This window comes from Acromyrmex echinatior, chromosome 12, assembly GCF_024713525.1.
Source record: "Acromyrmex echinatior isolate Ae372 chromosome 12, ASM2471352v2, whole genome shotgun sequence".
Classification (NCBI taxonomy): domain Eukaryota; kingdom Metazoa; phylum Arthropoda; class Insecta; order Hymenoptera; family Formicidae; genus Acromyrmex; species Acromyrmex echinatior.
Window position 1 is genome coordinate 11,855,132 of NC_141863.1, and position 72,089 is coordinate 11,927,220.

General features: G+C 34.1%; 1 protein-coding gene, 1 long non-coding RNA gene and 1 pseudogene across 2 annotated transcripts; 2 read left to right on the plus strand and 1 right to left on the minus strand.

Moving 5' to 3' along the window:
• Positions 1-18,310: 18,310 nt before the first annotated feature.
• Positions 18,311-20,444, minus strand: LOC147907908 (uncharacterized). The gene is made up of 3 exons (XM_087411671.1): positions 20,391-20,444; positions 19,188-19,683; positions 18,311-18,832 (listed from the first exon to the last, which is right to left on the minus strand). Exons 1-2 carry the CDS (start codon positions 20,442-20,444, stop codon positions 19,189-19,191), a joined length of 549 nt encoding a protein of 182 aa, XP_087267797.1. The 3' UTR covers positions 18,311-18,832; position 19,188.
• Positions 20,445-26,988: 6,544 nt separating this feature from the next.
• On the plus strand, positions 26,989-27,793 carry LOC147907909 (uncharacterized; annotated as a pseudogene).
• Positions 27,794-35,350: 7,557 nt separating this feature from the next.
• On the plus strand, positions 35,351-43,029 carry LOC147907910 (uncharacterized). The gene is made up of 2 exons (XR_015546957.1): positions 35,351-38,197; positions 42,108-43,029. It is a non-coding gene; the product is annotated as an uncharacterized LOC147907910 (long non-coding RNA).
• The last annotated feature ends 29,060 nt before the right edge of the window (positions 43,030-72,089 follow it).

Genomic DNA, 72,089 nt, shown 5'->3' on the forward strand with positions numbered 1-72,089 from the left:
TTACGCAACAACTATCATTATGAATAATATGTTTCAATTTTTTTCTTCTTTCTAATTTTACAGATTCATCATATTTGTAAAACAAATTTGGTATGGCACCTTCCCTCATAACTTTTTTACTAGCAACGCGAAATAATTCTGATGAATGGAAATGAACCTAAAAAACAAGAGGTACACGTTAGAGAAAAATATCTGTCCCACCATCTATCATTAACGTAACATCAATATGTTAGAATTTTTCATGCAACTACATAATCGTTACATACACTCACATTATAGTTTAATATATTTAATATATTGATTAATATATTGATTATAAAACATTTGTACGCACGCTTCGGTACTAACCTCTCACAGTAAAGCTGATTCTGAAGGTTTCCAAACAGGAATTTTAGCATCAATCCATTTTTGTCTCGAGTTTGGATTTTGGGCAAATGTTGTGTAGCAATATCCTTCTTTATTAGAGTTTGTGCATCTTGGACTGCACCTGACAAGACATTTTATAATATGCACAAATCCTGTTCAAATATCTGAAATGTAAAAATTCGTAGATTTATTTCATGTATATATGTACAATAGAGCAAAATATATATTTCCAAGATTGATAAGTATCAGTGATACGTATCACTTACAAAGACCTTATCAATTGTAAAATTAAAGAGAAAATTGCAGCACAAAGTGACAGGCGTACTGCTTTTGCAGTTATTTAACCTAAACAGCATATCCCCACCATGGCTCTATGGAGTTTGATTACCAGGAAGAGTCCAATCAGAGGAGATCGAGTAATATTGGGTCATCTAAAAAGTATCCGCGGTTTTTTGTCACTAGATGGTGTTGATCATCAATACTATCTAGTGACAAAAAAACCACGGATACTTTTTAGATGACCCAATATAATGCAATTTGCCACTCTCTCCCTGTAAAGTTCTCTAGTCTCGCCAAGCTGATAAAAATCATCCGTTGGTAGCTCTCTTAGTTAGTATCCGCCGAGAAAATCGCAAAGATAAAACCACCGAATAAGAGATCAAACCGTAAAGTTTCATGTATTTTCTTTTGTAAGTGCGTTCTATCTAAAAATTAAATTACATGTAGTGCTGAACAGAGTTTCAAATAAATTATAATTGTACATAAACCTATAAACTGTGTGTTCTTTCGTGGCGTTACAACAGTGTTTTTTGTTCGCACTCTTTACTTCCGTTTGTTACGCGCGCTCTCGAATACGCACAAAAGAAACAAAAAGAAATCAGCGAAAGGAATGATTAGCGCACACTCGCATGTGCACTCGTACGCTCGCCCTCTGAACCGGGAAGACACAAAATTATCCTGGCGACGATCCGCGGCAGTGACGAACAAAATTTGTCACATCACAGAACATACATAAATATATAAAACATATGTATATAAACATTTATAATTATATATTAAATATGTGCACATCATATTACCTTTACAAAACAAAAGTTGCAGTAACAATGCAATAATATTTACAGCAATATTGCTGCAAATTCTGTGCTGTATGAGTATCGATACTTTCTTCTTTGTTTTGTAAAATTACTATTTAATATAAGAAAAAAGTTTTTAAAGAGAGAGCAGTCAATTTGTTTAAAGTAGAAAAACCCATTTTACTTTAGGATTGAATAAAGAGTCAAAACTTGCATTCGTGATCACGCTCACATTGCAGTCTTGCGTGATTATGACTTCCGAACCTCAATAGTCAACTTTAACGCTTAATTTCTCGGTTCACAGGGTAGAGCGACGCTTATTTCTGGTGAGATTTTTTCGTTTTATGCAAAAACGCCTTGAATAAACCGAATTTCATTGATTTTTGAGGTGATAAGGTTAAACCATATAATTATCAAAAAATAAAGTTTGGAGAAATAAAAAATAACTCATATACAGGGTTGGCCATATTCGACGGAAAGACCTTGAACCCTATTAAATGATTTTTAAAATGAACAGCAAAAAATGTGTTTTTTTCCCATGATTGAAAAAAAACATCTTTCCGTCGAATATGGCCAATCCTGTATATGAGTTATTTTTTATTTCTCCAAACTTTATTTTTTGATAATTTTTATATCATAATTATACAAATTCATATAATTATGCATAACATATGCATGTAGTTCCACACGAGAGAACACTATATTTGTAGCCTATCAGTAAATTCAACTATAAACGTTTATATGAGAAAGATTACTGAAATACATATTGGCCAATCGAAGAATCTTCCGTGAAGTTGGCATCCGTCTTTACCAATTCAAATTTCAAAGGGTATTTCTTGTAGAATTTTGTCTATAGATGCAGTTATCATTATTTTATTTGTAATTCAACAATAAGAATGTTACCGATTTTTAAAAAACAGGTTGGAAACTTTTTTCAGCTACAGCTCAAATGGTACAGATTTAAATATGAAATCATTTGCAATTGTTTGTAGTAGCAACATTTTTGTTTGTAGTTAAACAATAAGAGTGCTATCGATTTAAGAAAGACATCAATTAAAAAATATTTTTCTTTGCTACTTAAATGGCACCAGTTATATATAGGGTAAATTATTTTAATCAATACACGCGAATATTTCGAAAAGGAGAAATTTTATCAAAAAATGTTTCAGACAAAAGTTTTATATTTAATAATAAATATAAGGCTACAAGCCAAACAAGATTTTGATGCTGAGTTATTATGTTTATAATAAACAAAAATTTATTACAACAAACGTTTAGACCTCAATTGGATCATTCTCAATGTTGAAAAATTTTATGATTTCGAAGGTGAAAAAAGATGGTGACCTTGAGAAGAAGTCCTTAAGATCAGATCCACGTTACATAAAATTTTTTTAACAGAATCCTCCATTATTTATTGTCAATCCTTGTAGCTTATTTCAAGAACTTTCAAAAACGCTATAATAAAATATTTTTTCATTAAGTACATAGTTATAAAGTAGTTCGAAAGTTACAGTATTAGTACTGCTGGCATTTGGATTATCCATTCGCATTACTCATTTGCATTATCCAGTACGTAGAGAGACAGAGACAGAGACAGAGAGAGAGAGAGAGAGAAAGAGAGAGAGAGAGAGATTGATGATATGTCAAGATCATGATTTTAAGTAATATTTAGGTTTTAGTCACCAATTGAACACCTTGAATAATGCAAATGTCCATAGTACTGTAATTTTCAAACCTTATAACACGAAATGTATCTAACGAAAAAATACTTTAACTTTTTTTTTATAGTGTTTTGGGAAGCTCTTGAAATAAGCTGCAAGAATTCGTAAGAAAAAAATGGAAGGTTCCATTAAAAAAATTTCATTTCATTAAAAAAATTGTATGTAACATAGACCTTCAGGACTTCTTATCAAGATAAACCAAAGTCACCGTCTTTTTCCCCCTTAAAACTTTTGTCTGAAACATTTTTTTTTAAATTTCTCCTTTTCGAGATATTCGCGTGTACTGATTAAAATGACCTACCCTGTATATGAAATCGTTTGTAATTGTTTGTAGTGATTTTTCCGGTCGTTTGCACCGTTAAAAGTTACAACATATTAACGATAAACAAAAAAGTAATTTTGTCAATTCTTAAAATATTTCTATCAGGGTTATTATGTTTTAAACAAAACGTTTAAAACGGCTTGTTTAATACGTGTTTAAAACACTTATTTTAAACAATTTTAAACTATTGTTTAAAACTGTTTAAAAGCACGCAATTAAATATGTGATTTGGAAAAGAAATTATAAAAAATAAACAAAAAAAATAATTGTATGTTGCAAAAAATTTTTTTATTTATTTATATGTACATATACTATTGCGACATATACTACATGGGCTGAAAAGTCCCGGGATTTTTAATAAAGATGAAAACAAGCATTTTTTGGGCAAAGTTATATTTATTCCTCAACATAGTTGCCTTCGAGGGCGATACACTTGGTATAGCGATTTTCCAACATTTCGATGCCCTTTCTGTAGTACGAAACGTCCAAGCCTTCGAAATACGCCTCGGTTTCCGCGATGACTTCCTCATTCGATGAGAATCTCTTTCCCTGGAGCCACTGCTTGAGGTTTGGGAACAGATAATAGTCGCTGAGGGCCAAGTCTGGAGAATACGGTGGATGAGCAACCAATTCGAATCGTAATTGGTTCAATTTGACCATCGCTTTCAAGGTCGTGACGGTGCGTTATCATGATGGTACAGAACTTTTTTCTTCGCCATATGGGACCGTTTTTTTTTATTTCGTCGTTCAGTTTGTCCAATAACGCTGCATAATACTCTCCCGTAATTGTTCTTCCCTTCTGCAGGTAATCGATGAAGATTATGACATGCGCATCCCAAAAAACGGAGGCCACAACCTTCCCGGCCGAGCGTTGATCTTTTGGCCGCCTTGGTCGGCTTTCGTGGCTTTTCAGCCACTCTGCAGACTGCCTATTGGACTCAGGCGTATGGTAATGGACCCACGTTTCATCAATCATCATAAAACGTCGAAAAAAGTCCGCTCAATTACGCTGCAACAACGCCAAACCGGCCGTTGAATCATCAACGCGCTGCTGTTTTTGGTTGATGGTCAGCAAACGCGGCACCCATCGTGCCGATAGCTTTTTCATCTCCAAAACATCGTGCAAAATATATCCCGCCCGTTCTTTTGAGATGCCCACGGCCTCAGTTAACTCGCGCAACTTCAATTTACGATCACTCAAAACGATTCGATGCACTTGCTTTGCGATTTCCGCATTCGTAGCCTCTTTTGGCCTTCCAGAGCTTCGGTGCTTGTACGACCCATTTTAAATTCACTAAACCACCGATAAACTGTTGTTCTCGAAGGAGCAGATGTGGGATAACATTTCTGCAACCATTTCAATGATTGTTCAGAAGTTTTTCCCATCAAAAAACAATGTTTGATCAAGATGCGATATTCCTGTTTTTCCATTTTTTTTACGAAGGCGAAAGTAACGCCACTTAAACGACTGTAAATGAATGAACGAAATGTCATGAAACTTCATATATAAATTAGTAACAGATGAACCTCTCGAAATGAATCATGTTCATTTTCTAGTGGCGCCACCTATTGAAAAATCCCGGAACTTTTCAGCCCATGTAATAGATTATAAACAAACTTATAAACATATAGTCAATAAAATAAAATTCGTTAATCTTTTAACGAAATATAAATATTATAAACTACATTCAGTAATAGTTTTTTTCTACTAATAACTATAAACAAAAACTTTTAAAAAAGAATCAGATTATGCAGTCTTAATTGTCAATATTCAATGTTCAATTACAATTAGATTAGTTTTTTGTTTGCCTTCAAAATTGTTACTGATTTTGAAGCTTTTCCTGTTCCTAACCTGTTTCTTAGTTTTGTGTGCACTAACCCAAAAGCTGAGAACAGTCTTTCTATGCCAGCAGAAGAAGCAACTGCTGTATAGAGTTGTATTACCAAATCGAATGTAATAACATTGATATTATCTTTTAGCACAAGCCATCATGTTGGCTTAATGTTTTTAATAATAGCTTCCTCAGAAAAAAGATAATTTTTGAACGGAGAAGTTTTTGCTCAGTAAGATATAAGAGCATGTAGGATATCAGTCATGGCTGCAGGACGATATAAACTGATATATTCCATGGCTTCATCTAATTGTTCTTCGCTTAACTGAAGTCCTCTAAATCGATGATCTAGCAAATTTGCTTAATAATGCAGACGTCATTGCCATTTTAAAATGCTGCAGAACACAATTAAGGTCAGATTCCAAATAGTTGTTTTGTTTAAAATGATTTATTATTTCGATCCAAATTTCTGTAGCCTCACTAATTGTACAGCAATCTCGTTGAACCTTATCTAAAGCGACTGAAATTACTTTTAGTTTTTTCAAATAATTAGTTGCACTGATTTTTAAATCCATATCGTGAATTTTGTATGAAATATCTGAGCTTATTGCTGCTCGATTATCAGTACAAACTTTACTTAAAATATGCCAGTTGTTAATATATGATTCCAGACAATCGACCAAGATATTCCATTGAACATCTTATGGCATCACTAAAGCTTTCCTACTTGCTTGTTTATATTTAGCAGCAGCAAAGTGCGTGTTTCGAAAATATTTCATAATTTTTTTAATGTTACTTTTAATTCCTGGAATTTCAATGTCGCGCGCAAGATTTAAAATATGTGCGGAGCATCCGTAAGTAATAATATCAGGCATACCAAGATTCTTCTGATTTTGTCAATTCTTCTCTCATTTTATGCATATTTGCTGCATTATCGGTCACAATGCTTCTAATTCTGCATCCATATTGTTGACTTTTGATTGAAGTTATTGCCAAATTTAACAAATATTCTGCAATATGATTATTTGTATATTTGATATCAATAGTATCATATAAATGCACAGTTTCATCAACAATACCTGTCGCTAATATACATACTATAAAATCATTATGAATATTGCTCCATCCATTTTGAGCCATACATTCTTTCCATTTAAACAGTCTTTTATTTTAACCAATTCTGAATTAAATACTTCAGCATTTAAATAATTAATTTGCAATTTGCTGTCTTAAAGGTGATTTATAGCCAGGATGCAACAAGTTTATTAATTTTATAAATTCTGGAGATATTCCACATGTCTGAAGAACGAGTTTGTGACGTAAATAAATGTAGCTATCTATAAATCAAACTTTTTTTTGTTTGCAAATGATGTTCTAACAACAAATGATTCTATATCCATTGATTTAGGTTGTGTTGGCGTGGATGCTGCAGATGTTGATAGTAAAGTACGTGCGACTGTATCGGTTGCTGTAAAAAAATAATGAAAACTCTTAGAAATTTCGTACTTTACAGAAATTTAATTGAGAATTTAATGAAACTACAATAGTTTTTTTCTATCTCAAAGAAAAGTCAAAAGTAATACAAAAATTATTGTATAGAGAATCAATATTCAATGCTTTAATGATACAAAATTGAATGTGTGTGCGTGCGCGCGTGCGTGCATGTGTATATATAATATCATATATACATATATGATAAACAATATGAGAAAAATTTGGACGAAAATAAATTTAATTAAATAAGACTTAAATAAGGCTTAAATTTAATTAAATAAGAAGAGAATTACTTAAGAGAATTACTAATGCTAATAAATTATTAGCATGAAAAATTATTAAATTGTTTATCAATTTAATAAATGATATTACTATCTCTGGTTCTACTCATAACTGTGTTTCACGATCAAAATAAAGACTTCGCAGTCTGCAGAATCAGATAGGTAAATAAATTCACACAGAAATATTTAAGCACTAAGATGTTTAATTGTAAGATCCTCTTTGATTTGACTATACAACTTTTCTTAATTAGAAAATATTAGGTTGGTGCGTATGAAATGTCGGATTTTTAAGTGAATATATAAAACTGGATATCTTTTTTCAAAAACTGTTTATTTAATCAAAATATGCTCCATTTGTTTCAATACACTTTTCCCAACGAGATTTTAATACATAGATGCCTGTCTTAAAGAAATTCTAATCTTTAGAATCAATAAACTCTGATATGGAATTTTTCAGTCTTCATTTTCTGTCTTCATTTTCATACTGTTTAGCCCGTAAAAACTGTTCTAAATGTTTAAAAAAATGAAAGTCGGTTGACGAAAGATCCGATGAATAAGCTGCAAAATTTCATATTTTAATTCATTTAATTTTGCAATTGTTTTGTACGACGTATGCGGCCGAGCGTTGTCGTGGAGAAGTATTGGGCCATGCCGATTAACAAGTGATGGGCGTATAATTTTCAATTTTTCATGCATTTCATCAATGTACTGGCAGTACTTTTCGGCTGTAATTGTCTCCCCAGTTCGAAGGAATGAGTAATGAATTATTCCAGTCACATTCCATCAAACTGTTATTAAAATTTTCCGTGGATGAAGTGATGGCCTTGAAGTATGAGCACAAGCCTCATTCCTCAAGCCACCGAGCACACCTTTTCCTATTGTCGTAAAGAACCCATTTTTCATCACAAGTAATAATCCGATCGAAAAATGGCTCTCGATGAAATCGGGTTAGTAATGATGAGCATACGTTCAATCGATCCAGCTTATTTCGCTCGGTTAGTTCGTGCGGTATCCATTTATCCATTTTTTTCACCTTGCCAATTTCAGAAAGGTGTCGCAATATCGTTGTATGGTCAACTTTCATTCTGGTAGCAAATTCTCTTGTAGATACAGTTGGATTCGTTTCCACCAATGCTTTCAGAGAATCATTTTTCATAGGCGTTTTGGGTCTTCCACGCGGTTCATTTTGTAGGAAAAAATCACCAAACCGAAATTGTTCAAACCAACGCTGCACTTTTCGATCGTTAACAGTATTCTCCCCAAATGCCTGGTTTATATTGCATGCAGCTTTTGCAGCATTATTACCAAGTTTATACTCATATAAAAAAATTACATGAATATCGGTTGAATTCATATCTTTACGAAATTCAAAACAAATATCAAAATGGAACACTTTTGAGAAAATCTTCTTTGTTGAAATGTAACTCTGGCAATGGACAATACGACTATAAACGAGATTAAACAAAAGCATAACGAAAACAGGGAGACAAACGTTCATATGTAAAGAAAATCCGACATTTCATATGCACCAACCTAATAGAACATTATGTAATTATATTATGTACTAACTTGAGTTACTTGAAAAAGATGGAGATCGAGAACGATGAGGACAGATGCTGTCAGTTATTATAGATCAGAAGCGCTATCTTCATCAATATCAATGTGATTAACTAATGTAGAGCTACACTTCCTCACGTGTGCCTTTAGTCTAGCCACCAATCCTGCGATAATTGTATTGCATTTTTTACATCTTGCTTTAACATATTTGTTGTGTTCTTCTTTAACTTCAATGAAATGACATCATATTGAATCTTTTTTTCTTCCCGTCATTTTTTATTTATTAAGGACTGAAAGAGAAATCAAAGTATATATAAGTAATATTAAAAATAATCAAATTAAATAAATAAATTATATTATATACAATTACAAGATTACAACTATTAGGTGTTGGAATTAATTCGTAGCGTTTTACAAGTGATGGGAAGTACTTTCATTAATGTATTTTTTAATGCTCATGTGAAATAAATAACATTCTTTCATTAAAAACGCTACGAATTAATTCCAACACCTAATAAGATAATATTATATATCAGATATGTGTAATATTATCTATTTAGCTAACTTAGTTTACTGATCGTTCAATACTCGTACTAACTAGTAATTTCTTATAAAATTATTTTAACATCGGCAGTGTGCGATTCACGTACTTATTATACGTAGCCAGTAGTCCACATAACCAGCTCGAACACAATGATCGAATCAATGGAACAAGTATTTAAGAACTTGAATAATCCTGCACTGATTTCGAGAGGAGGTTTAGTATTGCTTGTATTTATCACAAGTGATATTTTTTTTATTAATTTTAACCATTTATAAAGATTTTCAATATCAGGATAATTTTCTAAATATACAATCTTGTGCTTCTTATTATTAAGTAATCCTTTCCATTCATCTACTTTATTTAAGTAAGATTTTTCATTATTTGAAGAAATATCCTGTAATAAGTCTTTAATTACGATATGCTCGTCTGAAGGATTCTTAATGTCAAAAAATGCATTAATATCAAAATATGAATCATTGAATATCGATGATGATAATTCCTCTCCAGTTTCATTGATTAAAATTCGTTTTTTGTTAACTTAAACAGGGGAGATGTATCTGTTATTGATGAATCATTTACACTGTTCTTAGGAGAATCACCTTTGCAGCCGGATTGTGTATAATTCATTGATTTATCAATTGTCGAACTATCGAAACTTCTTTATTTGAGATCTCAATAATATTATTAATATTAGGTTTATCAATCAAGACTTACTGGCATATCAATATTATTTGTTAAATTTTTTACAGTATTTTTGATGTTATCAGAAAATATTTCAGATTTATCCTAATTATCTTGACTTTTGAATTTTCAATAAAATTGTCATTCATACTTGAAAATAAAGAGTTTTGAGAATTATATGTATAATATTATCCAATAAACTTTCAGTACTTTTCTTTAAATTAAAATTTAATTTGACAGTTTAGAAATTCGATGTTCTGCTAATATGTCTGAAAATTGTTCATTGGCATTGACTCATATTAGCAATTTCATCATTTTAAGTGAATTATTGGCGTGTTTGTTCGATGCTAACAAATTAACAGTACCAATTAGAATTTTCAAATGCCAGTCTACAATTTTATCAATCCTATGAATTTTTTCTCTTGCAAAATGTAATTTTTAATATTTTTAAAACATTCTTCACTGCGTGCCGAAGATGCTCTCTCAACTTCATCGATCTTATAAAATGATCATTTCTTATACAATATTTTTTTCACAATAAAGTTTTGACATAATATGAGTCCATAAAACGAATGATTTTGATAATTCAACAAGCTTCTTCCCCTTAAGCACATATATTTATTAAAAATTCCTTTTGCTATTATAATTTTCTTCTTAATATTTTTTGTGAAGTTAACAATAGAACATTGTTATTATTCTCATAATTTTCATCAGTATCACAGTTCAAATCATTAATTTTTGCAAGAATGTCATCTCCATAATTATCATTAATTAGTTCCCAGGTTAAGACCAATTGTCGTAAATTTCAAAAGCTTTTCTTGTGATTTGAAACAGAGATCTGTATCATTATTTTCATCAATTTTGGGGGAATAAGCTACAATCAGCACAGCTAGTAAAGGATTTTCAAATTCTTTAACATCTATTTGAAGAGCTAATAATACAACACATCGTACAAAAAATCTATTATGTGAGGCTGATTTTTGGAAAAGCATGGCCATCGAGTAATCATTTTTATAAGATGAGCAATGTCAATGCAATAAAAGACACATTCTTTCCAGACAGGAGTGGCGGAACACGGTAAGCGTATACGGCACGACAGGAGGGCGCCATGTTTTAGGGATGCCTAACATCGCGTACCTATATTGTGTTGAATAAAATTGAAATACATTTTTTCAATAAATTGCGAAATAAAAGTTGTGAATTATTGAACTATGCAACATTATAAAGCAAATAGTTATGATTCGTGACCTTTTTATGTCGAAATTCCTAAAAAGAATCTCTCTTTTAGTAACATGAATGTATCGATATATAGCTTTTGATTTTTGTAATCTTCTTTTTTTCTCAACACTTCTTTTTTTCCTTTATATAATATCTATCTTTTTTTTTTTAATGATTGTTCCACGAGATTCGGGATAATAGAGATATACGCGTCGATGAATAGTCGAATATAACTTTCTTATTCTTTTTTATTTAATTTTTCAAATGGAAAAATTAAACAAAAATCTAATTTTTTTTTTAATAATTAATAAATATTTTACACACGTAGTAATTACTGTAATAAATACATATACAATGTTTAGTGATTTTTGTCTCTAGAAAATAGATTTTTCTATAAGATATTGGATTATTATGCTGAATATTCGAAGGAATATAATCTTGTACAACTATTTTTGAATCGCGAATCGTACATATATAGACGCGCTTTAAAAATTCTGAATATCTGAACAAAAGAAGACGCGCCTTAATTATGAGCACGTTTAGTCATGTTAGTAGTGTAAGACTGTTTGTTGATAAGGCGTGATTAATTGTAGTGTGCATATATCAACTCTACAGTAATATTTTTAGATTTATGATTATAAATATTACGTACATATTACGTATCAAAGTATAACAACTTTGATATCTCAATTAATTTTGGCAATAAGAGGCATTTTTTTTAGCAGTTTAAAAAAAAATTTTTATTTTAGACTTTAGAGTAGACAGCCTCAGAGAGAGACAGTGGCAAATTGCATTACGTGCTCCGGTCTTCTGTGATTGGACCTATGTAATGATTACGTAGTTGCGTGAAAAATTCTAACATATTGATGTTATGTTAATTATAATTAGGGCAGATATTTTTCTCTAACGTATACCTTATTTTTTAAATTCATTTCCATTCATCAGAAATTTCTTTCCTTTCATTTCGGAAATTAGATACTAGTTAAAGAAAAATATCTGTCCCATCAGCTAGCATTAATGTAACATCAATATGTTATAATTTTTCACGCAATTATATAACCGTTACATACATTCGCACTTATATTGTGATTATATGCTCTTAAGAGCGGCCGCGTGAAGACGCATTTCTGCCACGCATTTCTGCCACGTTTCGTTTAACGCCACCCGTCATCCGATCGCCTACGAAAACCTTAGCTGTGAATGTGCGACGAAGTTGCGCCACGCTCGTGAGTGCGGTTGCAATATATATTAGATGTACAAATAAGTTTTCGCCGTTTGATAAAAGACAGCGCCACTAGCAAGCTATGATTAAAATTGTCTGATGTAAAACATTATATCGTAAGGTTGGACATCTGTCAACATAACCTTGAAATACTAACGATTTTGTATCAGCATCATATATTTTTTTTTGTGCGAAAATGCCGAGTTTTGAGCCGAATAAGCGTCATTTGCGGGAACTTTTGATTTACTTCTTTAAGGGGATGCTGGAGTGTCCTGTTTTATCATTAAATTTTAAAAACGCCTTTCTCGTAACTGTGTTTATGGATTGAAAAATCCTTCTCCACAATTTAAAAGTATGCGACACAACACAAGTCGCCAGCTACATTGACATACGAAAAACGAAAGAAAAGTAAAGACTTAGTTGTATCGGCTTAGGTAGTACACCTAACATAGGTGTGATATAAGAGCATTTCAGATCTTGCCCGTTCTGAAAAGTAGCTGGCGAATGGCGGAGGAAAAAAATAATTTAATTCAAAAAAATTTCATTTCTAATTTTAATGTAACACTGCATTGGGCAAATAATGCAATTAGAGTGAATCCCCAAAAAATTGCATTAAAATTGCATAAAAAAAATTAATTTTTAATCCAAAAAAATTGCATTTTTAATTTTAATTTATCTCTGAATAGAAGAAATAATGCATTTAGAGTGAATCCCCTAAAAATTGCATTAAAATTGCACTAAAAAAAATTAATTATTCATCCAAAAAAATTGCATTTTTATTTTAATGTAACACTGCATTGGGCAAATAATGCATTTAGAGTGAATCCCCTAAAAATTGCATTAAAATTGCATCAAAAAAAATTAATTCTTAATCCAAAAAAATGCATTTTTAATTTTAATGTATCACTGCATAGAAGAAATAATGCATTTAGAGTGAATCCCCAAAAAATTGCATTAAAATGGCATTAAAAAAAATTAATTTTTAATCCAAAAAAATTGCATTTCTAATTTTAATTTAACATTGCATTGCACAAATAATGCATTTAGAGTGAATCCCCGAAAAATTGCGTTAAAATTGCATTTAAAAAAAAATTTTTAATCCAAAAAATTGCATTTTTAATTTTAATGTATCACTGCATTGGGCAAATAATGCATATAGAGTGAATCCCCTAAAAATTGCATTAAAATTGCAATAAAAAAAATTAAATTTTAATCCAAAAAAATTGCATTTCTAATTTTAATTTAACATTGCATCGCACAAATAATGCATTTAGAGTGAAACCCCAAAAAATTGCATTAAAATGGCATTAAAAAAAATTAATTTTTAATTCGAAAAAATTGCATTTCTAATTTTAATTTAACATTGCATTGCACTAATAATGAATTTAGAGTGAATCCCCAAATAATTGCATTAAAAATGCAATAAAAAAAATTAATTTTTAATTCGAAAAAATTGCATTTTTATTTTAATGTAACACTGCATTCGGCAAATAATGCATTTAGAGTGAATCCCCAAAAAATTGCATTAAAATTGCATTAAAAAAAATTAATATTTAATCCAAAAGAATTGCATTTCTAATTTTAATTTAACATTGCATTGCACAAATAATGCATTTAGAGTGAATCCCCAAAAAATTGCATTAAAATTGCATTAAAAAAAATTAATATTTAATCCAAAAAAATTGCATTTCTAATTTAATTTAACATTGCATTGCACAAATAATGCATTTAGAGTGAATCCCCTAAAAATTGCATTAAAATTGCATTAAAACAAATTAATTTTTAATGCGAAAAAAGTTGCATTTTTAATTTTAATGTAACACTGCATTGGGCAAATAATGCATTTAGAGTGAATCCCCAAAAAATTGCATTAAAATTGCATTAAAACAAATTAATTTTTAATGCTAAAAATTTGCATTTTTAATTTTAATGTGTCACTGCATTGCGCAAATAATGCATTTAGAGTGAATCCCCAAAAAATTGCATTAAAAAAGCATTAAAAAAAATTAATTATTATTCGAAAAAATTGCATTTTTATTTTAACGTAACACTGCATTGGGCAAATAATACATTTAGAGTGAATCCCCTAAAAATTGCATTAAAATTGCATTAAAAAAAATTAATTATTATCCAAAAAAATTGCATTTCTAATCTTAATGTAACATTGCATTGCACAAATAATACATTTAAAGTGAATCCCCAAAAAATTGCATTAAAATTGCATTAAAAAAAATTAATTTTTAATTCGAAAAAGTTGCATTTTTATTTTAATGTAACACTGCATTGGGCAAATAATGCATTTAGAGTGAATCCCCTAAAAATAGCATTAAAATTGCATTAAAAAAAATTAATTTTTATCCAAAAAAATTGCATTTCTAATTTTAATTTAACATTGCATTGCACAAATTATACATTTAAAGTGAATCCCCAACAAATTGCATTAAAATTGCATTAAAAAAAATTAATTTTTAATCCAAAAAAATTGAATTTCTAATTTTAATTTAACATTTCACTGGACAAATAATGAATTTAGAGTGAATCCCCAAAAAATTGCATTAAAATTGCAACAAAAAAAATTAATTTTTAATCGAAAAAAATTGCATTTTTAATTTTAATGTATCACTGCATAGAAGAAATAATGCATTAAGAGTGAAACCCCTAAAAATTGCATTAAAATTGCATAAAAAAAAATTAATTATTAATAGAAAAAAATTGCATTTTTATTTTAATGTAACACTGCATTGGGCAAATAATGCATTTAGAGTGAATCTCCAAAAAATTGAGTTAATATTGCATTTAAAAAATTAATTTTTAATCCAATAAATTGCATTTTTAATTTTAATGTATCACTGTATTGGGCAAATAATACATTTAGAGTGAATCCCCAAAAAATTGCATTAAAATTGCATTAAAAAAAATTAATATTTAATCCAATAGAATTGCATTTCTAATTTTAGTTTGACATTGCAATGCACAAATAATGCATTTAGAGTGAATCCCCAAAAAATTGCATTGAAATTGTATAAAAAAAATTAATTTTTAATCCAAAAAAATTTCATTTTTAATTTTAATGTATCACTGCATAGATGAAATAATGCATTTAGAGCGAATCCCCAAAAAATTGCATTAAAATTGCATTAGAAAAAATTAATTTTTAATCCAAAAAAATTGAATTTCTAATTTTAATTTAACATTGCATTTCACAAATCATGCATTTAGAGTGAATCCCCAAAAAATTGCGTTAAAATTGCATTTAAAAAATGAATTTTTAATCCAAAAAATGCATTTTTAACTTTAATGTAACACTGTATTGGGCAAATGATACATTTAGAGAGAATCCCCAAAAAATTGCATTAAAATTGGATTAAAAAAAATTAATATTTAATCCAAAAGTATTGCATTTCTAATTTTAATTTAACATTGCATTGCACAAATAATGCATTTAGAGTGAATCCCCAAAAAATTACATTAAAATTGCATTAAAAAAAATTAATTTTTAATCCAAAAAAATTGCATTTCTAATTTTAATTTAACATTGCATTAAACAAATAATGCATTTAGAGTGAATCCCCCAAAAATTGCATTAAAATTGCATTAAAAAAAATTAATTTTTAATTCGAAAAAATTGCATTTTTATTTTAATGTAACACTGCATTGGGCAAATAATGCATCTAGAGTGAATCTCTAGAAAATTGCATTAAAATTGCATTAAAAAAAATTATTATTAAAAAAAAAAAATTGTATTTTTAATATTAATGTAACACTGCCTTGCACCAGTAATGCATCTAGAGTGAATCCCTAGAAAATTGCATTAAAATTACATTAAAAAAATTAATTTTAATTTCAAAAAAATTGTCTTTTTGATATTAATGCAGCACTGCATTGCACCAGTAATGCATTTAGAGTGAATCCCCAGAAAATTCCATTAAAATTGCATTAAAAAATATTAATATTAAAATAAAAAAAATTGTTTTTTAATATTAATGTAACACTGCATTACACCAGTAATGCATTTTGAGTGAATCCCCTGAAAATTGCATTAAAATTGAATTAAAAAAAATTGATATTAATTAAATAAAATCGTCTTTTTAATATTAATGTAACACTGCATTGAACCAGTAATGCATTTAGAGTGAATCTCATGAAAATTGCATTAAATTACATTAAAAAAAATAAATTTTAATTTCAAAAAATTGTCTTTTTATTTTAATATAACACTGCATTGGGTAAATAATGCATTTAGAGTGAATCCCCAAAAAATTGCATTAAAATTGCATCAAAAAAAATTAATTTTTAATTCGAAAAAATTGCATTTTTATTTTATCGTAACACTGCATTGGGCAAATAATGCATTTAGAGTGAATCCCCTAAAAATTGCATTAAAATTGCATAAAAAAAAATTAATTATTAATCCAAAAGAATTGCATTTTTATTTTAATGTAACACTGCAATGGGCAAATAATGCATTTAGAGTGAATCCCCAAAAAATTGCATTAAAATTGCATAAAAAAAAATTAATTTTTAATCCAAAAAAATTGCATTTTTAATTTTAGTGAATCACTGCATAGAAGAAATAATGCATTTAGAGTGAATCCCCTAAAAATTGCATTAAAATTGCATTAAAAAAAATTAATTTTTAATCCAAAAAATTTGCATATCTAATTTTAATTTAACATTTCATTGCACAAATAATGAATTTAGAGTGAATCCCCAAAAAATTGCATTAAAATTGTATTAAAAAAAATTAATTTTTAATTTGAAAAAATTGAATTTTTATTTTAATGTAACACTGCATTGGGCAAATAATGCAATTAGAGTGAATCCCTTGAAAATTGCATTAAAATTGCATTAAAAAGATTTTTTAAAATTCATAAAAATTGCATTTTTACGATAAATCCAACACTGCTTTGCACCGATAATGCATTTAGAGTGAATCCCTAGAAAATTGCATTAAAATTGTATTAAATAAGATTTCCTATATTTAAGAATAATTGCATTTTTACTCGAAATCTGACACAACATTCAACCAATAATGAATTTATAATGAATCCCTAGAAAATTGCGTTAAAATGATTATACTATTATTTCAAAATAATTGTATTTTACGATAAATCTAACACTGCATTGCTCCAATAATGCATTTATTGTGATTCCCTAGAAAATTGAATATATTATAATTAATTAAAAAAGTTTTTTTTTAAATTCAAAAAAATTGCCTTTTTACCATAAATCTAACGCTGCATTGCAACAATAATGCATTTATTGTGATTCCCTAGAAAATTGCATTATAATTGAATTAAAAAAAATTTATTTAAATTCAAAAAATTGCCTTTTTAATTAATGTAACTCTGCATTGCACCTATAATGCATTTAGAGTGAATCCCTACGATATTGCATTAAAATGGCAAAAAAATAATTTTTTTTCAATTCATAAAAATTTCATTTTTGCGATAAATCTGAGAATGCATTACTCCAATAATGTATTTAGAGTGAATCCCTAGAAAATTGCATTAAAATTGCATTAAAAAAAATTAATTTTAAAATAAAAAAAGTTGTCTTTTTAATATTAATGTAACACTGCTTTGCACCAATAATGCATTTAGTGTGATTCCCTAGAAAATTGCATTATAATTGAATTAAAAAAGATTTTTTTTCATTCAAAAAATTTCCTTTTTACGATAAATCTAACACTGCATTGCACTAATAATGTATTTAGAGTGAATCCCAAGAAAATTGTATTAAAATTGCAGTAAAAAGATTTTTTAAAATTAAGAAAAATTGTATTTTACTATAAATCTGGCACAGCATTCAACCAATAATGAATTTATACTGAATCCCTAGAAAATTGCGTTAAGAAACATTGTATTAAAATTTCAAAAATTTACATTTTTTGATAAATCTAACACTGCATTGCCCCAATAATGCATTTCGAGTGAATCCATAGAAAATTGCATTAAAATTGTATTTAAAGAGATTTTTTAAATTTCAGAAAAATTGCATTTTTACGTTAAATCTAACAATCTATTGCACCAATAATGTATTTACCGTGATTCCCTAGAAAAATGCATTAAAATTGCATTAAAAAAGATTTTTTAAAATTCAGAAAATTGCATTTTTCGATAAATCTAACAATATATTGCACCAATAATGCATTTAGAGTGATTCCCTAGAAAATTGAATTATAATTGAATTAAAAAATATTTTTTTTTAATTTAAAAAAATTCACTCTTTACGATAAATCTAACTCTACGTTGTACTAATAATGCATTTAAGGGGGTATAACACCTTTTACGGCCAAAATCGACCTCATTTTCAAGATTTTTTTTTTACATGCAAAGAAGTGCGTAATTCAAAATCGGGTCTTTGGGCTTTTTTATTTACATATTAAAGACACTGAACATATTTTTTGTTTTTGAAAAATCATCATGATTTATATAATAAAATAAACGGCATCAAAAGAGGCCGCTAGCTTCGCGTATGTCTTGCTGGTGTACACGATTGTGGCTGACTGGATTGACCTAAAGCAAAAATACAAATTGGTTCTTAATCTGTGATAGTTTGGCTAATGTAATACCGGTGGATTTTAAAAAATATCAATTTTTGAGAAAATGGCGCGACTTTGAAAAAAAAAATCGAATTTTCGCCTAAAAATCTGACATAAAATCGATTGCCAAAAAAAATCTAGTGATTCTTTTTAAAAAAGGCTAGGTAGTACCATAAAGGCACCCATGCTGAGTATAAAGATATTTGATTTTTGTCGATCGGATAAAAATTGTGGGAGTTGTGATGTACACCAGCTTGAAAAATAGTGTTTTTCAGAAAACGCGTTTTAAATTTATGGTACGAGAAATCTTGCAATTATTAGCTTATTACCTTAATCGGCAATGCCTGGCCCGTACAATTGTCCTTCCAAATTAAGGTCCTCATCTTTGGTCTTTTTATTGAACATGTCAAGTCTCCGAGCTGCTTTAGCTTCCGCAGTCATGGCGCGCTCGGCTGCGCGGATCCGCCGTTCATCGGTTTTTATGCAAAAGTTGTAGCAGGTGGTACCGATCGTTAAGTTAAGAACTTGCATAATTTCCAATACACTTTTTAGGCCATCGTTGAAATTGCAAACAGCAATATTTGCAGCAATATCAACGATCGCCTTGCTGCTGTGGACCCCTTTCGGTGCTATAGACCACAGCACAGAGTTGAAGCTCTCGTTGTTATTTTGAGTATACCCGCCAAGACAGCGGGATAATAAATCGTCAGAACTTAATTCTTCGTAGATAGGCTTGACTGCTTTGAAAACTTCATCCTGAAATACTTGACAAACACAAGAGAAAGGCAGCGAGCTCGATGAGCGCCCCGAGGCCCTCTCCCCGCGCTAGAGGTAACACACAAGCATAGCTGTTTTCGACATGAAATAAATTCAAGATCGCTTAGGTGTTAATGGGATCATATTCTAGACATCTTAAAGTATCATTTAAGCCAATAAAAAATTTTTTTTATTTTTTGAAGCCGCAAAGGTGTTATACCCCCTTAAAGTGAATCCCTAGAAAATTGCATTAAAATTGCAGTAAAAAAGATTTTTTACTGCAAATAAGCTTTAAAATTAAGAAAAATTGATTTTTTACGATAAATTTAACACTGCATTGTACCAATAATGCATTTTGAGTGAATTCCTAGAAAATTGCATTAAAATTGCATTGAAAAAGATTTATTTTAATTTAAAAAAATTGCATTTTTACGATAAATCTAACATTGTATTGCACCAATAATGCATTTAGAGTGAATCCCTAGAAAATTGCATTAAAATTGCATTAAAAGATTTCTTTTAAAATAAAAAAAATTGCATTTTTACGATAAATCTATCACTGCATTGCACCAATGATTCATTTAGAGTGAATCCTATAAAATTGCATTCGATTTGCATTAAAACTGTAATATAAATTCTAACTCATTTAAATGAACAAAATAATTGAAATCATTTTTTTTTTATTAAAAGAATATCGTTCTCGAAACAGAATAAGCTTTGACATATCATTATGACTCTTAATTTGCTTAGATCATCCATTCACACCACTAGCATACTCTACACTTAGTCTCATTTCTTTGTTTAGATGCACTGTCATCCTGAATCACCATCAAGCTTAAACTCCGCATATCTTACCATATAAGGAACAAACCGTAGATCTTACCATCTAAGAAGTGAATTTGCGATCACGATATTACCTTATGTGGAGTGTTACTCATAGACTCCGATACATCATGAAACCCACTTTTGGTTTTATAAGTAGCTTTCTTCTTATAGGTAGCTTTCTTTTCTTAAGCTACAGTGACTTTTGAATTTTCCTCGTGTGTGTACGTAAGATTTTTCTGATTTCTTCCCCAGCTTGTGTGTTAACCTAAAGACTTTTTCCGACGTCGCTCTTATTTACGGTTATTGGAATTCATTTCCGTGACTCGATTTGCAGCGTCTATATTTCTATAACTCCCATTTAAAATATGTAATTTTACCCGCAACTTTTTATACGAAATAAAATAATATTCTATTGTAACTTAAAACGTCAAGTTTTCGTCATTGCAATAAAAGCCTAACATTCCATTCGATCAACAAGAAAAGACCATCCTGCAACAATCAACAATTCCAGACTAGTCTTCAGATGCAGAAAGCAGCTATTTATCCTGAAGTTTTAACTATCTTAATTGAAAAAGATAGAGTACCCACAACAACGTCGCATCTATGACCTTACCACAAGTCATTTAATGTGACAAATGACTATAACAACAGCAACAATAACGACAACAACAGTAGTAGCAACAATACACGCAATAACAAAAGCAAAACAATGACAACAAAAACAACTGCAACAACAATAGCAATAACAGCGACAATGACAAAGACATCAACGATAATGAGGACAACAAAATCACTATCAAAAACAACAACAACATCAACTGCAAAACAACAGCAACTACAACAGAAACATCAACAACGACAACAGCAACAACAACGACAACATCACCCACAACACTAACAGCAGCAGCAACAACGAAAACATTGCAATAGCAATAAAAACAATATCAACAACACTAACGCTAACGTCAACAACAACAAACAATAGCAACAATGACGACGACAATGACAACCACAACAGCAATAACAACAAAACAACAGCAGCAGCAACATAATAACAGCAACAGCAACAACAACGGCAATAATAACAACAAGACCAACATCAAAGTCAACAACAAAGAACAACAGCAACAACAAATAACAACAGCACAACAACGACAACAACAAGAAGATAAATAACAGCAACGGAAACAACAACGACAACAACGATGACAACAACAGCGAAAATAACAACCACAACGACAACGGTAATTACAACAGCGACAGCAAAGGTAAAAACAACGACAACAACAAAACAGTAGCAGCAAAGCAACAACAGTAACACAAGAACAATGGCAACAAGAACAGCGACAACAACCACAACACTAATAGCAATATTAAAACAACAACAATAACAAGAACAGCAACAGCATAGCAATAACAATAGCAACAATAATAAAAACGGCAATAGAAATGACAACGACAACAACAGCGACAACAACATCGACGACAAAATAAACGACAACGACAACAAACTCAAGATCAACAACATCATAACAACAACAGCAACAACAACAATAGCAACGATAACAAATATAACAACAACTATAGCGTCAATTACTACGACGACAAAGACAATGACAACCACAACATTAATCACAACAACAAAACAACAATAGCAGCAACAACAACAGCAACAACAGGAACAGCAACAACAACAACATCAACGACAAAAGTAATAATAACAACAATAATATCAATATCTACCAAATAAAATTTAATGATAAAGGAAACGACAAATTTACAATAAAAATAAAAGTTATTTTATAACTACAGGCAAATTACTTACTATACCTTTATTTATAAACCCCTATTTATAACAATCGCCTCCTAGATCGTTCATAACATAAATTCACAATATAAAATATTCCAGAAGAACACAACCCATGAGAAATTATCATTATATACCCTCCCAATATACCTCATTAAAAAAAAGTCACCTACACAATATTAAATTTATATGAACTACCGAAGAATAAGCTACTATACTTTTTATATCAATCTGAACTAAAATTCCAACTATAATACTACTAACAATCCCCACGCTGAAAATAATATACTCATATTTAATCCTAATTTTATAATACACTTCTATCAATCGAATTAATCCATATCTCCCCATTTTTAATAATACTCCAGCCAAAATCATAGACCCATAAACAGGTACCTCAATATGAGCCTTAGGTAACCAAACATGAAATAAATAAATGGGCATCTTAATAAAAAAAGCCATATCCAGCCATCATTAAAAATCCTCAAAAAGTAAAAATATAACCTCTTATAATCATTATTATTAATCTAAACTTAACAGTTATCCCGTATATATACACAGGATGTCATGAATATACAGCCCCACTCGTCCCGAGCAGATAGAGTGGACTAAATTAAGTAGAAAAATCCTCTACCATTTTGTAATGCTCGCAATAATTAACGAAATATTAATGTTTAAAGATAGCCGAATATACACGTCCTCCCGACCTATTATTGCCAAAAGTACGACCGAGCGCGCGGGCCGCGAGAAACGGGGCTTACCGTCGCGAGCATCTAAGCTCAAACGGCGCGGCGCGCCTGCTAAGCCATTCCCGCTCTTCGCGGCCCGCGCGCTGTGCGCTCGGTGGGCCGTACCTTGAATATACGGCATGAATATATGGCCCCATTCTACCTGCTCGAGACGAATGGGGCCGTATATTCATGCCACCCTGTATATATACATATATATATATATATATATAAAATATATACTAATAAAAGAAATAAAATTAATAATATATATATTATCATATAATATCCAGCTCTAAGACGCTCAGGATTACCGCGCCAATGAATAATTTTAAAAAAAGTAGGAATCAATTTAATCTCAAATATAAAATTAAATTAAATTAATTCTATAAATATAAAAAATATCACTAATACCATCAATATATTAACAAAAATTAATAACTTTATTTTACTAAACTCCTCACCCAAACATAGAAATATTAAACTCAAAATCCACAACCTTAACATCAGTAATATTATTGAATAATAATTACACACTACAGTTATTATAATATTAAATCATTCAATATTCCTAACAAATAAATATAAAAATTAATATAAAACTAAATAAATAACATAAAAAAATAAAATAAATTAAAATAAAATATAATCATATTTAAAACGTATAAAAAGAAGAGCATAAAAAATCACCGTACAAGTTATAGTTTGGGATATTTAATTGTCATTACATTAATTAAAACATTAAACGTTTCGGCCACAATCTGGCCATCTTCAGTAAATTCATAATATTCTTACAACGCAGAGTTATAATACATATAGTTGACATTAAATTCAACCGTCGTATGTTGTAATTATATAAACGTGTTCTTTCATATGTGAAGATGCTTCGTACAATAATGTTACAACGCCAATTGTCATATCACGAAAAATGTAGAACGAGAAATTCCAAATTCTAATTTAAACAAATTTATGTATTAATTTCTTTCTAACATAAGAAGATTCACAATTTAAACAATTAATTTTGTAGACTCCACAATGGTAATCCTTAAGCAAAGGATCCTTTCCAGTCTTTATAAATGTATTCATTTTATTCATAGGTTTATAAGCTATATTAAAATCATGAATATGTGAAAGTTTTTTGAATTTTTCAGATACTTTGCTTAAGTATGGTATCGTGAAAAATTTTTTCTTTGAATTTGCATTAGAATCACATTCATTATTATTTTCTTCACGATTTTGATCTAAATTAGTTCTACTTTCCAATGTTTTTATTCTATTATTTATTGTTGAAAATATGAATTTAAGAGGATAACCATTACTTAAAAGAGTGTGAATTAAATCAGAGATGTTTTTTTCCTGAAATTTAGGATAGGATAAAAGCAAAATTCTATCGAATTGCCCAATGATTACTCCCCTTTTATGTACTAACGGATGATTCGAAAAATAATTTAAATATCTCACAGAATTAGTAGATTTTTTATAAATATCGAAGATAATACTTCCTTGTCTCATTAATTTTACGTCTAGAAAATTTATGCCGTTTCCATCCCCAAAGTCAATAGTAAATCTAAGCCTTTCATGATATGAGTTAAACAATTTCAGAACTCCCTCAACTTTTTCTTTATGCACAGCTAACACAATGTCATCCACATAACGAATATAAAAAGACAAGATAATATTATTCGCAGTAACAATTTCCTGTTCTAAGTCTTGTAGAACTATGTTCGCTAATATAGGAGACAAAGGAGAGCCCATTGGCATGCCAAAAATCTATCTAAATATTTTTTTATCAAATTTAAAAAATGTAAAGTTAATTATAATCATAATTGCTTTAATAAACTCATGTAATGGAATCGAAGTCTTATTTTCAATCAAGTTCCACCTACGTTCAATGCTTTTTAATACTAAATCAGTCGGAATGTTCGTGTACATGGAGACCACGTCAAATGATATAATACTAAAATTTTTATCGATTAATTGAGTTTATTTACCAAATCAAAACTGTTTTTTACATAACTAAAATTCTTTTTATTACTATTGTCTATGATTTCTTTTAAGAAGGTCGTCAGTGGATAGAAAGCACTGTTAATGCAGCTAACAATCAATCTTAGAGAGTGACCCTCTTTATGAATTTTTGGCAGTCCATAAGAACTCGGAAGTTCGCCGTCAGATACATACAATTTTTTGTATAAATTTAGATGAATGTACCTCTTATTTTTCCAATTTTTTACTAAGTTACCGATTTCGGATGTTATTTTATTAGTGGGATCTTTATTTATTAACTTGTATGTGGTATGATCATTGAGAATAGTAGTGTATACAGTGGCGGTTCTAACCCAGGTCCTCTGAGGGGGGCGCGGGGCGCGGGAGATACTCATAGGCGCGGGGGAGTAGGCGCGGGGAGTACTGATAGGCGCGGGGAAGGGAGCGGAGGCGCGAGAAGTCCCGGCGCTATCGGTGTTTACTGATATGATGAGTCCGAGCGCTATCAGTGTTTATTGATACGTATCGCCATGTTGTGGTGTCACGTATTATTGGGACCGCCGCCACCCAATACCCCATCGCCGCAGGCATCAGTGCCACCACCGCCGCCGCGTGGACCCCGCGTCCACCCTAAAATGCGTTTCGAACTGTCGAAAAAAAAAATGCGTTGCGCCATCATCCCAACACCCACCTCAACATTCACCCTAAAAAATGCGTCCACTATAACGTGGACTTTTGTCTAGAAGATCGGTGGCACATTATCGATGTATCGGCTGCTACAAAGCGCCTTCAATGAGGGATAGATGATGAAATCATACTGCATTCTTACAGTTCTTTCTTTCAAGAAAGTCAGAAACGTTGATAATGATATTTATCTAAGAAGAACCGTGAGATCGGGTGACACGTCGCGATGCGTTAAGAGAGAGAAACTGATAACGATATTTTTTGTAAAAAGAGATCGGTGACACGTCGCCAATGCTGCAACCCAATAGGGAGGGTAGACAAAGGAACAAAGAAGTCGCAAATAGAATATATAATGGGTCATAAGCGCGCGGCATCTCAGTTGACGTTTTTAAAAATTACCGAATCGCAATAAGTGTAATGCGAAAAGTATGGCTGATATCATACAAACGTTGAGGACATGGATGATGTAAATGCAGACAAGTTATTTGAAGCATTGGAAATAGAATTTGAGGACATAATGGATGATGTAGAGTTCGAGAATATCGGTAACATTGAGGAGAGAATCGACGTAGCAGAATATATTAGAAATGTGGATGAGGAACAGTTCGCGAATCTGTACTTGAAAACTGATGTCTTGTTATTAGCAGACATTTTCGAAAATTTCCGCAATAGCTGCATCGCGAGTTACTGTCTCGATCCCGCGCATTATTATACATTGCCAGGTTTCACGTGGGACGCCATGCTGAAATATACACGCATAAGATTCGAGTTGCTCACCGACATTGATATGGTTATGTTCATCGAGCGCGGTATACGCGGCGGCCTCAGTCAATGCTCCGGCAGATACGCGCAGGTTAATAACAAGTACATGTTCATATTCGTTCGATCCATCGAAACCGTCATCGTACTTGATGTACTACGATGTGAATAATCTGTACGGATGGGCGATGTGTCAACTTTTACCATACACCAATCAGTGGGTCGAAGACGCTGCGAACTTTGACATGAGCGCGATCGCTCCGGATACACCTACCGGTTATATTCTCGAGGTCGATCTCGAATATCCGCAGCATCTACACGACCGACACACTGACCTACCTTTCTGTCCAACGCGCGATAAACCGCCTGGCAAGCGCGAAGATAAACTTCTAGCGACGTTGTACGATAAGCAGCGTTACGTCATCCATTATCGCAACCTGCAGCAATGTATTCGTCACGGTCTTCGTAATAAAGATCCATCGAGTGCTACAATTCGCTCAATCTCCATGGCACTGCGATTACATTGAACTCAATACACAATTTAGAACGTTCGCGAAAAACGATTTCGAAAAAAATTTGTATAAGCTAATGAACAACGCAGTATTCGGTAAGACCATGGAGAATGTGCACAACCACGTTGATGTAAAATTAATAACAAAATGGGACGGACGATACGGCGCGGAGGCAATGATCGCGAAACCGAATTTTCACAGCCGCAGCGTCTTTGCGGAAAATTTGATTGCCGTCGAAATGCGCAAACTCGAGGTGAAATTCAACAAGCCGATTTACGTGGGTATGTGCATACTTGACATATCGAAAGTCTGTTTGTACGAATTTCATCACGAGTACATGTCACCGATGTATCGCGATAAATGCAAGATCATGTACACCGACACGGATAGTCTCATTTACTATATAGAATGCGACAATGTTTACGAGACTATGAAACGCGATATCGCTAGATTCGACACGAGCGATTATCCGGCAGACAACGCGTACGATATGCCTCTCGCGGACAAAAAAATACTCGGCCTGATGAAGGATGAGAACAACGGTGTATTAATGACCGAATTTGTTGGACTTAGAGCGAAGATGTACGCTGTCAGAGTGGATGGCAAGAAGGACATTAAAAAGGCGAAAGGCGTAAAGAATAACGTCGTAGCGCGAACGATAACGTTCGACGTACGCGGTGTTTGAACGAAGAGATTGAAATGACTCGCCGTCAATCGTGTATACGATCTAAATTACACGAGGTGTACACGATATCCGAATCGAAGATCGCTCTGAGTCCATACGACGACAAACGATACGTCGTACCGGATTCGACGGAGACGTTACCATGGGGACATTGGCGGATACCTTTGTAATACAATATATGTATTGTGTATATTATATGTATTATTATGCTATTATGTATTACTATTGTATTACTATTGTATTTTACACTTTTTTTTTACATTTATACAAGTATTATTTTTTTATGTATTACGATTATTGTACTTTCATATAATACATATCACATGTTTTTAACATTTATATACGTATTATATACTAGTATTCTAATTTACTTTACTTACTTTATGTATCTCATGTTTTTTTTTGTATACTCCAAAGAAGATGATGATGATGATGAATGGGAAGTAATAAAAAACGTTTATATTGATATATTTTATATATTTATATTGATATATTTTTTATATGTAGAAAAAATTTTATCAAATGACATTGTTTTTGTGTATCCATGAATTGTGCGATCCATCGAATCCCAGGTACTTGACGTACACCTTGTCTCCCTTCCTGCGCAGTACTTTCTCCACGAGATACACGTCCGGATGAGTAGCGCGATGCAACTCGTGCTCGTAGAACGCACCAGCGACGGATTTTCCGCGATAGTCTTTGAGTAGATAGGTTACGGGATTGGTACGCTGTACCTTAACGATCGTAAACACCTCGGTGGTCCAATTTGACGTGTAACCCTTCTCAAAAATCGTCATGTACTTGCTCACGCGTATCGAATCGCCCACTTTGAATTTTGTTGGACCAGCGATTTTTATCACACACCGTGTCCAAGAGTCTTTCGGCGATCGCGGGAGTTACGTCGGGTCGCATGCCGATAGTGCGATGCTTGCGCGCGTTGTAATCTGGTACGAGACGCGGCAGCTCGTCGATCCACTTGTAATTGCCGTTGAGTGTAAACATCTTCCACATGTCGCTTTTGAGCGTACGATTGAACCGCTCGACTATCGACGCTTTCAACGTCGAATACGTGGAATAGTGATTAACGTTGTGTTTTTTCAAGATTTTCTGCACATCGACGTTGTAAAACTCCTTCCCCACATCCGTTTGCAAATTTTTAGGACATCTTCCACTTGCTCGAATTATCTCAACAATAGCATCAGCCGTCTCGCTTCTACCCTTACTCTTGAGCGGTACGGCCCACGCGTACTTGCTCAACACATCGATGACGGTGAGTATGTAGTGGTGGCCTCTGTTGAAGCTCGAGTACGGACGCATCTCGACGATATCAACCTGCCATAAATCGTCGTATCCTCGAACTATGACGCGTCTTCGTGGAAAATTTCTTCTCGCCGGAGCATGCAATTCCTCGACGAGTCGGCGTCTTTCGGAGCTAATTTTTCTCTTTTCGCTGGATTTCTTTTTCATGATTCGACGTGTAATACAAAGGACAAAAGTATTTTTTTTTCTCGCTGACGCCACTCGACTAACTCGTTTCGTCGATACGCGATTTAATTTATAATAAGACCGGCTTCGCGAAGTTCTTCGATAATCGACAGTATCTCGTTGTCGTGAGCGTTGTTGCCCGCTCGGTGCGAAGCGTCGAGCAATCGTAGACGATCCACCAGCTCGTTGGGATCGTCCCAGTGCACGTAATCGATCGCGTTGTCATTGCGTGAGGTAATCCCTTTCCAGATTTCTTCTTCTGTTTCTTGGGTGTGATCGACATCAACGGCGCGATTACGTATTTGTACTTGTATCCCCTGTTGCTCAATAATCGGCCCTGCGAATGATGCTTGTGCGCATTCGTCGCCAGCAGCATGCTCTTGTACTTGTTCATATCGTCTTCCGTGTAAAGGAGATCGTCGGGAATTCTCTTGAAAATTAACTCGTAAAGACCGGGTGAACCGGCGTATCGTACGCCATTGATAATTATGTTGTCAGCATCATCGACGTCGAAACGTTTATTGCCAAACATCAATCCATCCTTGTGTAGGTAAACGCCGTATACATAATCTATACCACTCTTCTGTTTATCTCGCGCTCCCCTCAGGACAGCCTCGACGTACTTTTGACCCAGCGAATCCAAGCCGGCTTGCAACGCCTCTCGACCTTCCGACGTTTGCAATTGATTTTGAACCTTTATTGCTAGCGAGTCGTCCGTTGTTTCGAAAACGTTATCCAATGATTCTATCGTCGGTACGATCATCGTACGCGGAGTGGAGGTTATCGGCTGTACACGATCGTGCGATTGATCATCGGATTTATCCGGAATCGCGGAACGCTCGAACGTCTCACTCTTTTTCTCTCCCTCTTCTTCCTCCTTCTCCTCTTCTTCTTCCTTCCTCTCGCGCTTGGAGGCAGACGCTGCGCCATCGTCGCGCGACTGTCTTTTTATCGCGTGCACTTTATCGGAGCTGTCAACGATTTGTCGCAGCGATTTGATAATAGGCTTAAAATATCTGTCCAATGCCATGTCTTCCTCGATTCTACCGGTTTTCAGAGCGCGATGTTTCTTGCGGATCGACTCGCTCGTCTTCTCGATCTCTTTCGCGATTTTTTCACGCTTGCGCACATCAGCCATGTTCGTCTCTGGCGAAGTATCAACGACTAGTCACGTTACAGTATTGCGAACTCGTTAAATCCCTTTCTGTATCTCCCGTCTTTAAGCGCACTATCCTTGTCTATTACTAAAAATCCATATTTTTTTTGCCAACAGTCGCGGCACAACGTGCAAAATTCGTCGTAGGACATGTCGGTGTTCACGTGATAATTGTAAACGTGTTTCAAGTTGGTACAATCCTGTTTGAACAGGATCAGCAGATTCGCGTTGTCGCGTATCAGATGTTTAGGTATCCTCGCGTACGTCTGACAAAGATAGAAGCAGTCAACGTTCGCGTGGCGACCCATCGAAAAGTATTCTCTCACCGCATCCTGCTTGTCGCATGCCACGTCATCAAAGATAAAAATAGAATTTGGGCGCGCCTCGTTCGGTGGAACGATGTCGCTATTGTTGGAAAACGTAAAGTAGCCGATTTCATCGATAGATGTAAATAAATTTTCGAGATATCGATACTTTGGCTGTTGCAGTGATTTCGAGTAGACGTACACGTTCTCGAAACGTACACCATTTGGACTCTCGAGCGAACTTATGAGAACGTTGGTTTTACCACAATTCGACGGGCCACAAATGATCGCGCGTATAGTACTCGGCAGCATTTCGCCGTGCTTGCGCTCCTCCGCACTGCCTCCCATCATTTGTGATTTCACGTCACAGTTTGTGACACGTATCGTCAGCGGTTGCAGCACGAATTTCATGCTCACACTAAAGACTACGCGCTCTCGAACGATTATTTAAAGGCGTGCGAATCCGCGAATCGCGCAGTAGCAAAATGTATCTCGCGCTGTGTCATCCTTCCGATATTCGAGATTTGAGCGCCGAGCAGTTACAATATATACCGAAGGTCGTACTCTTACGCGTGTACGGTGAATACATCGAACACGTTTGGGATAAGCTTCCGGAACACGTGAAGGCAGATTCGGAGGTTCGAACTTATCGTCGCTGCGACGAACAGTACAATCCGTGGCAGCGAACGCACATCGACGGCCCCACACCGAAGATAAAGGATTGTAGCGAATGTCGGCGTCGCACGGCAGTCTGCTAAATCGAGCGCTTCCTCGAGTTACATATTCCAGTTTTGCGGTCCGGGCACTCGACTTACGAAACGATTAACCAGAGATGACGCGGGCATAAATCCGCTGGACGCGGCGTGTCGAGAACACGACATTGCGTATTCTCGAAGCAACGATCTCACCGATAGACACACGGCGGACAAGGTACTCGCCGATAAAGCGCTAAGACGCGTCGTCGCGAGAGATTGTTGAAGTGTCGAATTTAATTACGCCAGAAATGCTTCAAAACGTAAGGGAGAGTACGTACAATCGATTAGCACATCAAGAGGTCAATGGATGTCAAGAGATTAATGGATATCAATTTGAGCATTTGTTGCATTAATTATTGCACGCAAAGTGAGAGGCAAGGGGACTCATTTAAATCAAGCACCCCGAAGAGATGTAAATCTGACCGTGCAATCTCCACATGGTACATCTCGGGTAATGCTGATGCCGGCAGTAGTTCCGACCCATATTACCATTATAAGATTTTACTACACCATCAAGATAGATTTTTTGAAAAATCGTTTCACGTGTTCCGGTAATTATCGAAACACTAAACTTTTTTAATGTTTCTGACTAAAAAATTTTCAAAATTGCATTTTCCCGCCAAAACTGAACGCCCTCTATGCGGAGTGTTTTGGATTCGTCTTGAGAAGACCTTTCAAATGAGCCCCCACTCGACCTATGTTGCCATTTAAGATTTTCGACCTCCCTCGTGCCCCACGTGCCCCCTTAGGGGTGGGGGGTCTTAACCCCCTTCAAAAGATAGATTTTTTGAAAAATCGTTTCACATGTTTCAGCGTTTTTTTTAAATACCGATGGTTTTCGAAATATTTGACCGTTCCGGGACTTTTTGCCATCACTGTATATTAGTTCAATATCTTAATCAGATCGTAGTGGCACTTCGGATTTAAAGTAATCAACATTTTATCTTTTGAGATATAAACATACTATTGTTTGCTATTTCGCAAATCAAATAGGGCCACAAACATTCACCGAGCATGTCTAATGAACACGTATGGGCAAGTCAATAAGTTTTTAGAAAAATATAGTAAAACACATTTTTTTTGACGATTCATCTTTATTTCTCAACATAGTCTCTTTTCAGCTTGATTCATCGATTCTCCAACTTTTTCAAGCCGTCCGAATAATATGATTTGTCCAACCCTTCAAAATAACCCTCTGTTTTGGCGATGAATTGCTCTCTAGTGGTGAATCTCTTTCCTCCATTTTTTCAGGTTTGGAAACAGGAAATAATCACAGAGGAGGCTAAATTTGGAATATGCTGGATGGGAAAGCAATTCGTAGCGGAATTCGTTGAATTTGGCTATCGGTGCCGGGCATGTGTGAACTCCGTGCATTGTCTTGATAGAAGAGCATTTTCTTCTTCGCCAAATGAGGACGTTTTTTCTTTAAAATGTTATTGAAACGGTTCAATAAGGGTGCGTAATAATCGCCATTAATCATTTGCTTCGACGGAAGGTAATCGAATTATATCGCGTGTATCCCAAAAAATTATGACCATCACCTTTCCGGCCGACTTCATGGTCTTCGCCTTCTTCGGAGCTGATTCACTCGGTGAAGTTCATTGTTGTGATTGTTCCTTCGTCTCGGGTATGAAGTAATGGATCCATGTTTCGTCTACAATAATGACGCAGAAATTCATCTGGATTACGTTGAAACATCTCCAAATATTGTTTTGAAATCGTCACATGGTCGTGCTTATGATCCACAGTGAGCAAACGCGGTACCCATCTTGCCGATAGCTTTTTCATAATTGATTGACACAATTTCCCAATTGTTCGTACAAAATTGAAATCACTATGCCATGTGATATGCTTGACCTCAACAAGCTCGCGCACTTTCATTCAACGATCAGTCAAAACAATATCGTGGACTTTATGATTTTTTCTGGCCTAGCAGCATCAATTGCAACGTCCCGAACAAGGTGCATCACATGTGGATGTATGACCACGTTTAAATTCTTTCACCCAATTATATACAGTCGCAAACGTTGGTGCAGATGAACATTATCCAACTCGGCTTTGATTTCTTTCGGTATTAAATCTTTCATATTAGATGTTTGTCATTGTACGAAACTTGTTTTTTTCATTTTGCAAAAAATACAAAGGTTATTGGTTTCAATCGTCTACAGAAATGAAACCACGCGATGAATTCCGCTCAAAATTTGACATTAATCAGCTGAAAGATGCTACTTGTCAAATAATATATCATAATTATGATATGACACTTGTGTGCCCTCTAACAGATTTTCTAAGAACTAATTGACTTGCCCTCGTATCTTTAATTCTTCTGGGAAAGTTTTAATATATAAAAGCAAGTCGCTTCATTTTCCTATATACATAATCGAAATGGTCGAATATTCTAATTTATTTCATGGATTTTGTATTCAGTGAAATGTACCAATTTTGATTTTCATTACAGGATAAAATCATACATTTTTTTACTTCGTGATGCATTTTGCATTGATTTCTAATGCGCACAGCATGAACTCCCGACATCATATTTATAACAATCATATTTATAACAATTTACGACAAAAGCAAATAGGATAACTAATGAGCGAAATACAACAAAGAGGAAGAACGCTTCTTCTTCTTTGTTTATACCAAGAAAGAGACAGTATATCAAATGGTTTGTGTAGTTATTCCCTAAAACCATATTTCCATGATATAGGCCTAGTTTACTTAGTGCATTTCATGCGGGTACTAATAAGAGTAACTTTTTCTATTAAGTTATCTTAATTTCAACGATACGTATGAACATACATACAATATGGGTATTTTATTAATTTTGATACATATTGTATCAATTCAGTATATCATTCTTTAAATACATTGCTGAAATTAAAATAATTTAAGAAAGTTACTAATTAATATACGTATTAAGTGCATAATATAAATTAAGCCTATTCCGTCGATTCTTCATATGTCATTTTATCCTTGTTGTTCACCAAATGCTAAATGAGGATAAATATTAATATTGGGTCATCTAGATGTGTTGACCATCAATACCATTTAGTGACAAAAAACCGCGGATACTTTTTAGATGACCCAATATATGGGTGCACTTGGAAAATTTCCGAACACAGTCTAATAAACATATATATAATTTTTCCATCGCAACATCGCAGTAAAAGTTGGGCAAAGTTGAACATTTGTTGTATGCGATAAGCGAATGAATCGAGCTGCGCATAGCTACACAGAAAGCAGAATTAATTGAGAAATGTATTCCTATATTTTGATTAAAGTCCGTATCATCAAAATATTCATAATCTTGTAATCTCCTAGCGACATATTAAATTATTACATATGTTAAGGTAGAGGTTGTTAAATATTTTATTATATATATATCAAGGTTACTAATAGAATTACATTTTTCAATTTAGTGAACAACAAGGATAAAATTATACATATTGGGTCATCTAAAAAGTATCCGCGGTACTTTGTCACTAGATATTAGGTGTTGGAATTAATTCGTAGCGTTTTTAATGAAAGAATGTTATTTATTTCACATGAGCATTAAAAAATACATTAATGAAAGTACTTCCCATCACTTGTAAAACGCTACGAATTAATTCCAATACCTAATATATGACTATCAACACACGTCTAGCGACAAAAACCGCGGATACTTTTTAGATGACCCAATATGTATAATTTTATCCTTATTGTTAATAGATGTATTCGAGTGAATGCATCCTGGATGTCGCGCGGATGTATTGCGTGTCGCGCATCGCGCTGGTGTGCAAGAGCCATAAGAATTACAGAAGGGTATATTAATTGCACATGAATCAGTTGCGCACAAGCCAATCACAGCGCTAAAAAAAAAAAAATTCCCTACGCAGAAGTTGCTGTGATAGGTAATTACTATAGTGTGCAAGGGAACCACTCTCTATTATTAATACATCACTACCATCGATTCCATCCGACTTCTTGAATATTTCCATGAGTGGAATGAAAATAGATAGAATGAAAATCTAAACGTTCCACTTAGACGTCCAATATAGACACTCATAAAGAATCTGAATGCTTTCTGGGTATCTGGGCACAATATACACAATATATATATTGGGAGTACAAATTAGTTCCGTTTTTTTGTGTTCAAAAATGCATTTATTTCAAAACAAAATGAATGAACAGATTAATTAAAGTATTATCCATCGCTGGCTATTACTTTTTCCCCATCTCTCAGGCAATTTTCGAATTCCATCTCGAAAAAATGACTCGTCTTTGGAGGCGATCCAATTTTGAAGAAATGAATCGATGACTTGCCAAATCTTGCGGCATCCTTCAGAACAACAAGTAATCAGAAGAAGCAATGTCGGAGAATACGGCGGGTGCGGTAAAACATTCTATATGAGCATTTCCAAATATTTTTTTATGATTTTTGCGACATGAGGCCGAGCGTTATCATAAAGAAAAATAACTTTATCATGTCTTTGCTCGTATTCCGGCCGTTTTTCTTACAATGCATGGCTCAAACGAATCAATTGTATCCGATACTAATCATAATGGAATCGTCAGGTTTCAGCAGCTCATAGTAAACAACACCCTTTTGGTCCCACCAGATACTGAGCATGATCTTCAAATCATGAATGTTCGGCTTTGGTGTTGATGTTGAGGTCGATGGTAACGATTGACCGGGCTTAGCGTACTATTTTTTCTTTTTGGGGTAGTCGGGGAATATCCACTTCTCATCTCCAGTCACAATCCGATGCAAAAAACCTTTTCTTTGTTGTCTTTGTATCAGCTGTTCGCAAGTGAAAAATCGCTTTTCAACGTTTTTCGGTTTCAGTTCATAAGACACCCAATTTCCTTGTTTTTGAATTATTCCCATGGCTCTCAATCGTGCAGAAATGGCTTGTTGAGTTATTCCCAATGATTCTGCAAGCTCCTCTTGCGTTTGGCTCTAATCTTCTTCGAGTAATGCCTCTAATTCTTTGTCTTCAAATTTATTTGGCTGTCCAGAGCAAGGCTTGTCTTCAACGCTGAAATCTCCATCCTTGAAATGTCAAAACCATTCCCTACATGATTTATCAGTTGGAGCAGTGTCATCATAAACTTCAACAAGCATTCGATGGGCTTCAGCTGCACTTTTCTTCCAATTAAAACAGAAAATTAGAACCTCCCGCAAATGCTGCTTAGTTAACACAAAATTCGACATTTCAAACACAGTAAAAATCAAGTATGATTGAATCAAGTATTTTTTTATGAAATTCAAAGCGATATAAACTGAATATTATTAGCAGATATAATCTCTCAATCTAACCTCTCTAAAAACGCCAAAATCAGCTGTCACTATGAACCATTCACAACAGCCGGAGCCATTTCTTTTGGAAAACGGACTGAATTAATTTATACTCCCAATATATATACTCAAAGAACAGTGAGAACAATGGAAGGCTCGCCACCCTGTTCATCCGCACCATCTAACATTCATCCTATTAATTGTTTGGTCAGCCATGCTCGTGCGTGCATGCGAATGGTGTATATATGGGCGAACGCGTGTTCAGTTATGTTGGATTGAATTGTGGGGTACACAGCTCAATTGACGACTCTGATTCTCAAGCCCACGCTCGTTATATGACGTGAGATATAAATCGACCATTTTTCTTGTAACAAGTAACAATGAATTTTATTCCTGGAGCACGTGTGAATATAACCATAATATAGGACGCCATATCCTATCTATCTTTTTCTCTGGCGCTACTTATAGGTAACTCGTTACCTACTAAATCCTTAGGCTTTTTCCGCTCGCTGCACTAGTGGAGTATTGAGAATACATAATTATCTACAAAGTACGTATAGCTTGTGCCATCCGATATTTCCTCTGTTAACTATCATGATGCATTATAGAATATTATGCTTAAAATCGGAGTCATATTTATGAATGAATTATAGCATTGTTCGCTTTGCCTCTTGAGAGCTACTCTCTGAATGAAGTACCTAACGTACTTGAGTGCAATCCATTTCACGCTGTAAATGCTTTGAAGTAGTCCTATATAGAGAGAGAACCGATATTGGAATCCAGTTTTGGATTGATAGTCTGATATGTATTCTGATTGGATATCCTCTCTTAAATGAAGCAGCCATAGTGTGCATTTGTTTATGCAGCGGTTAGCGCAAAAGTATTACTTTATCCTTATTGTTCATCGAGTGTTAAACAAAGATTAAATGATACTCATTGCGCTAATCGCTGCATAAATGAATGCACACATATTGTAACCGCAGCTGATTACATTACAGCTGACACATGTGGCCGCCGAGCTGTTCGCTTTATTTTTCTACGCTTCTTATGTCAGATTCGTTTAAATTAATTAATGATGCACGTTTAAATGAAATTAACTTCAGGTCAATACTGCTGCATTGGAGACAGAATTAAAGATTGAAATATGTTTATGTTTACGATTCTGGAACGGTCGGAATATGGTAGGAATCTGATCTGATGATGAGGGTTCGATGTCGGGGGTTCTCTCTCTCTATATATAGGACTCTACTTCAAAGCATTCTTTAATTAATGAATTCGTAAAATTCTTTCTTCTAATTGATCAAGGAAGCATTAAAATGATTTAATGCAAATGATTGCAGCATTAAATGGATCACATCGAAGTACGCTGGGTTCATGCTTGGTGTAAGAGAGGTAACTGTAGCGAATTCGGGAAATTGCACTAGTGTGCACTGAATATGAACTTTTTCTACGTTTCCGATAATGCAGTTTAGTATAGCACCAAAATGGTTCTTTACTCGCACTGTGTTAAGGCAGCATCAGAACCAAGTCAGTGCCGAATTCGCTATTAGAAATGTCAGTATAACATTTCTTGAACTCGTTCAGTTCATTTCGAATATAAATTCAGCATTGCTAGGTTAGTTTTCATTTGCCGAATATAATAATATAAACGCATTAATATAGCGCTCGATCCGAATGTACGGCACCGAATAAATTCTCATTCAATGCGTCTAGTGCGGTCTATTGAATTCGCTATAAGGGTACTATCTCATAACAATCGGAATTTCGGAAAAGTAATAGAGTGGGGATCAATCAATCAGAAGACGGCAGTGCCTCGGCACGTTAGGGATGTATAAAATTGTGTGCTCTCTTGTCGGTCCGAAGTCCGAAATTTTTATGGTTGTGTTCCCCATGAACTAATATTTCCGAAATTGTGAAAAATCGGAAAATTTATTTTAAATATTTTATTTAAAAAAATACTATATAGTAAAAGAATTACTATATAGTAAAAGAATCCGTAAGAAAATAAAATATCCATATATTTTTTATTATAACAGAAGATAATGAATGAACCTTTTAAATTAAAAGAGGTTAGAATAACAGTCTATTTTCCGAAAAAGTCACTCCATGGGGAATGAGTCCATCAAAATGTTGGAGCTACACGTAGTGTAGCTTGTAACGTGCCATAGATATTGCCATGTCTTCTGATTAGTCGATCTTCAGTCTGTTACTTTTCCGAGATTCTGTTTTTCGAAATTCTAACTGTCATGAGACAGTTAGATCCTAAGTCAGTGCAGTTTAGTATAGCACTAAAATGGTTCTACACTCGCGCAGTGTCAGATTAGTACTAGAACCGAGTCAGTGCATGCCGAATTTACAATGTATCTGAACGCAATCCAAATGGAAAGCAACCTGTTAATTTGCTATTGTTGTAAGAAACATGTCTCTACGTGTAGAATCAGCATTAAAGTTGATGACTATTGAAATCCATAATATGGATAGTGGGGTATACGAATAGAGATAGTATTATGTTCTGTGATAGACAGTAGTGCTTATGGCTACGTAATATCTCGATTTACGAGGCAGAGCTTGATGCAACACTTTTTTCTGTCAGATTTTTTTGCTTCATGTAAAAACGCATCGAATGTATAATTTCATCGATTTTTGAGGTAATCGGGGGCTAGATTGCCTTTACCGAATTTTTAATGTTTTATAGTTAAATGAAATTTGTTGATTATATATTCTCACATCGTGCTATAAAAATATTTTTATAGCAAAAGAACAAACGTAGACATCTATCCGAAATTTAAAAATTATTCGTTTTGTGATATAAATTGCGGCTTCATATTTATAGATACCGCTATCAATTCCAAAATACTACCTGTCATAAAACAATTGTCCATATTTACATTGTACAAACATTGAACAGTTATGAAACTATGGCAAAATCAATGGAAAATTTAAAATAAAAAGAGAAGTTGGAAGAATCCCACAATGACATATGAAGAAAATAAGCGTGACCTTTACAAATATGAAAAAGTGCAAATTACGATATATAAACTTTGAAGACGTAAACGATTTAGAATGTCCTATATGCACAGAGAACATTACCATAGAATATTTTGAGGAATATATACGGACATATATTTTGTCTCAAATGTATGTTAAGATTGTTACATGATAATATTAATATACAAAAAATAACAGTACAATGTCTCATGTGTAAGTCAAAAACACAATATAAAAAAATTGATGTAATTTTTATGGGAAAAATATATTTTTTTACTTTTGATTAAAAAAAACAGTTCATTTTGTTTATAATTTTTGTTTTCTTTTCTTCTTACCTTTCATATTTTTTTCTTTCTTAAATTTTTAATAGTTTATCAGACTAGTTTATCAGACTTCTAATTGAGATAATGCAATACATACACATACATAATTCTACTTAGGTCCTTTCTCCTAAGATTAATGTGCAAATAATAAGAATATTGGTTATACGAATGTCTTTTATTGGTGAAAATAATATGGTTTTTGGAAGAAAAGACCTAAGTCGAATTAAGATCTTTATCAAGACCTCTATTCTTGAAAAAAAACATATACAAAAATATCTGGAGAAATAATATAGTATATGTGATATATACTATAGCATTTCCCTAGATTTTCGTATATGTTTCTTTTCAAGAATAGATGCCCATATACTGAACGAAAATGATATGATAATTATGTCTTCTAGCATATCATTTATGTTAAAAAAAAATCTCACAAAAATTAGTCAGATGATTACTGAATGTGGACGTTTTCCAGCAAGGATAGTGTAAAACTGATATCAGACTATGCATTGAAGAATGAGATTGAAAATTGAAAGATTGAAGTTTGTCAAATCAAAACAAAAAGAGTTAAAATTTCTTTGCCCTCATTAGTGACATTTCAATCTTTAATCTTCAATCTTAATCTTGAACTAATATATATATTATTCAAATGAATGAATTAACTTCAGAAATAATAATTACGTGTCGATATGGTTATCGACATTAACGCAATTAATCTGAAATGTAATAATCCCCCCAAAATTCCCCAAATTAATCTTAAAAAACTAATAAACTTATTGCGAAAAAATATTGCCTCGGCCGGGAGTCGAATCCGGATCTCTTGCATTCCGTGCGAGCGTCCTGAGCCTTTAGACTAAAATTATTGCTAAGGTCTCGGTAGTCTCGGCCGATAATTAATTGCGTTAATGTCGACAACCATATCGACACGTAATTATTATTTCTGAAATTAATTCATTCGTTTTAATAATATATATATTAGTTCAACATCTTAATACTTAGACCGTAGTGGCGCTTCGGATTGTAATGTTACTTAGTGAATAAAAGTTTTATTTAATTAAACTTAAAAAACGCATAAAATTTTCAATCTATTTTCTCAATTATACTGGGTATTCAAATTACTGTTTCAGCTTTAATATTGATATTAAATACTTGATACATACTTTACAGGTAGAATAAACGAATGATATCTATGGCAGTGACTTAGTTACATCGTGCACTTGATACGCGTATTTTCTACTAAATTATATTATATAAATTCATCAATGTATTTAAAGAATGCTGTACTGAGTTGCTGTACAATATGCATCAAAATGATTAATTAAATACTCATATCATGTGAATGTTTACACATATCGCCGAAATTAAGATAACTCAATAAAAAATTATTAGTTAGTACCGAATATCAAGTGCACTATGTAAATTAGTCCAGTAACTGCATAAACGAATGCACCCATCATGTAACGTGTTTTCCGCGTTTTTTGCGACAGTTGTATGACCATTTTACATAAAGTTAGTTTATTCATTCAATGCTGTTACGAAGAATATTAATATTGTACTTGTGTTAACGCTGAGACACTGCGGAGTTTCCAAATTTTTTTTCGCTGTTGATGTAATTTTGTGCATGTGTTATATTCATGTCGTTTCTCTTTGCTGATATATCGTATAATTTCTTCAAGCTTATGTCGTATAATTGTTAAGCTTATGTCGTTCAATGATTTTTCATGTAATGAAAAATTCTTTTTATAATTATGTACAATAGCCCTGCTTATGTCGAATTTTTAAAGTGCCAGATGTACAAAAATTTTCATTATTTCGTCACTTTAATCAATCAATATTGTTCTTTCGACAATTGCAATCAATGTAAGTACAATAAAAATATGTTTTTTATTGAATATTTACGTATAATTACAATATTAAATTGCATCATTCATGTAAGATTCCTCAAATTGGGTATTTTTATTAAAAAAATTAGATCTGAAAATTTGATTCTTTATATACGAAATTTTTAATTAATCTGTGATAACATTTCTGCAAACGTAGGTGAATAGAAATAATATCAATGCATTTTTATACTTATTACTAAATATATTTGGTATTTTTTTTACAAGTTCTATTTTTATGCAAAAATACATTATGTAACTCTGTAAAAAATATTTATACATATATTTATATGTAAAATATGTCCATATATGTTTATACATTCTTTTTCATTTACAGATACAAGTTATTCCTGAAGGATGGAAGGAGACATATATTTATGTATATGATGAATTATGTATACCATGCAGATTATTGTTATGATATAATAATATTTTTCGATGTGACATACGTCAAACGATGAAATATCGAGATGCAATCATATTTCAGCATGATAATAGTGTGCATGTTTTACAAGAACATAATCATCCAAGATTACTATTTGTTAAAGAATAAATTAAAATGAAAGAAGAAATGCTAAAACTTTCTCGCCGGACTTCTACTGGATTAAAAGAAATCTTTAATACAATTTCCAGAAAGTAAAATTATTTTATATAACATAACTCGAAAAATACTTAATGAAAACATATTTTATTAATGTTTTGTGATTAGTAAATAGATTTTTTAAACTCTATAACTTTTGTTTGAAATTTTTCTCATGAATGCTATTGTAAGTTTCCCAAATATTAAGCGGTTTCCACACTTTTGACAGATTTTATGGTATACAATACATGTGATATATTAATTTTATGAGGATGTCCTATTTTAATTTCCCCAGGCAAATATCTCGAAAAATATGGAAAATATAGAAAAATATTTTAGATAAAAGTTGCATGATTGGAAGGGGTCACATGATTAAAATATAGATTTGATTTTTTCAAGACCAGGTCAAAATGATAGATGTTTTGTCAAATCAAACCTCCATTTTTAATTTTTAATATTCTTGTACCGCGAGAGCTTTTCAAAAGGCTACAATTAAATATTTTTTCAGTAAGTACTTTCCGAGTGAATTTTCGTATGAGTACCTTATGAAATTTAAAACATTTACAATTATATTGTTTGCACCAACATTATCCTAAGTATCCTATCGACGATTAAAACTTCTTGAGTGTTGTTCAGGATTATGGATAAGATTTATTAAGATCAAGGCCATTGAAGGTTATTTTTCTTATTTTCATTTTTACGTAAAAATGAATTTTTAATAAAGAAAATGAAAATAAGAAGAACAATCCATATCAGACTGTGGCTTGATAATTACGATTAATCGGACTTAGATTTATTTCAATCATTTACAACACATCAAGTCCATTATCATAGGCTGAAACAGAATTAAACTACAAATCAATCGTAACTCAATCCTAAATCTGAGGGCTTAAGGCGTTTTATATTTATTGTATTTCGAGATTTAACGAATTAAATAAATAAATTTGTTCAAATCGTTTGTGCAATACATTTATAATTTATACATTAATGTATACTTCTCTTTATTTTTAAGTTTAACCAACTTTTATAATATATTGTACTTTTAATGATTGTTTCAGTAGCTTTATAAAAGTAAGATTTCACTACTTCTGCAATTATACAGATGGTAATTTCCATTTTAATCAATTCAATCAATTTTCCAAAATATTAAATATAGATGATATAAAATGGCATTTCAAATAAGAATAAAAACGTGTTTCTTTTACATTTTTTTCTGTAGAAGTTTTTTTCTCATCTTCTTTAACCTCTTTTTTTTTTAATTTTCTTTAGTTGAAATCATTTAATATTTCTATTACAATTTCTTCGTTTCATGTAGAAAAGACATGGCGCCTTGAAAATAGTTGCCGCATTTGATTTCACATTTAAATATGTACGGAATACGGTCAGATTTGAGAATACGGCCGGCTTCTTGTGTCACGTTTAACACGTCGACTAGACCTTCATGATCGTAATAGCTTCTGTAAACACTTCTCAAATAACACTTATCGGATATAGAGATTTGGACACAACATGAGGCAATCCGCTTTCTGGGACGCTATCTTTCGTCCATCTATCGTGGATAATTCAATTTATCGGCTTGCTAAACGCTAATCTTATGAAACAAACTCGACAGACTGGTCGTCTCGTAAGACTAACGTCTAGCAGGCCAATAAGTTGAATTATCCACGATAAGTGGACGAGAGATACGGGCCCCAGAAAGCGAATTGCTTCCCGTGGCGTCCGAACCTCTGAGAAAAGTGTTATATACTTGGAGAGAGATTGCGTTCACAAAAGCTATCGTGGTTAAGAAAGCCTCGACGACGTTAGAACGTATTGAACGTGATATGAGAAGATTGTATTCGCAGCGATCTCACTGTCGATCCGTGGCACCGATCGCAGCCTAACGCCAATTTGCGCAATTCGCACTGTTTCTTGTGTGTGCCATGGAGAACATATACAATAACAGTTGAGATAAATTTCTTTTGATTTTTCATGTGTCACTTAACATTTCTAAACATTTCTATTGCAGCTTCATCATATATTACATGCAATAAACGGTTACTTCGAAAAACGTTTTCGGATTTGTCTCGAAATTTGATTAAATAGGAAATACGATCCGGATAACATTTTTATTAAATTAAAAACATTTTTATTAAATCTTTTTTATGTTTGACCCTTATTTATCTATTTTATCTGAATAAATAGAAATTTTCTAATAAAATTGATCTTCCGTTGAAAATGCTTTTTAAAGTATGTTAAAAAAATTTCGACCAATAATAATAATGATTTAATAATAATAATATTGATCTAATGGACCTATGATACTCCAACAAAAAACAGCGACATATAGGGCTCTATTCCTGAAAAATATCGCATATGAAAAATTAGAGAAATATTATAGTATATATAGGGATTCGCATTACATATCCGTAGTTTTCCATAACTTATCAAGCTACGACGCGCATCGTCATCAAAGAAATTGTCACCGCATACGAAGGACGTGTTGATCTTTTACCGATAAAGAAAAATATATCTCGTTTATAAAACATGTCGATAGTATCAAAATTGATAAAAAAATTGTGTAAAATTACATATAGATTTATAGATTTATAGGTTTATAGATTTATATAGATTTCTCGCTTCTAGTTTTAGACAAATTAGCGTCTTTTCTCAGTAGGCAACTTACAAATACTGCAACACGAATTTTCCAATTTATTAGAAGAAAATTTTAATCTTTTGACACGAAAGAACGTATGAGCACATTGACTGTGTCGAAAAATTGGTTGAGCTGTTTACTGCCTTGCCAATCGTTTTACAGTTCATTGACAGACGACACTGTATCTGAGAATGCTTACGCGTATTCTGTCAACGTGTGGCAGCGATTATCCATCCGGATACTTGATGAATATGGCGACTTATATTTGAAAACGAACGTATTGTTGTTGACGTTGTTGATTCTCTGAAAATTTTCGCAACAGTTGCGTCGCGAGTTATGGGCTCGATTCCACATATTATTATCTTACCGGCTTCAGGTGAGACGCCATGTTAAAGTACATGGGTGTAAGATTTGAACTGCTCACAGACATTGGTCATGTTTGTCGAACACAGTATATGCGGTGGTATGAGTCAGTATTCAAACAGGTACGCGCGAGCCAACAACAAATATATGTTGTATGATCCATCGAAACCGTCATCATACCATGGGAAAGATTCAGAAAGAACGAAAATGGCAGCTACATGAATTGACCGAAAATGCCATTACCAACCGTTTAAACATCAATTTCTTTGCTTGCAAAGCATAACAAGAAGAGTTTCTTGTGGCGTATCGTGACCGGCGATGAAAAATGGATCTTTTTCAACAACTCAAAACGCAAAAAATCATGGGTTGGTCAACCATCAACATCGACTCCAAAGCGAAATATCCACAGTCACAAAGCAATGCTCTGTATTTGGTGGGATATGGAAGATGTCATGTATTATGAGCTGCTTAAACCGAACGAAAATCACCGCCGAGCGTTATCAACCATTGGAACGTTTGAATGATAATTTGATGCAAAAACGACCATCAATTGCATCAAATCGTCGAAAGGTGATTTTACTCCATAACGCTCGGCCGCATGTTGCTATAGCCATGAAACAAACACTGATAAATCTCGAATGGTAGGTTCTCCCGCACCCAGCGTATTCTCCGGACTTAGCACCAAGCAATTATCATCTGTTCCGATCGATGCAACATGATCTGGAAGATACACATAATTATAGCGAAGTCGAAAATTGGATTGCTGAATGGATTGACTCAAAAGACAGACTATTCTTTCGTCGTGGAATTCAATTTCTGCCTGAAAAGTGACAAAAAGTCATAACTTCCAAAGGAAAATACTTTGATTGAGGTATTCATATATTTTATTATTGAAATAAGTGCTCAAGTACAAAAAAAAACAGCGGCTTTTAATGTAAACCCCTAATATTTTAAACATAGTAGTAGCACATGACTACAAGATACATAAAATCTTATTAAGTTACCAAATCATAAATTAATAATGAAAGTAGACACGATAGAATTCGACATATTTAATGTTTGATAGATTACTTGAATAGAAACGTGCTATAATCTTAGCGTTAGCAACTTTAAAATATAATTTTGAATTATTAACTGATCTAGAATAAAATGTTCTTCAATTGTAGTCATTTTGCGGATATTTTTTATGTTACGGAAGAAGTTATTAGCGAGAAGAATGTAAACTTATAAGAATGTAAAATAATATTAAAAATTAAATATTCTTTTACATGGATTTATTAATGATATTAGTTTAGAACATTTTAGAATATTTTGAGACAAAAATTGATACATTATATAACATATTATCTGAATGACATTGAGACTAATAATTCTTACGCGATAGCAACATTACTAGACTCTCGCTTTAAAACCTTAGCTTTCTTTACCAGCGAATGTATTTCCCATGCACATATTAAATATTAATTGAAGAAGCAAATAAGTACATATCTAATGATATTCCATCCATGAATAGATATGATATCACACAAAGCATTAATAATTCAGTCAGAAGATATTTCACTTTGGTCATCTTTTGATATCAAAATTATAACTATAAATACAAATATGTCTTCATCTGCTGTCATTATAGAACTGCAAAATTATTAAAATTGAATTATGCACATCATACAACCGATTCTTTGTTATTTTGATTTATAAACACAGTTCAATTTTCTATTCTAAAATGCGCACGTGATTATCTATGTATTATGGCTACATATTTCAGCCGAAAGAGTATTTTCGAAAGCAGGAAATGTTATGAATATAAAGTGAAATAGACTAAAATTTGTAAATCAAATATTATTTCTAAACGGTTGCAAATATTAGATAATTAATATTATATTATTTACATTTATATATTTATACTTACATATTTCATTATGATACATTATATATATTTATTATATGCTTGTTATACCATACATATTAATTTATTATATTTATATTTTTCTACTAAAAATTTATAGTTTATCTTTATAGATCAATACTTATCACCAAAAAATGCGGTTATAGCAAAAATTATTTATAGATACGAAAAATTAGCTAATGATTAAATGATTACCAACAATGCGATATGTTTTATATCTAATCAATATAGATAACAGAGTCATAACTGATATTTGCATCATTTTTTTACCAAATTTATATACCAAATATTTATTACCAAATTTATTGTATTAAATTTATTAAGAAAGTCTCTCTCTATAACGTTCAATTAAGTAATAAAATATAAAAATGATTGTGATTTATAATTCTAGTTGAAAAAATAAAATATTTTTTGCGTGATTATAATTTCTATAAGTATTCAATCTAGATTTGATTCTACTTGAAAGTATTATTTTTATTTTCATAGAGATTCGAACCTATTTAAGTTTGAATCTATTTGGAAGTACTGCTACTATTTTTCGAAGTAATCATAGAGAGTTCGAAACTTCTTCAACAGATTCGAACATACTTGTAATCTCATCGCTACTTGATGTACTATGACGCCATCTGTACGGCTGGGCAATGTCAACCATTGCCTTATGCAGATTTTCGATGGGTTGACAAAATTTTGACTTTACGACTATCGCGTTAGATTCGGCAACAGGCTATATCCTCGAGGTGGATTCTCGACGCAATCCACCCACAATACTTTCATGCGCACACTGACCTACCATTCTGTCCAACGCGTGAGACCACCCGGCACGATAACAAGCTCCTTGCAACATATGCGATAAACAGCGTTACGTCATACATTATCGTAATCTGCAGCAATGTACTCATCACGGTCTCCGTATCATAAAGGTTCACCATATACTGCAATTCACGCAATTTCCATGGCTATACGCGATTATAAAGAATAACACAAAATTTAGAACTGTGGCCAAAAATGATTTTGAAAAAAATTTATACAAGCTTATGAATAACGCGGCGAAACCATGGACAACGTACACGATCTCGACGTAAAGTTATTAACACAATAGGAAGGCAGACACGGTGCTGAGGTAATGATTGCGAAACCAAATTTCCGTTAGCAACCGTCTTTTCGGAGAATTTGGTAGAACTGCGTAAGCTCGAGGTGAAGTTTGACAAGCCGATATACGTGGGTATGTGCATTCTCGACATATCCAAGACGTGTTTGTACAAATTTCACCATGAGTACATGGTACCACTGCTGCCCGAAAAATGCAAAATTATGTTTACCGATATTGATAGCCCCATATAGAATATAATGTCTACGATATTATGAAACGCGATATAAGTAGATATACACGAGCGATTACTCGAGCGATAACGTACGGCATTCCGCTTGCGAATAAAAAAGTTCCTGGTCTTATGAAAGACGAGAACAATGCATGCATCATGATCGAATTCGTTGAGCTTAGAGCGAAAATGTATGCCTTGCGTATAGAAGAAAAGAAGGATACGAAGAAGGCAAAGAGCATTTGCTCTTAAGAGCAAATGTTGTAGCGAAGTCTATAACGTTCGAGGATTACACGCGGTGCTTGAATGACGCAATTGAAATGACACGTAGACAGTTATGCATAAGATCCATATTGGACGATATCAGAAACAAAAATCGCTCTAAATTCGCACGATGATAAAAAGTATATCATGCCAGGTTCTACTAACAGGCTGGGGGACAATTATAGGGACATTACCGATGTAAATAAAACACATTTGTATTGTATAGTATGTTTAATATGTATATAATATGTAAAATATGTATAATATGTATACTATGTATAACATGTATAATATATACACTATAGTATACATAATATGTAAATACAATATGTATATGATATTTATAATATGTATAATAAATATAAATTTTACAACACTTTTTTCTTTATATATCCATGAATTGTGTGAATTGTCAATCTCAACCATTTCACGTAAACCTTCCCCCTTTTGCGCAGCACCTTTTCAACGAGATGTACGTCGGGGTTAGCGACATTATGCAATTCGTATTCATAGAATCTTCTAGCAATAGTCTGCGAGAATCTTCCAGAAGATACTGGATTAATTTGCACCTTGAGAATTTTAAACATCTCCGTGCTCCAATTCGGAGTATAACTTTTATCAAAGACTGTATATTGAATTTGCTCACGCGTACCGAATCATTCATTTTATATCGCGCAGATGCTGCAATCTTTACGTAAACCGTAGTTTCTTAACTACGGCTCTTGCCTGTCGGCGATCGCGGAGGTAACGTCGATGGGACGCATATCAATATAGTTCGATGCTTACGCGCGTTGTAATTTGATACTCAGGATGTCGATCCATTTATAATTTCCATTATAAATATGTTTAAATATGTTTAAATATGTGTAAATATGTTGCATAATTGTTTTCATATCGTAAATTGTTTTTTCAACATATGGTTAAACCGTTCGACGACTGATATCTTCATTATGGAATACGTAGAATAATGGTTGGATATTGTGCTTCTTCAAAAGTTTTTGCACCGAGTTGTAAAATTCCTTTCCTCTGATAGCATGCAAATTTTTCGGATATCTTCCATTGTCTTGAATTATCTTTGCGATTGCCTTCATCTCGTTCCCACGTATCGTTCACACGTATCGTTTGTTTGCTGTGTCAACATCATTCACGGATAACGCTACTCGTCGAATCTTGCGCGATTTTGCGTCAAAGTCGGCCCTAACTATGTAAAGGACGTTATAACGCGTTTTTTTTATTTCTAAGCCATTGACAGTGCAATTCGCTTCTTCCTCTTCCAAGCGATAGTCCAAACTTATTGATCGGCATTGTAATGTCAACTGAACAACGTGTGTAGAAACAAAATTAATTTATAATCAGATCGGGTTCGCGAAGCTCTTCAATAATTGACAGAATCTCGTTGACCATTGGTGATCCAATTTCATTGGGATTGTCCCAAAGATATAATCGATTTTGTTATTTAGCGTCATTATACGCAGTAAATTCACTCCTTTGTTTATTCCTATTTCAACTTTTTTACCCGACACTAATAACGCTATTATGTTCTTATACTTGTATCCCTTATCATTACTTGATTACTCGGGCTATGACCGCACTGGTGAGCATTTGTCGTCAGCAGAATGCTCCTGTAGATCTGTACGTTATTATCTACAGATACTTTCGTTGGGAAATTTCAAAAAATTAACTACATTCCAACGTATTTCTTTCCATTTATAATTATATCGTTTTTGTGCAAGGATATATTTGTCACCAAGCATCGTTCCCTTATCGTTGAAATAAACTCCGTACACGTCTATGTTGATGACTTTTTTATCGCTCAGGATCGCTTTCAGATATTTCTATTCCAATGGATCGTAGTTTGCATACAGCTTTTTTTGTCTCTCGGATGTTTGAAGCATGTTTCGAATAGATGTTACGAGCAGTTCATCGGCAACCTCGAAAATTTCTTTGACGGTGGGAGCATGGTCATACGATAAATCACGCGATTGTATTATTTCAGATACTTAGTTCAAAGTGGATGGAACGGTTTTCGATTGATTCAACATTGATTTCATAAATGTGGAAATCTGTATAGGATTGTCGTATAAAGCACTTGATCGTTTTCTTTCGGGTTTTGGTTTCCCATCTTTTCCCTATTATGATCCTATTATGATTGAAAAGAATGTTTCAATCATAATAGGATCCTTGGAGGATTCAAGAATGTATTCAACAATCTATTTCAGTGGGTCGATAATAGGTTTGAAATGTCTCTCCAATGCGATATCCTCTCCTCTTTCATTTTACCAGTCTTCAAAGTGCGCTACTTTTTGTGAATCAAATCACTCGTTTTCGCAATCTCCTTAGCTATCTTTTCACGATCTTTGTCCATATCTACGTATTGATCAACTGATCATATCACGGTATTGCAAAGTCATTAAATCCTTTTCGCCCATCGATAAGCACTGTCCTTGTCAATCACTAGAAATCCATACTTTGTTTCCAACATTTACGATATAAATCACAGAAATCCTCCTAGTACATATCGGTATTCATGTGATCGTTATACGCTTTTTACCATAGATTGGTACCATTTTGTTTGAACAGGATCAACAGATTTGCATTGTCGCGTATAAGGTGTTTCGTTATCTTTGTACGTCAGAGATAGAAGCAGTCGACATCCGCGTGTCGCCCCATTGCAAAGTACTCTTTTATCGCGTCCTGCTTGTCGGATGCCATGTCATCAAAGATAAAGATGGAATTCGGAAGCGCTTCGCTCGGTGGAATGACGTCGCTATTATTGGAGAATGTAAAATAACCAATTTTCTCAATCGATGTTAACAAATTCGCCAGGTATCGATATTTCGATTGTTACAGTGATTTCAAATACATGTATGTCGTGCGGACTTTTCAATAGGCTTATCTACATGTTCGTCTTACCGCAATTTGACAATACGTATAAATGCTGGCAGCATGTCGTCATGCTTACGCGTCTCTTTATCGGTTTGCACTTTATCGTCAAGATTCGTCACTTTGATCGCTCGCGATTGACGAACTACATATTTTCTCTTTCCACAAAATACTGAAAACGATATCGCGAACGGGCCTATTTATAGAGCTAAATAACGATCAGTAATCAAAATGTTTCTCGTCGGATGATCTGCACAGTTTAATCTCAAAAGAACTGGACTACATACCAAAAATTGTACTGCTGCAAGAGTTTGAAAATTACATAGATGTTGTGAGACAGATTATCTGAACATATACAAGCAGATTCGGAGATACGACGATACCATCGATGCCTGAAGCATTAGAATTTACCGAGTCATCAAACATATATCGACGGACCGATGTCTTTGATAAAGAATGTCGAATGTCTTCAAGAGGCTTGTTAAATCGTGAGATAAACGCGCTTCTTTTTAATTATATATTCCAGATATTATAATAGTTTTGCGGTCCAGGAACGCAATTAATCACTAGAGGTGATCAAGGAATTAATTCATTGGATGCTGCATGTCACGAGTACACAGCATATTCGCATAGCAATAACCTTGTTAAATGACACGCGGCTGAAAATATACGTGCCATGCAGTGGCGAATGCCTCACGTTGCGTTAAACGAAATCAATAAATTATCAATGCTACGAGCATTGGAAAGCGGTCGTTATCTGAGCATAAGTTTTCGTTTATGGGATCTGTATGATATCCTTTATTACAGAATACGACAAGCATTTATGGGCTGCCAAACGGCTTTTCAACTTGAGAAGCCGCGATATGTTATTTTTGCTTTGCAGAACGGTCGAAAGAATGTTATGTCATCGAGATGTTAATAAGATATTCGATTGTAATTTGAGTAACGTGAAAGTATATCTAAATTCAGAATTTTATCCATACGACGATTTAAATCTGGATTTTAGCAAAAAGAGATACGCCGTTCTGTTTGATATATACGCGCGTTTTCGTATAGCATATTATGGAATCAACTACTTCAGAACGTTGCTCAACGTGCTCTCATTTATCGAGAAAAGGCCTTTTGCGGTCATTAATTGCTTGCGACAAAACGAATTTGTCAAGAGTAAGCATAGAATTTGACTGCAAAGAGAATGTGCCCGCCAATACTACCGCCTATTGCCTCATACACTATCGTGTAATCAAGTATCGCCCGATGTCCAACGTAGTGGATTATGTAAATTGCAAGGTCAGCAAGTATTTAAAACTTTAAAAACTACTCGGCGTTACATCTAACATGCATGTTTCACAATGACGCTGACTTGTGGTCATTGTAAAAAATTTATTGCTGCGGTTAATGCACTTTATTGTAACGAAATATACAAGCATGTATTTCACGGGAATACCTTGCGTCTCTCGATGCCTCAAATTGTCCTGGAAGGGCTTGCCTTTTCTACTCTCTGTTGAATAAAATAATGAACATCGAATCTCAGCTCCATGATCTTACCTCAATTAAGAATCAATTTTCTTCGCTCGAGCTCAGCGATCAAAATTATATTGCTTCTCTCAATGAATTAAACTCGTTAAAAATTGAAACTCTCCCGTGCTACCGAGGATCTGAGAAGCGCGCATAACAACGTCGATGAATGCCTTCATGCCTTGGAGACTTCTTCGCCCGTTCCCGCCATTTCAATTGACAACGCGTCTCGCCTTGCTACTCAAATTGAAGCCCTGGAACGTGAAAATCTCAGCTCCGAAATAATTCTGTTTGAAGTCGTCGAGCGTCCCCTTCTTGAGGACTTACATGCTCTCGCCAACATCGTTGCTTCAGTTTTCGGTATCAGCGTGTCGCAATGTGAAATAATAGAATGTTTCCGTATCTTGGGAAAAAGTGATCGCCCCCGTCCTCTGATTATATGATTTTCCTCTTCAGCAATTCGTAATCGTTAGATAGACGCGAAGCGCGCCAAAATGGGTCGAAGGTTTCTGATGTCTTTATCAGCTCACGATTTTATATGAACGAAAGGCTTCCTGTCGCCACGAGACTCTATCCTCCGGGGAGTCCGACGCGTGGTGAGGAAGGGACGTTTGCATGTGGCTTGGATCCAAAATAATTAAATCTTTGCTTGCGTGATCCTGCCACTTCTCTTATCCACTTGCGTAACTGTGCACATCTTGAGTCCATTGCCGCCGGAGTTCCTCTCCCATTAATCTCGTACTATGTGACCTCCCCCCCTTTCAACTGAGTCCCTGATTGAGTCTTTGCGCACTTCGAATGTAACTTCCGTTGTTGCGCCCTTTCGTGGCGGCGATTTCGAACAAGGCCCTCAGACGACCTTCCCCCCTCATCGGCACATAGTGCCATTTTTAAGCGAGGATCGTAGCAGAAGAAATGATGCTCATCCCCTGATGCTTCTCCCTCTCTATGGATCTGCCATGTGTAGTGATCAGTCCTTTCCTACGCCAATACCTCCTTCACGTGTAAATATTGTCTGTACTAGCTCTTCGCATTAGCTGGTAATACTTCTACGCCTGCTACTCTTTGTATGTTTAAATTTTTTTTCTATCTAATTTTATTTCTATCTAAAAGATTTCTTTATTATTTCTATCAGAAGATATAATAATGACTCTTATAGTCATATATAATAATCTATAATAATAATGCGCAATTTTAATACATGCGTGCAAATTATTAATTTTTAATTATGATTTAGATGTATTTATATCAAAATTTTGTTTAAATCCTCCATACAACTTACTCTGTTCAATACTACTCTCAGAGGGCTTACTTTAAGCAGCAAGAAGACATGAAGTGTACCAGAAAAAACACCTTGAGTATTGAGATGACGTCAATCCTTCCGCCACGTTTGCCTTCCAGCATTAGGGCCGGCATCACGACCACGATCAGTTGACCACAAAAGCAATCCAGACGCCATCTTTTTCCCCCACTTAAATTTTATTAATTCTCACGGGGCATTTATGATCTTATTGTCATGTTGGAAACGTAGTTAAAAACCTCAGGTCCCCGATGGATTTATCAACCTTTTCAGTTACCAATTCATGTGACAGAGTGACATGGTGAGGAGAGGCGAGGCAGAGATTGATCTTTACGTGCGTAACGGCCTTAAAACGAGAATTCTTACCTTATCACTTGAAATCAGCCGGAATAGCTACTGATAAGTGTTACTAGGGCACGGGGAAAGGGGAGTCGGCCTTTTCTTCTGGGCATTGTATATCAGCCTGCAAAGGTCGGTCACCTCACAATATTTCAAGCGAACTTTTAAGCGGTTCCTCTTTTACCCTTCGGCGGTTGTCATGGGCAATTTCAATGTACATCTGAGTAGCCAGTCGTTTGATACGGACTCCTTGCGGAATTTTTGTATCAGCAATAGTCTACGATCAACTCACTCCCCATCTACATCTTCATCAACTCTTTGCGCGCAGACCGCTCTAGTCAAGTTTTGATGATATACGGCTGGCCATTGATCATAGAATGGTAACTCTACTTATTTAAGTAAGTCAAGTAAGATCGTAGTCGGCCTTACTGAAAGCTAATAAAAGATATAGCCCTAAATCTATCATGAATCCATAGAGGGCATCTTTGTCCTTGATGTACTATCAAGGAAGATTCAGTTGTCATTGAATTTTCTTAAGAGAATCACATTAAGCGCTGTGAGTATCAAATACGTATCACGCTATGAAGCTGTGTTCCTCTGCATTCAACTAAAAATGTCACAATTAGCGACTGTTAAATATATGAAAAAGTCGAAATCATTCGTAGAGAAGTGGATGCAGCGATATAATGTGGCAAAAAATGTCAATGATTTACCGGAACGTGGTTCGATATGCAAAGTGGACAAAAAAGACGATAAAAAAATAGTGAATCTGTTTTCGCGGAATCCTGACTTAACATTGCGTCAAGGATAAACATTGAAGCAGAAAGGTTTAGATATATCCTACGAAATTATCTCAAAGCTAATAACAAGGAATGATGCAACATCACGCTGGTCGACCATGTTCTTACTTGACTTACTGTATTTGACTTTTCCATGGCGTTCGACTCAGTTAATCATAATCTTCTGTTGCGCAAATTTTCTTCTGTTTGGTTTTGTTCTTGAATGGTTTAGATCCTATTTGACAGAGAAAGTGACATTTCGAAAATTTGGCCTAACCTAAGCGATTATCAAGAAATATTGTTTCGGACTTAAGGGTTATGAATAATGGGAAACGTCACCGTTAAGATTCAAGGAAGGGATAAAAAAACTTGACGATGGCCGATTCCGGATATTGCAACCGGAAGTATCCAAAATATTATTTTGAGGGGAAAGGGAAATGTGAGCGCGGAAATTTTGGATCGTGGGAGTTAGGGAGAACTAATCACGAACATTAACGATGAGACATCAGGTGAAATTGATACCAGAATTGAAAAAGGGGTACTAGGGTACCTGTATGTAAATAATACAGCGTAGAGGCAGAGAATATTGTAACAGCGGTAATCAGAGACTATCATTAAATATCTAGCGAAGTAATGAACGTATCTTGATTTTCCAAGCGAGGAAAGGAGGTAACCGCCGCAAACGAATGACCACTTGACGAGTATCTAAAAATAAAAGGGTATGAGAATTAGATATAGAGACATATAGATGAAAAACGGAGCAAGCAATAAGAGTGAGCGCTGTGAGTATTGCGAGCGAATCAAGCACTATAAGCGCTAGTGCCGTACACACGTAAGCGAAACAGGGGAAATGGCGAACGAAAAGAGAGAGCACGCGGCCGATATAGGGAAGCGAACGAGAATCATCGGAGTTTTTCTCCCGAACGTCGAGCCGAAAAGTTGAAGTGAATGAAGGGAGGAGTATTCTTCCGGCCGTAGAGCGAATAAATCGCATTAAGAGACAGTTAAGCAGAGTAAACTCCTGACCTTAGATACGATAAGTCTAGTTAAGAGATAAGATCGTTCTTCTGACCGTTGAGAGAACAAATTGTAATGATCAATTAGCTAAGAAATTATTTTCCGAAGCTGGAAACGCGAGAAATCGAGTTCGGTTATCGCCCAGTGAAGACGAGATAGAAGAGTTCTCCTTAACTAGGCTTTTAATCATGAATTAATCACAGCAGAGTTTTTTATCTGGACCGCGTTCCAATACAGTCAACTCGGAGTTATTTTTCGAGACCGTAAACGCGGGAAGTCTAATACTGGAGGCTTTCTTGCGGCGGAAAGTGCACATAAGCAGACATCACGCGTGAAACCGCATATTCATCGATTACTATCATGTACAAAGGAACTTGTGATATTTTATAATATATTATTTATTGTGTTGAGTAAAATTTGAATTACAATTATTTACTACCTCTCTTATAACAATATCCCGGACGGCAGCGCTACAATCACCATCGAGTTACAGGCAAATGTCGAATAAACTTAGAAGAGCGTATCTTTCGTTCTAGGAGGTCAAAGGACGTGGCGACCGTGTAACGCAGAAGAAGGAACCGATATACATGCATCGACACGGGGATTCGGTCACAACATTTTGGCTGTGGCGCAGTGGGCATCGGATAATTCTCTTAAACGCTAAGAAAAACCTATTCTGCTTGGGAGTGCTTGGTTTGTAAACAATCCAGGCAAACAGCAATATCGAATTATATCTCAATAACACCCTAATTGAACTTTCCAATCAGGTCATTAATCTTGGCGTCACTCTTACGAGCACTCTCAACTAGTCTGAGCACATCAAGAACATTTCCCATAGGGTCTTGTAGCATTTAAAGTCCAATGGAGTCTTGTGGCAATTGAAGTACCGTAAGCATAGCTTCTTGATTTCATTGCACGTTTGGCGTGCATCTGGTGTCCTCTTTGATCTTCCGGTTCTTTGATCTTCTGCGGTATTCACGAACTTAACCCGTCAGCAGAGACTTAAGATCAGGAGGACGATAATATGCGTACATTTTATCTTCAATTTGCGTAAAGATGATTATGTATCTTGTTTCTACGACGAGTTGGAATGATTGGCCTCGAATGATAAAAAGGCTATTTAACAGATTGCTTGACTTACTCAATTCTAGAACTCCATCGTATCTTGCTGATGGGCTAAAGTTCTACTCGAGACCTCGTGCAATATCTCATGTCTCTCCTCTCGATCTTGTGGTACTGAATTGCAGTATATCAGTTTATCAGCACTCTTTTGCATATGCAATCTCCTTCCTCTGGAATTCTCTACTCAGAGCAATTAAAGAAAATAGTAAGTGATATGAGTTACTTTTATTTACTTTTTCGCCATGCTCTCTTTTATCATCTGAGGCTCCATGTCGTGTGAAGATTCGACTGAATTAATCGGGTACTCTAACTTCTTTTTCTTTTCTTTTATTTTTTTCTATATTATTATTTTTATTATTTTTCTTTAATATTATTATTGTTATTCTTTATCTTATTATTGTTATTATTATTTTCTTTTTATTATTATTGCTATTATTATAATTATCATTTACTCTTTTATGTTATTGTTATAATTGTTATTTCCATTGTAAACTACATTATTATACAGTTCTTAGAAAGTTTACTCTAGAATTGAAATAAAAACTCAATCAATCAATCAATCAATCAATCAATCAATCCCTCTCTCTCCCTCTCTTTTTTCCTCCCTTTCTCTCTCTCTCTCTCTCTCTCTCTCTCTCTCTCTTTCCGTCCTTCCTCTCGTTTGTTTATTCGTTCTTTTGTCACTTCTTTCGCTCATTTCAACCGCACGTTTTCTCTTTCACTCATTCTTTTATTCATTTTTCCGTCACTTTTTACTTACCCACTAGCCCGATTTTTTGTTCAATCATTCATCTATTTCTTGTCTCTCTTTCTCTCTATCTCACTCTCATTCTCATATTAGCTCACTCTTAATATTATAATATCGAAATTGTACTTATATTTTCTAGACTGGCTCCGACTCGGCATTCCATTATAATTCCGTTATAATGTTCTTATTAAGCCGTCTAAAACATATCTGCTAGGATACATTCTGATACCAATGACATTAGGATATTTCAATGTCGACGACACTCCGATATATTCCGACGCCGACAACACCAGAATATATCCCGTCGGTGGGATACGTTGCGTCGGAATATTAAAAAAAGGTATGTAGAGAAAAGAATACAAGAAAGAATAAAAAAACAAAATTAATTATATAAAGATCTGTTTTCTGTGACTGAACTAATGTATATTTTTGTAACTTAAAGTGAGTTAGATATATATTTGATGTTTGTCGAAAGTGAGAGAAAGTTGTAGTGCAGTCTAATGCATGGACAGAAAACAGACCAAAAATATTTATTCTTTGCTCTTTTTCGTTCCTATTCTCCCTCCCCCAATCACCTCTCTCTCTCTCTCTCTCTCTCTCTCTCTCTCTCTCTCTCTCTCTTTCTCTCTCTGTTCAACAATATTACGCACAATATGAATACTCTTTATACTGTATACGGAGGGTATTCACATTGTGCACGAGTTGAACTTGCAATTATAATTTTATTACTTTCTTATCATGCATTTTTTGGAAAATTTTCTAAAGATTTTATACCTTATTATTTTTTGCTCTTTTATACAACATTTATTGAAATTTTTATTTCATTTTTTTCAAACAATTTTTATTACTTTTTATATTATTTCTAAATCCTGCAAATACATGCATTAAGAAGCTTGCGGGACTTCACTGTATTTTCCATACAGTTCTCTCACATGTTTGTTGATATATTCGCAAGATTTAAAAATTGAACAAAAATTTTGATAAAAATGTATAAAAGCGCGAAAAATGATAGTTTTAAGAAAATTTTCTAAGGGAATTGTTCACAATGCGTGATAAAGACAGTAATTATTAATTATAAGTCAGATTTACGCATATTATCCACAGTTTACAGCAGTACTGAAAATTATTCGCAATTTTCAATCGATTTTTGGTTTGGTTCCTTTATCTCACCAATCCGCGTAGTCTAAATACCGAGTATTTAGACAGCGCGCGGATTGATTGAGTAGGAACCAAGCCGAAAATCGGCTGAAAGTTGGGAAAGTAATTCCAATTGGCCTACAGCACACACACACACACACACACACACACACACACACACAGAGCTCGACATGCGTGACACATTTCCGATAATATTGGTCGATTTTCGATTCGGTTCCGCCTCTAGAGCTATTTTCTCTTACCTCTTTGCCCTGCGTGAGATTTGAGATCCATGTGTCATGACGTGTCATATAACACAAGGCTCGAGACTATTGACTGCAGAACTCTCAGAAATTTTCGAGTTTCTCTGTCTTGTAGCCAATCAACGTGCTTGAAAAATTTGTTGAATCAACATGTGAAATGTATTAGGCAAGTATACAAAAGTGTTCCACCTTTTGTTAATTCTACCTGTTAGGTAAATGAAATACGTGAATCCATGTATGTGATTAAGTCATTTTGCTACGTACTCAACAGGTAAAATTTACCAAAAAGTGGAACAATTGGCCTTTTGATAATTGTAATCTAGAGTAAGCGATTAGTATTCTCTTTAAATCTCGTGGAATGAAACTGATCTCACTCAAAGATAAAAAATTTCTATCTTGAAAAAAAAATGAAAATACGATTATTCTTGTTCAAGAGTGGTAAATTTTTACTTTTTTTAGAATGAGACTTACTCTTTTGACATGAGATTCACTGCAAAAAAGCATCTCTATCCCTTTTTTAAAGTGTAATATTCCAGAGTAGGTGAAACCTTACTCCAAAAAAGAGATTGAGATTTCATTCCTTTGGAGTGAATTTCATGTCAAAAGAATAAATCTAAAAAATAAATTTAAAAATAATGAAAATCTGTCATTCTTGAACAAGAGTGACTGTATTTTCACTCTTTTTTCAAGACAGGCTAAATTTTCGATTTGTTTGAGTGAGATTTCACTGTACAAAATTTAGAAAGTATGATAAACTTATTAGATTAAAAATGGAGGATGCGCTATCTTTTGCGCTATCTTTAGTATATTTAAAACTGGATATCGAAAATCGGCTGAAATGTGCAACATGTACTGAGTCTTAGATGTAGATATATTAGGTGTTGGAATTAATTCGTAGCGTTTTTAATGAAAGAATGTTATTTATTTCACATGAGCATTAAAAAATACATTAATGAAAGTACTTCCCATCACTTGTAAAACGCTACGAATTAATTCCAACACCTAATAGTATCATATTATTTCTAAATCTTCCTCATTTCTTAGTTTTTTATAGACTTATCTTGATTACTCGTTGATTGAGTTTTACACATATTTTCGCAATTTATAAATAAAACAATTATTTTAATGGAAATGAAGTATAACAGCGCGAAAAACGACAAGGTAGCGAGTTTATAGAGAATTTTAGAAGAGAATATTTCATGATACGCAATGACAGACAATAGATTGCAAGTCCGACACTCTTATGCATAATATTAATAATATATAGGTATGGTACACAGAGACATTATCCGTAATTGTTTCAAATTTTGATCTTTTTTTAAATATGTTGAAGATCCTGAGCACAATGAAAGAAATATTACAACATAAATAAATACATAGACAGAAAAATTAGGAAAAAAAGATATATATCATTGAATGCATAAATAATTACATAATACAGACATTTTTTCCCGGGCATATAAAAATGTTATTGTGAAATATATTACATTACGTTTAATTTGTATTCCTAATGTTTTTATTTCATATTATGCCTTTCGGCGCAACAATAAGAAATTTAGGGATTCGATTTGCCTAAAGGATTAAAACCCGCGACGAGAGGAAGGGCGACAAATAAATACCATTTTTTACAGAATTTATTCAGAATATTTCCCATTTTTAGTTACATTTTAAATAATTTCCCCATTATAATTATACGGCAACGTTTGTACGGGTCCTTTAGATAGACTGACTTCAGGCGTTCGATAGAAATATTAACAGATTTACCTGCAAAGTCAATAATAAATAAATAGTCATTGATCCGATTGATTATACGAAATGGTCCGAAATATAGAGGTTGAAGACTTTTGCGGACTTATCATCTCTTACCTAAACATGAGTACAATCAAAGAGATTTTTATGATAAAAGGAGGTTTTATTATAATGATGTAATGTAGGTTTTGATATAATGTTTCTCTTGACAATTCTGTGTTTTTCTAGAAACATTTCAGGATTCGCAGGAAGGTCTTCTTCGAGAAAGAATTCTCCTGGAATCTGTAAACTTGATCCATATAACATCTCGGCAGGAGATGATTTTAAATCTTCTTCAAAGCAAGTACGAAGTCCTACTAAAACAGTTGAGAGAACTAATCAATTATGGTGACACATGACAGCACTCTTCAAGATACGATGCCAACGCTCTAATATTCCATTGGAAGCAGAATGATACGCGGAAATTCTAATCCGGTTAAATAAAGTAGTTTCGAATTGAGGCCCTTGGTCAATTGAGATAGTATGAGAAGCACCAAATCTTGCAATCAGTAGATATAAAAGGCTATAGAGATGGTTTCAGCAGAGATAATTTCTTCCAAAGGAATCAGGCTTCAGGGCATCTAGAAAATCTGTTGATCATTGTAAGACAATAACGAAATTGTTTACAAGATGAAAGAGGTTCAATAAGATCGAGATGCATACGTTGGAAGTGTTGATCTGGTACTCAATCTTGAGAGATAAATTTTTGGTGTGTCTCTGAATCTTTGCATCGTTGACAAGGTAAACATGTTCTACATTATTCTTTAATGTCTTTCCTTAGAGAAGGCTAAATAAAACTTTTGCAGAATAGATTTGCAGAATAAGTGAACTTGGCACCAGGATGAGATAAATGGTGAATATCAAAAATCCGTCTTCAAAGCTGATAAGAGACATAAGGACGGGTACACTCGATAGAGCAATCGCAAAAATTAGGAACAGTCGAGCCCATAAGTACAAATGTTTGTAGTTTAAGAGCTGACTCTTCCGTGAGTAAAGTCTTTAATTCAATATCGTCCAATTGTGCTTCGGCAAGTTCTTCTAATGAAATTATAACTGGCATAGTAACAGAATCTACTCTTGATAATGCATTTGCAACAGAATATTCTAGTGCGAATATTCTTTTCCTGAAATATGTTCAATATCAATGGAAAACTAGGCAATGAAATCAAGTTGAATCTGTCAAGGTGAGGCTTTATCTGATTTCTGTCGAAAAGCATAAATTAATGGTTTGTGGTCCGTTTTGATAATGAGTTTGCATCTTTCAAGTAAGTAAAATGTTTAATCGTTAAATAGACTCTTAAAAATTCTCTATCATAAGCATTATAAGAACGTTAAAAGGAATTTAATTTCCTTGAAAAGAAAATAAACTAATATCTCGATCAATTATCTGCTCAAGAGAAGCACTAACTGCCAAATCAGCATCACAAGTTAAAATTAGGGGAATTGACAACAATGCTGGATAAATTAAAGTTGTAATCTGCTTTTTTACAATTTGTAAAAGATTCTTTTGCTTCAGGAGTCCAAAGAACCAATCTTTTATCACGTTTTCTGCTATTTTCGAGAAATTGTAAGTATTGTCTGATTTTTGGCTTCGTTTTTCTTCTGTAATAATTAATAATGCCTAAAAATCGTCTCAACTCCAGTAGGCTTTTTATAATAGATAATTGCTTTAACTTTTTCAGAAGTTGGTTTGATTCCCTGACTAAAAACTAAATATCCGAGAAAAGAGATTTCCGACACTCCGAACAGATATTTAGAGACATTGATCGTTAGATCAAAATGTTGAAGTCGTTCGAGGATGATGCGTAAATGTTTAAGATGTTCTTCTTCATTAGAAGATACAATTAGAATGTCATTTAAGTAGCAAAAACAAAACTCAAGATCACGTTATTAATACGTTATTTATTAAACGTTGGAAAGAGCATTGCGTAAACCAAAAGGCATCACAGAAATTCGAATAAGCCAAATGGAGTTGTAAGTTTTATGAATATCTTGCTTTGCTACTGGAATTTGATAATATGTCTTCATAAGATCAATTTTAGAGAAAATGTTTTTACCATGTAAATTAGATGTAAAATCTTGAATATGCAGTAAAGGATACCTATCCAGGATAGTAGCTGCATTCAAAGCATGATAATCACCGCATAATCTCCATGAATTGTTCTGTTTAGGCACCATGTGAAGTGGCTGCCCACGTGCTGCTGGAAAGTCGACAAATGTCTTGCTTTATTAAAAACAAATTCGGTTTTAGCGAATTTTAATTGCTCAGGAGACAATCTTCTAGGAGAAGAAAAATATCGGTTGGTCCTCTTAAAATATAATGTTCAATTCCGTGGTTTTTAATGATAGAAACCGCCATGAATCTTGTAAGTTTCGAAAATTCAGCTAAAAGTCTTTGATAAATAGAATTCGGTGTGGTAATACAAATAGTAAAATGATTAACTATCGAAATTCTTCCATAACGGAATAAACCAGTAATGTTATCGATAACATGTTTATTTTTTACGTCAATAAGTAAGTCGAAATGACTGAAAAAATCTGCACTTAAAATAGGATGAAAAACATCTGCAATACAAAATTTCCATTTAAAAACTTTCACCAAGATTTAAGGTTAACAACTTGTAACCATAAGTATTTATTATAGAATCGTCAGCAGCAAAAAGTTTACTAGAGGCTGGTGAAAATTTTGGGCAAAACCGTTTTGGAATAAGCGAGATATCTGCTCCTGTGTCCACTATAAAGTAATCTAGAAGACTTGTCAAAAAAAATAAGGCGATTATTATAGGCCCGTCTGACTTCCAACGGCGAACTTAATTTTCCTGTTTATAGTGATGATCAAAGTTTTGGACATAGAACAAGGTATAACATATTTAATAACTTTTGCATCGAATTTTCTATGATAACAACAAATTTCTGAATTAGATGTATCGGTTTTATCTCTTGATTTCGATCTAAAATTCTTCCTCCAGTGAAAGTTAGACCGTGATTTACTACACAAACATTTAAATTCAAGAGCTGCAATTCTCTGTTCTAGTTTAACTAAATTAGGCAACTTCTGAAACCGGTTAACTAAATGGTAGTTGATTACCATCTCGTTCTAAAATTTTATCAGCCAGTTCAGCTAGTTTATTTAACGGAACATCCTCAACGGCTGTAAGAGTGATTTGAACTCGAAAGGTAATTTCTATAACCAAATAGATTGTAAGATATTATTTGCAATGGCGCCACCCGAAAGTTGTTTAATAAATCTCGCGTAATAAATCTGAAGGCTTCTTGTCATTACGCTCAATCATTAAGCTCAATCCCCGCTAAAAACTATTAAGTTGTTTCTCTTCAGAATCAGTAAAATGATTAATGAGAGCAATCTTTAAGGTGATATATTTATCTCTTTCAGGAACATTTTCAGCAATATCGGAAACTGTTAAAAGCCTGTTCATCTAAGTGTCTAAGAATCGAACTGAACTTCATCCAAACGGATTTTATATACAAGAAATTCGCTCTTTAGTTGAGCAAACCAGAATTTCGGATGCTTGTGCCAGAAAATCAGAAGTTCATTGGAATTGACTCGACTCACCGGATTGAAGTGGTTCAGCATTTGATAAATTGGCTCCTCCTAATTCAACTTCAGAAAAGTTCGGTATCTCAATCAATCAAGGGATGTTGTCGGAGTTTCTTGAAATTTAATAAGAGTCCTATTCACAAGCATTGTGAAAAATCTCTTTTGATGACGAACTTTTCAGTGAACATTGGATTTCATCAGCGCCAAAGTTAAGCTCTCTGTCCGAGGAAGTCGCTCCAAACAAATATGATGTCATGTTATTGATCCCCCTTAAATATTGATGACAAGATCATATCGGGGTCATCAATTTATAGAGACTTAATACACTATAAATGATCTTCACAGCTTTTAGAATAAGGATTTTATTCAGGGAATTTATACAAGATGTATTCAGAGCGAGTCTCAGTAAAGGAATGAATAATGTATCATGTAAATAAAAATATATTACTAAATAATGGAATCCAGAGAAGTATTGATTTTTACAGGAAATTTGCGAGTAAGATAAGTGAATGAAGAAAGTGTATTTATCATGTGCGTAAATGGTAAGTGAAAACATGTGATGATAAAGTAGGAATCTTCAACGTAGATAAACTTTGTATTGAGATTACCACACCATCTCTGACTGCACACCATATGTCAAAATATCGAGCAACTACTATTACGTACAATTCTTAGTTTGTTGATCACTTCGAATCTTCGTTTAGCAAGCAAATGTACGTGACTTGTAATTCGATATAAATATCTTTTTTTTAAGCTTTCAATCTCTTCTGTAAACTCAGTATTGTTTGTGCACATTATGTGCTTCGTGGTGCACTATCGTGTCCGTACGAGTTATAAAACTTTTTTAAGGAAACATCTATGTCAGGTGACACCTCTACAAGTTAAAAAAATGTAAATTAAGGTTTTAACTTTTTTTCGATTTTAGTACAAAATATATTGTATCACGGCCAAAATTTTTGCGTCTATTTTAATTCTGTAAAAGGATTTTTGATTTCGTTCAGTAGATTTGGAGATTTGTTGATCTGCGAAATCCCGACAATTTGGCCGCTCCAACATTCCTTTAATTGTTTAATATGATTGATTCTCGCTTTTAGTTCTTCCCTGAATCTATAATATGTTCTATATCTATTTTAACGACAATTATGTTAAAGGATCATTGAGTACTCACTGATCAATTTTCTCCGTTGAACACAGCCAATGTTTCAAAATTTGTAAAGTGTAACAGTGTCCCGAAAAGTCATACAATTATTTGAGATGTATAACAAAAGTATATAATATAAGTAATATATTTTCTAGAATTTATATTTTAACATATGTATGTATTAAGTAATGTATGCTAAAAAATTTTAAGGGATAATTCTTCATACAGATTCAGGACGATTATATGATTATATGTTCAAAACAACTTAATTTAAAGATATAGAGTCAAAATTAAAAAAAAATCGTTTTCTCAAAAATTTTGAAAACCATTCGAATTATTCTGATGAAACTTTGCATATGTTTAAAGAATATAAAGTTTGATTTTCTGAGGCTATACATAATTTTTTTATTCAATCAGAGAATAAATAGGTATTTTTTAAAATAAGCTATTTCATGTATGATCATATGGTCATATTCCTCCTTGAATTTGTATGAGATATCACCTTTTAAAATCTTATTATATGTATAGATATACGAGTATGTGTATGTATATACCTATATACACAGATGAATTTTAATGGATGTCTCAATTTTTTTACCATAGGAGAGATTTTATTCTTTCTGATGCAAGGATTTCAGTTGTAATCAGAAATTTATTTCTCATGGTAAAACGTGGGACATTCATTAAAATTCACTTCATATGTATATACAATATATATATATATTATATATATATATATATATTAGGTGTTGGAATTAATTCGTAGCGTTTTACAAGTGATGGGAAGTACTTTCATTAATGTATTTTTTAATGCTCATGTAAAATAAATAACATTCTTTCATTAAAAAACGCTACGAATTAATTCCAACACCTAATATATATATATATATATATATAAGTAAAAACCATATTGGAACAATAGCAACATGTTTCTTACCTACTAGAATATATATAATAAAATATAAAAATAAATAAAAAAATAAATTACTTTCTTCGATTAATGTCAAATAAATTTTAAAATAATATTTTCATTTAAAACATAGATACAAAGACATTGTGCTAAATATGTAATAATATTATAAGTTGTCATAAATGTTAGATTGCGCGGGCTCCGTTTTCATGGACGACCCGTGATCCTTCTAAAGGGACCGCCATCTATATCCTTTTTCTTTGGGTGCTGTTACCGCGTGGCGCTGCGCCTGTATCCTTATATCCGGTTACTTCCTTTTTGTCGTCTTATTCTCTCTCGCTGCGCTCTAATCTTCGTATACGCGCTTTTATATTCGTTCTGGGATTAAACCTTGGATGTGTAACCTTAATCCTCATGTACGCTTTAATTACTATTCCCGCGCCTACCCTCTCACAGGTTATGGGCCCAGATATCGCGGATCGGTATATGCAGTGAAAAGCGAAAAGTTTTGTGAGATTATTCACTCCATGTGTCTCAAGAAAAACGAAGTGTATACCGCTGTAATTAACGAAGATGAATGCATCAGATTTCATATTGAAATTCTCAGCCGAAATAATTACAACACATGGAAGCTTCAAATGAAATCATAAAGAATGACATATGGAAATATGTAAGCGGCGAGTGCGCAAAACTCACGCTGATATCCGACGACGCGGCATCGGCAGAGGTTGTTAAAACATGGACAAGGAACGACAGCAAAGAGACATCGGACATTATATTGTCGATAAAGCCATCTGAACTGAAGCAGATAAAAGGATGTGCTACGTCTCGCGAAATATGGTCGAAGCTCGAAGATACGTATCAATCCAAAGGATCGGCAAGGAAGGCCACGCTATTGAAGCACCTGACTCTTCAACATAGAAGAAGGTGATGACGTACGAGAACACGTTCGCAAGTTTCATGATATAGTAGATAAATTGACCGAAATGAGCATCGACATCAACCCGGAATTGCTCGCGATTATGCTGCCATATAGTTTACCGCCGTCTTTCGAGAACTTTCGATGCGCTATCGAATCACGCGACGAATTACTATCTTCGGAAGTGCTATGCATAAAAATCGTAGAAGAAAGCGACGCTCGAAAGAACGATACTCGCGGCGCTGTTCAAAACGCCATGTTCACGAAGAAGAAAGGCAAACTGAACAAAGATAGAGCTAGAAAACTAAAGAAGAATTCAAGTACCGCTGTCACAAATGCAAGGAGAAAGGTCACAAATCCGCAGACTGCAAAAAGAAAACGGAATCGCAACCGTCAGCGAATATTTCCGACGACATACTTTTATGCGCCGTTAAAACATTCTCGGATGCGCAGACGGCGACGTCCCGTGCAGAAAGTGACTCGCACGGTACGAAATGATGCCTGGTGCGACGTCCCATTTATGCGGAGAATTAGATAGTTTCGCGGAAATAAACGATTCTAAACGCGACAAGTTGAATTTAGTCAATTCACACGTCGACTGAAATCACAGCGACTGGAACGGTTTCCTTTACGACAGATATTGACGGAAATATGAGGAACGTGAACTTAACCGATGTGCTTCATGTATCAGATTTTCGCGATAATTTGTTATCGATTGCCAAAATAACGGACAGAAATCTCGAGGTTATTTTCAGAAGAGATCACGCCGTCGTAGTCGATTACAACAATAACGTTAAATTACGCGCCGATCAAATAGGAAATCTGTATTATTTGTCGACACATGAACAAACCGGTTGCCGTAGAATTTCGACTGACTCGCCCGGTCCCTCTGAGGATTTCGAGGCTTGGCATTGCAGGCTCGAACATTTGAATGCGATGAACATGACAAATGACGAACGAAGCAAGACAATACGAGGAATGAGTTTAGGAAAAATCGATGGTAAATTCGAGTGCGAAATCTGCTTTCACGGTAAAATGACCAGAAAATCATTCTCATCGACATCGACGAAACGAACGAAGGAAAATTTGGAGATAATTTACTCTGACGTATGTGGCCTTATGAAGGTGGAATCGAAGAGTGGCGCCAAATATTCGCCTTGATCACTCCAGATGGTGCGAGGTGCGATTTCTTCGGAATAAGAGCGATCTGCTTAATTATTTCAAATTATTTCAAATTATTTCAATTTAAGGCGTTTGTCGAGAACCGGACTGGAAGAAATATCAAGATGTTACAAACCGACAATAGAGGAGAGTATGTGAGCAAGGAATTCGAAGATTTCCTGAAGAAATCCGGAATTCAGCGAAGAGTGTCAATTGCTTACAACCGAACAAAACGGTACTGCCGAGCGGAAGAATAGAACGCTCGTGGAAATAGCTCGCTGTTTGTTCCTACAATCGGGATTCCCCTCTCATTTTGGATGGAAGCCGTATCCACGGTTTGCTACATCCGAAACCGTTGCTCTATCAAAACTCTCAACATCCCAACCCCATAGTTTGAACTATGGACCGGAGAGGCGCCTGACGTCATTTCAGAGAATTTGGCTGCACTGTATTTTGTCTTGATAGAGATCCAGGTAAGGGGAAGTTCGATCATCGAGCTAGAAACGACATCTTTCTCGGTTACGCCACAAATTCGAAGGGTTACCGTGTGGCTGCCTGAAGAGAAAAAGGTCGTGATCACTAGAGATGTAAAATTTCTAGGTCGCAAAAGTTCGCCCGTAGCTGCCCTCGAAAACTTTGCCGAAAGATGTTTCCGTTCAACGAGAGAATGACTCATATGTGTCTGATATCTCTCATGAAGAAACCAAAATTGAAATCAATCCAATTGATAGTCCAATTGATAATCGAAACAGTTTCCCGGACGATGACACGGTCGATCTGGATGATGTGGACGGTGAAAACAACTTTGTCGACGTTATTCCAAAAAGAGGACCCGGCAGACCGAGATTATTACGAACAGGAATGAGAGGCAGACCTAGAAAATTGTTTTCTGAACCTCGCAATGTGACAAGTATTGCCACGGAATTCGCTCCATGCTGCTGAAGTGCCTGTCTTAGAAGCCACATCAGGTCCGAATAATACTGAAGATTGGTATCGCGCCATAGCGGACGAGGTAGTATCCATCCTAAGGAACGATACTTAACAACTCGAACGACCAGACGACCGTGAGATCATTGGAAATCGCATGGTTTTGCGAAACAAGTACAAGCTGAAGGTACGCTGGAAAGAAGAAAAGCCAGGATCGTCGCTCAGGGATTCTCCCAACATCCCGGCATTTACTTCAATCAGACATTCGCTCCTGTAGCTCGATTGAGCTCTATTCGTCTTCTAGTGTCGAACTATGGAATGACTTTGAGATAATTTGACATTGCTACAGTATACCTAAACGGTATACCCTACGGTACAGTAGAAGAAGAAATCTTTATGAAATCGCCTCAAGGGCTGTCATCATCTCTGGATCGTATCACCAAGAACGAAAGCCTTGACAAAAGAACTAGATCCAAAACGAAAACTATGATGAACAAGTTAAGGAAAAGATACCATGTCTGTCTTCTGAAGAAATTGCTGTATGGATTGCGTCAGGCTGGAAGAATTGGTACGATAAGCTAGACAGCACTACTACTCAAGTTTGACACTGTTTCGTCCAAGTCAGATCCCTGTTTGTATTCTGTTGATCGAGGGGAAGAATCTCTTCTCATTGCAATTTACGTAGATGATATATTGGTTGCATCTCGAGACGAAGACAAAATCATGAAGTTTAAGCAGCATCTCTCGCAGGAGCTTGAGATCAGAGATCTAGGTGAATCAAAGTCCTGTGTATCGAGTTTACACGGGATAAGGACAGAATCGCTCTACATCAAAAGGGATCTGTTACTGACCTTCTGGAATGATTTGGTATGAGCGACTGCAAACTGGTGAATTCTCCCATGGATGTCAACATGAAACTTTCGAGACCTGCTGAAGAACCAAGTAATGACGAAAAGAAGTTGTCCTATCGCGAACTTATTGGAGCGCTAATGTATCTGGCCGTCTCTACTAGACCGAACATCGCTCACGCTATGAGTTCATTGAGTCAATTCAACAATGCTTTTATGCTGAATGACAGTCTCTTGAGATTCCAAAAAAGACCGTCGCTTTGTCTTCAACCGAAGCCGAGTACATGGGTTTAAAACATGGGTTTAACAGAAGCGGCCAAAGAATCCATGTATTTCTGTGAGTTTCTCAGACAATTAGGATTCGAGAAGCTCACATCTGTTAAGATCTTCAATGACAACATGGGTGCTCTCAAGTTAGCTAAAAATCATATTTTTCACGTTAAAAGCAAGCACATTGATTTGAAGTATCACTTTCGTTGAGACTCTCTACGCAACCGTCTTCTTAAGATCGAGCACATTTTTTCTGAAGACATGATGACTGACGTGCTGACCAAAGATTTATCGACCTAAGCATCGACGCTGTTTACACCTCATGGGTCTCGGACTACCTCTTGAGATGACCACGAGACGAGGGGAAATGTTAGATTGCGCGGGCTCCGCTTTCGTGGACGACCCGTGGTCCTTCTAGAGGCACCGCAATCTATTATATATCTTTTTTCTTTGAGCGTTGTTACCGCGTGGCGCTGCTCCTGTATCCAGCTATTTTCTTCTTGCCGTCTTCTCTTTCGCTGCACTCTAATCTTCGTATACGCGCTTTTATATTCGTTCAGCGATTAAACGTGCGTAACCTTAATCCTCATGTACGCTTTAATTACCATTCCCGCGCTTACCATCTC

Excerpts from the sequence above, each read along its gene's own strand:
- LOC147907908 (XM_087411671.1), bottom strand. The coding sequence starts at position 20,444 with ATGGTGATTCAGGATGACAGTGCATCTAAACAAAGAAATGAGACTAAG. Across the intron at positions 19,684-20,390 it reads GAAATGAGACTAAGTGTAGA|CGCGGGGAGAGGGCCTCGGG; the intron begins GTATGCTAGTGG and ends TGTTACCTCTAG.